Below are 72,089 nucleotides of genomic sequence, written 5' to 3'. Positions count from 1 at the left end.
GGAGAACTGCCCTGTACACCAGCCTGCCAGGGCAAATCAGTTCCTGTCCTCTATTTACATGCATAGTTGGTCTTCATGAACAGCATCAGTACTGCGCTTGGGGTTGGGGAGTACAGGCTGTCTCTCTCCACCTCCTTCCCCCGCCTCTTGGTGCCACACATCAGCATTTATCTCCACTCATACACCCACTGCAACAAGGGTCTGAAGTTTGTCTAGATTGCAAAGTGAGGACAGGGGCTGGGCAGACAAAGACAAGGGAGACAATGTAAAAGGAGGGCTGTACAAGGAGGGGGTAGGGGAAGTGCAGGGATTCACGATGGCAGGCAGAGGGGCAAGGAGATGGCCAAAGAGGCTGAACAATGGAAGGTAAAAGGAAGATTGAGGGGAGAGAAGCTGGTCTCTGACATGGCTGCATGACAACCAGACAAACCACGAGACCATAAGAAATAGGAAAAGGAGTAAGCCCCTCAGACTCTCGAGCCTGCTCTGCCATTCAATAAGATCATGGCTGATCCAACATTCCTCACATCCACTTTCTTGCCCTTTCCTCTTGATTCTTTTACTGATCAAAAATCGATCTCAACCTTAAACATACACAAGGACTTTCCCTACAGTTCTTTGTAGCAAGGAATTCCAAAGATTCACAAACCTCTGAAAAAATAAATACCTCTTCATCTCAAAATAAAGGGGCATCCTTTTATTCTAAGACAATGCCCATCAGTCCTAGATTCTCCCATGAGGGGAAACATCCTCTCAGCATTTACCCCGTAAAGCCCCTCAAGAATCCTATATGTTTCATTGAGATCACTTCTCATTCTTCTAAATTCCATTGAGTAGATCCCGCCATACCAGGGTTCATGCTCATGAACCTTCTCTGAATGACCTCCAATGAAATAATATCATTCAAGGGGACCAAAACTGCCCACATTACTCCAGATGTGGTCTCACCAGTATCTTGTACAGTTGTAGTAAGACCTTCCACTCAGATGCTCCAACCCCCTGAAATAACAGCCAACATTCCATTAGCATTCTTGATTACCAGCTGCATCTGTGTGCTGGCTTTGTGTTTCATGCACAAATACTCCCAAGTCCCTTTGTGTTACAGCTTTCTGTAGTTTTTCTCCATTTAAATAATCTGTTCTTTTGTTCTCCCTAGGAAACACGCCATCCAGGGGAAGGGTGATGTGAATCTTTTATGGTGGTTTGGGAACCCCTGTGACAGTGCCCTCAGCCTACGAATGGGATGAGTACAGGTCTGTGTGAGGCATTGGCACATCGTAGGTGATGGGCTCAGGTAGGTAGTGAGTCAAGATCCACCACCACAATGATAGGATCCAGTATTAATGCGGAAGCTTGGAGAATAATAGATGGCATCTCAACCTGTGCATCATGGGACTCCAGGAAGATTGAAGGCATGCGGGCAGTGAGGGAGGGATGTCCAAATACTGTCCTGTAATAAAGGTGCAGAACTACCATTTTGACACTTAGGTAAAATGGCATCTTCCAAAATCAAAAGTAAGATTGGTTCTGTCTTAGAGGAGTATGATGAAATATGGGAGGACCGTTAAGCTGCGATCTGAGATTACTTCTTGGAACGCATATCCACTTGTTGGGCTTTGACAAAGGACCATTTGAATTCGAAACGTCAGCTCTTTTCTCTCCTTACAAATGCAGCCAGACCTGCTGAGATTTTCCAGCATTTTCTCTTTTGGTTCCACTTGTTGGTGCTAATCCAGGTCAATTACACAGGACTCAGAGTCCGTTGCCCAGGAAGCAAAAGCAAGTCAGATTTCTAATTTGAAAAGGATTGGCACAACTCAATAGTCAAATGTTGAAGAAGTACGTAGTGGACGACAGGAATGCAGTCTTGGGGAGTGAAAGCTATAGTACGTTAAATTTGCCATCTTATCAGTGAAGGGAGTCACGGGTTGACAATTAATGCCATTCATCAGTGGCCAATCGGATTCCATTCATTTACCATGAATCAATGAATGCTTATGGTTATGCCATATCATTGGGTGGAAATTCAGAGCTACGTTGGTTCAATGAAGTAATTCAAAAGTTCTCAGGGCTCCAGATGTAACACCTGTGGAATAGAATGCTGCTCACCTTGTGCGTGTGTGTGTGTGTTAAAGACCCAGTGCTCTTTCATTCACACCATTGTGCTGAGCACCCTGTACCTATTCTGATCCTCAATATCTCTTTTCAGAGAGGAGCCAAAATTCAGAATGGATCCAATGGCCCAGAGATCTTTTCTACGAATACTCATTTGAAACAGGAGGCAAAGGAGGGAAAGATGTCTGCACATGCAGGAAAAATGTGAAGTTATTTAGTTGGTAGGAAGAATAAAAAAGCAACATATTATTTAAATAGAGAACTGCAGAATTCTGAAGTTCAGAGAGTCTTCTAGTACACGAATCACAAAAAGTTAGTATGTAGATACAAATAATTAAAGAAGGCTACTGGAATGCTACCTTTTGTTAAGAGAGGAGTAGAATATAAAGTAAGGGTTTTTTGCTTCAATTATACAGGGCATTGGCGAGACAACATCTTGAACTCTGTGTGTGCAGTTTTGGTCTCCCTATTTAAGGAAGGATGTAAATGTGTTGGACACAGTTCAGAGGAAGTTTACTAGACTGATACCTGGAAGAGTGGGTTGTCTTACAGCGATAGGTTAGCAGGCTGGGCTTGTTTCCACTGGAGTTTATAATAGTGAGGGATTACTTGGTTTAAGTATATAAGATCCTGAACAGTTTGACAAGGTGTACGCGGAAAGCATATTTCCTCGTGAGTCTAGAACTAGGAGGCACAGTTTTAAAATTAAGGATCACCCTTTTATGGCAGAGATGAGCAGGATTTTTTTTCTCTGAGAGCTGTGCGGTTTTGATGTTCTCTGCTCTGAAGGTGGTGGAGGCTGGGGGGTCACTGAATATCTTTAAGGCAGTGGCAGATAAATTCTTGTTCGGAAGGGAATCAAAGGTTATTGGGGTAGAAGGGAATGTAGAATTTGGAACACAAACAGATCAGTTAAGATCTTACCAAATGGCAGAGCAGGTTTGAGGAGACAATTGGCCTATTCCTGTTCCTATTCTGTATGTTCGGATGTAGATCCCTTGATATTGATACCCAAATTACTGCTACCATTCACATGAAAAGGTGTATCCTGATTTCACTCATAAGTTGCTTTTTCTGCTTTACTCTAAATTTAACTTTACGCCTTGTTCTGGATTCCTTCATTGGAGGAATTAGAATCTCTATATCTACCTTTAAAATATCATATTGACATGCATCATTTTTACTATTAGTACCATTTAAAGTGATGCACAATTCTGCAGGCTTTTATCTTCATCTAGTACAAGAAAAGTTCATTTGTATTTTATTCAGTCAAAATGTCTTTAAAAATGTGAAAAAAAGTTCTCAAAGGGCAGCACAATCGTTAGAGCGGTAAAGCTGCAATCTCAAGGACTGGCACTAAGATCTCTGTTTCTAAATATTGATGTGCGTTTTAAAGAAACTTTATATTACAGTCTAATAAATCTGCAACAGAAATACACTATTGTGGTTCATTGTGACTTGATTACAAAGAGCTTTCAATTCTGTGGAGAAATTTGATGGGAATTTGCTGCATTGGGATATAGGAAGCTAATGTAAGTCAGCGGGAACAAAAATATGGGACCACATGTAGGATAGGATATGGACAGTGGGGTTTTGGACAGGTTAGAATTTATGGAAGAGGGAATAAATTAAGTAAATCATTACAATAATTTAAAGTTGACATGAATGCTTGAGGGCTTTGGTGGTGGAAAGGCTGAGCTAGGAGCAGAGTAATGTTGCAATGGTGGACAAAGGTAAAGATAGGATGTAGGAAAATCAAGAAAGAAAAATCTCTTGATTTAAACAGTGTCTTTTGCAACCACTATAGTCTTTACAAAATGTTATCCCTGTTGTAATACAGCAAAATGCAATTGGTGCATTACAATGATTTAGAAACAGCAATGGGATAAAGATCAAGTAAATTGTTTGAACTCTAGAGTTATGAACATTTTATTTTCTAATAAACATGGACCTAGTTTGGTGCAAAGCTACTGTGAATATGCTATTTTCTGCTAGTATTCACTTGTTCATTTACTTTTTAATACATTTGCTTGGCATTCAAAGTGTAACGTAAGTTTCAGTATCAAATAGTAATGAGATAAATGACTCATGAAATTGTTTTCGTAGGATTGTTGGTTACAGGAGAAATGTTTACCAGGGCACCAGCAGAACTCTCCTTTTCTTATTTGAATAGTTAAATGGTTTCATTTGCCCTGATACCTAGATCAAATATTGAAGCAAAGCTGACAAACAAAAGGCCATTTTTGCAGATTACTTCAGCTACTGATTCAATTGAATGCATTCAGAGAATTCTGCTTACCTTTGAAAGACAACATAGAAACTTTCACCCCAAAATTTATTTTACACACAAAATCATATGCCAAGCAAGTTTATTAAAAAAGTAATGAATAAATGATTGACGGAAATAAAATTTGCAGTAATTTTACAGTAGACCAGCTCCTTGTATAGTAGAAAATAAACGGTTCATAATTGAGTCATATCTGTGGCTATAATTAGGTACTGTTTTTGATGCAGTGGCTTTTAAAATCCTTTCTCCATCAATAATGGAAGTTGCTTGCATTACTTTTTTCACATTTAATGTATTAATCACAGCCTTTCCTCAAAGACACCAGAGGTGCAGACTTGTTAGGAGCAGACACTGGAGAGCATGTGGACAATTAGTAACAGCATGGTTGAACCTGGAGCACAGAAGTGAGCACCTGTCAATCCTCCACTTTTTGGAGAAATCTCAAATAAGTTGCATGCAGATTTCGCTCTCTCCCTTGCACTTAACACTGTGTCCTGTGTTACACGAAGGAACCCCCATCTGGCCTCACAGTGCCCACTGTTGCTCCCATCCATTCTACCCCTGACAGCTCGGGAGATTCCTCTGAAGAAGCGGATGAAGGGCCGTCTCAGGCCGGCACCAGTTTTGCATCAGCTTCCACCTCACAACTCACCATCCCAGAGACTCTCACACTGGTGGGTCAAGTTAGTGAAGAGGAATCTGGGTCACTATCTGGTGCGCACGACACATCTGCTGATGTACATCAGGTGGAGGAAGAAATGTCCGAGGCCTCTGGCATGCGGTGGCCTGCTGGAGAAGAGGACTCAACTAGTTCCAGGCTACATGGTGGGCCTCTGTGATCAATTCTCCCTCAGCTGCTGGAGATGTAGCAACACAGCCACAAAATGCAGGAGGGGCTGACAGCAACAATGATAGTGCTTATTTCAAAAGCACTATTACTGGCAACAATAAATATTATTTTACCCAATACCTGTGACTAACTTGTCTGTAATTCGCCTCTAACAGGCATATACTTACCCTGACGGTTGCTGGACGGACAGTGCGCATTGATGTCAGTGGGAGAGGTCCCTTAACGCACTGCTATTGAGAACATCAAGGCGCTCAAATAATTCACTGGCTAAAGCGGGTGGCATGCATTGGCAGCGACTTACAGCATCTGCCATAGCATCCCCAGAACCTACTAGAGATTCTTTCCTACCTCATCCACCCCGGGGCTTTGCATTAGTGCTCTCTCCCTGGCTATCCAGATGTGGGCCCAGGTGCCAGCAGGTATGCGGAGCTCAGGTAGGGGTCAGACTAGTTTGCACCAGGGAATCATCACAATGGCTCACAGCAAGTCATCAGCACATTCCTGCCTGCCACAGAAACTCACCATAACAGTACCCAGGCCTACCATTCTGGTATTACAATGTTGCAGGAGATTGTAGGACTCCAAGGGAGAGTGAGGGGTGGGAGCAAGGGCGGGGGGGAGAATGGAACCCACATACAGCAACACAGGCCCTTAGTTACCAAAACGCATGGTGATCAGGGCCTCCCTCATCGCACTGGTAAAGAAGGAATGTAGGAGAAGGGATAATTAGCTGTGGTTATCGAAGGAAATAAAGGAGAGTATTAAATTAAAAGCTGATGCATCTACAGTGGCTAAAAGTAGTGGGCGAGTAGAAGATTGGGTGAGGTTTAAAAATCAACAAAGAATGACTAAGAAGTTGATAAAGAAAGGAAGGATAGACTTTGAAGCTAAACTAGCACTAAATATAAAAAAGGAAAGTAAGAGTTTTTACAAATATATTAAGAGGAGGAGGCTGGCTAGAGTGAATGTTGGACCCTTCGAGGATGAGAGGGGGGATTTAGTGGTGGGAGATGAGGAAATGGCTGAGGCCTTAAATAAGTTTTTTGCCTCGGTCTTCATGGAGGAGGACGCGAATAGTTTGCAGGATATTAAAGATAGAAGGATGGTAGGAGTTGAGGGCCTAAATGCGATTACTGTCATTAGAGAGGTAGTGCTTGATCGACTAGTGGGACTGATGGTGGACAAGTCCCCAGGACCAGATGGAATGCATCCCAGAGGTGATAGTAGATGCCTTAGTGATTATTTACCAAACTTCGCTAGATTCTGGGGAAGTGCCGGAAGATTGGAAAACAGCTAATGTTTAAATGGCTGTTTAAAAAAGGTAGCAGGCAAAAGGCAGGGCATTATAGGCCGGTTAGCTTAACGTCTGTTGTTGGAAAAATGCTTGAATCCGTCATCAAAGAAGAAATAGCGAGGCACCGGAAAGGAATGGTTTGATAGAGCAGACGCAGCACGGATTTGTTAAGGGGAAGTTGTGTTTGATGAATTTATTGGATTTCTATGAGGATGTGACTAGTGCGTTAGACAGAGGGGAACCGGTGGATGTGGTGTTTCTCGATTTTCAAAAGGCGTTTGATAAGGTGCCGCATAAAAGGTTGCTTCAGAAGGTTAGGGGGCATGGAGCTGGGGGTAAGGTGTTAGCGTGGATAGAGGATTGGCTGTCTAATAGGAGGCAGAGAGTTGGTATCAATGGGTGCTATTCTGATTGGTGGTTGGTGACTAGTGGAGTGCCGCAGGGATCGGTGCTGGGGCCTCAGCTATTTACCATTTATATAGATGATCTGGAGGAGGGGACTGAGAGTAGGGTGACAAAATTTGCTGATGACACAACGATGAGTGGAAAAGCAAATTGTGCGGAGAGTGTGGAAAGTCTGCAGAGGGATCTGGATAGGCTGAGCGAGTGGGCGAGGACCTGGCAGATGGAGTACAATATTAGCAAGTGTGAGAACAAAGAACAAAGAACAACACAGCACGGGAAACAGGCCCTTCGGCCCAACGAGCCCGCGCCGCCGTCCTACTATCTCAGTGACCTATTCATGATTTTAGTCTACGCCTAACGTGCGAGGATCAGGGAGGTCCAATTTAGGGACAATTTAGTACCCAATCAATCAGCCTAAAAGCACATCTTTGGGGGATGTGGGAGGAAACCGGAGCACCCGGAGGAAACCCACGCAACCACGGGGAGAACGTGCAAACTCCCACAGACACAGGCCCAAATCCATGTGTCCGCACAGCAACAGAGATAGTCTCTGAGCTGTCATGTTGCCCTCGAGATGGTCCAGTTTAAGCACACTAACGACATGAAGCAATAGGCAACTCCCGAAGCAACATCCAAGAGCAGCCCACTACAACCTGCCGCCTGCATGCCCCTTGCTGGACTTAAATGCCTGTGGAGACAAAAAAATTCATTATTAAACAGGCAAAGACTAACATTCCTGAGGCAAAACGTATTCCCAAGCCTACAATGTTCAGTAAGGCCTACTATATCCCCCTATATGTAGCCCGCTCATATGGCTGTCTAAGTGACTCTTAAACAACCCTAGCGTGCCTGCTTCCACCACCTTACTCGGCAGTGCATTCCACATCCCCACTACCCTTTGCGTGAAAAACTGCCCTCTAATATTTGTCTTATACCTAGCCCCCCTCACCCTAAGCCCGTGACCCCTCGTTCTATCCATTTCTTGTAGCGGAAAAAGCTTACCACCATTTATTCTATCTATCCCCTTCATAATCTTATAAACCTCTATTAGATCCCCCCTCAGCCGACGTCTCTCAAGGGAAAACAGCCCAAGTTCATTCAATCTTTCCTCGTAAGACAGCCCTTCCATACCAGGCAACATCCTGGTAAATCTCCTCTGCACTCTCTCCAGGATCTCTACATCCTTCCGGTAGTACGGCGACCAGAACTGGACGCAGTACTCCAAGTGAGGCCTAACCAACGTTCTATACAACTGCAACATCAGACTCCTACTCTTATATTCTATACCTCTTCCTATGAAGGCTAACATACCATACGCTTTCCTCATCACATTCTGCACCTGTACCGACACCTTCAGGGACTTGTGCACTTGCACCCCCAGGTCTCTCTGCGTATCTATACTCCGGATAGTTCTACCTTTTATCGTATAACTCCCCTCCACATTATTCTGGCCAAAGTGCATCACCTCGCATTTCTCCGGATTAAATTCCATTTGCCATCTATCTGCCCAATCTACCAGCCTGTCTATGTCCTGTTGCATTGCCAGGCACTGCTCCTCAGTACCCGCCAATCCAACCATCTTGGTGTCATCAGCAAATTTGCTGATCACACCACCTACCCCCTCTTCCAAGTCATTAATATATACCACAAATAGAAGAGGTCCAAGTACCGAGCCCTGCGGCACACCACTGGTGACAGGCCTCCAATTGGAAAAGGAGCCTTCCACCCATCTACATACCTGGCCTTGTATCCCATGAGCCTTCACCTTTTCTATCAGCCTACCATGAGGGACCTTGTCAAACGCCTTACTGAAATCCATATAGACAACATCAACGGCTTGTCCTTCGTCAACCGTTTTTGTCACCTCTTCAAAAAATTCCACTAGATTTGTAAGGCACGACCTCCCTGTAACGAAGCCATGCTGCGTATCCCTGATCAGATTGCAGCGCTCCAGATGTTCATACATCCTATCCTTGAGGATCCTCTCCATTAGCTTGCCTATAACTGAAGTCAAGCTCACCGGCCTATAATTCCCTGGGTCATCCCTCTGACCCTTCTTAAACAACGGTACTACATTTGCAATGCGCCAATCCTCTGGGACCTCACCTGTGTCCAAAGAAGAGACAAAGATTTGCGTCAGAGGCCCAGCAATTTCATCCCTCACCTCCCTTAACAGCCTGGGATAGATGCCATCAGGCCCCGGAGATTTATCCGTCTTTATACTGTCTAAAAGTCCCAACACCTCTTCCCTCGTGATGACTATATCCCTCAACGGATCCTCAAACTCCTCAAGCACAGCACCAGACATCAGGCCCCTCTCCTGCGTGAATACCGACGCAAAGTATTCATTCAGGATCTCCCCCATTCCCCCAGGCTCCAAGCATAGTTCCCCTCCTCTGTCCCTGAGAGGACCAATCTTCCCTCTAACCATCCTTTTATTTCTGACATAGGAGTAAAATGCCTTAGGATTTTCTTTAATCCTACCTGCCAAAGCCATTTCGTGGCCCCTTTTTGCCTTTCTGATGCCCCTTTTAAGTTCTCTCCTACATTCTCTGTATTCTTCTAACGCTATCTCTGTCCTCAAATGCCTAGATCTAATGTACGCCTCTCTCTTCCTCCTGACCAGGTCCTCAATATCCCTAGTTACCCACGGCTCTCTAATCCTACCCTTCCCATCCTTCCTCTTGACCGGCACATGCCTTTCCTGCAAAGATTTTAGTTTTCCCTTGAGAGACTCCCACATACCCAGCGTCGACCTGCCATCAAGCAGCTTACCCCAGTCCGTATCTTTAAGATCCTGCCTAATCCGGTTGTATCTAGCCCTCCCCCAGTTTAACACCCTCCCCTTAGGACAGGCTTCATCTTTATCCATTAATATCTTAAACCAGACAGAGTTGTGGTCACTGTTAGCCACCTGCTCTCCTACTTCAACGTCAACCACCTGCCCAGGCTCATTCCCCAGAACCAAGTCCAGTATAGCCCCCTCCCTGGTCGGGCTATCCACATACTGCTCCAGGGATCCTTCCATTACACACTGTACAAATTCCTCCCCGTCAGCACCCTCTGATCTCGGCACCTTCCAGTCTACCCCGGGGAGATTAAAATCTCCCACTACCACCACCCTATTCTTCCTGCACTTATCTCGAATGTCCCTGCTTATCCCTTCTTCCACAGCCCTCGGGCTGTTGGGCGGTCTGTAGTACACACCCAACATAGTAACATCTCCCTTCCTATTCCTCAACTCCACCCATAGCGACTCGATTCCTATATCCTCTATTCCTCCCTCCCTCTGCACTGCTATGATGCAATCCTTAACTAACAACGCCACTCCCCCACCTCTCTGCGACCCACCCCTATCACGCCTGAAGCACTTATACCCGGGAACATTCAACTGCCAGTCCTGCCCTTCCTTTAACCAAGTCTCTGTCACTGCCACCACTTCCAACTTCCTTTCGAACATTATTGCCTTCAGTTCATCTGTTTTGCCAGTCACACTCCTAGCATTGAAACACATGCACCGAAGACACTCAGAAACAATCCGATCCTTCTTCCTACCCTCCGGGCTTACCCTATCCCCAATCCCAGTTCCGTCCACATCCCCACCCCCCCTCCATATTAGTTTAAACACTGCCGAAACACTCCAGCTAACCTTCCAGCTAAGATATTCACACCCTTCCCAGTTAACTGTACCCCATCCCTCTTATATATTTGCCCCTCTTTCATAAAGACTTCCCAATGGTCTACGAATCTAAAACCCTCTGCCCTACACCAATCCTTCAACCACGCATTGAGTTGGAGTATCTCATTATTTCTAGCCCTGCTAGCCCCAGGCACCGGCAGCAGCCCAGAGAATGCCACCCTGGAGGCCCTACATTTCAGCCTAGCCCCCAACTCCCTGAACTGCCTACGTATGTCCCCCCTGCACTTTGTTCCTACATCCTTCTCTCCTATGTGCACTATCACATCAGACTTGGTCCCTCCACCCTTCAAAATTCCCTCTACCCTTTCTGAAACATCCTGTACCCCTGCCCCAGGGAGGCAGACTACCATCCTGGAGTCCCGCTTTTGCCCACAGAACCGCCTGTCAATCCCTTTGACTCTCCCATCCCCCACCACTATCTCACACCCTGCACTCTTCCCTTCCTCCGAGGTATTCTGATCTCCCTCCCTTGCCTTCTCTACCCCAGCTGTCACCCCACCCTTGATATTCCGGGGTAATTCCTCTGGGGCGGTCCTAGTGCCACGACTCCTTTTCTTTTTGCTCTTCCTAACTGTGACCCATCTGTCTCTCCTCCCAGGTCCTAGTATCTGCTCAGTGTTACTGTCCCTATCCATTATTTCCTCATTTTCCCTAACTAAAAACATATCCTCCAGCCTCAGTTCCAGCTGCCTCACCCGGGCCCTTAATCTCTGCACCTCTAGACATTTCCCGCATATGTGGGCTTTCGGGAGATGTGCTGTCTCCAGAAATGTCCACATATGACAACGAACACAGTGAACACGTGTAACCCTAGACCCTGCCATTATGTTTGCCCCCTATTAAGGTGTCCTATTAATTCCTGTTACCAAGCCTACGCTCGCCCAAGCCCAGTGAGCTTAAGCCCTTTTACCTCTCACTCTGCTTCCCGCCTCACTCCGCTGCCCGCTATCTACCTTGGCCTTCTTTTTATACTCCCGCGCTCCCTTCCCAGCAGCCCCCGCGCCTATCTCCCGCTACGGAGCGCCAAAATAATCAAAAAACCCTCTCGAACTAGAATTAAGTCAAAATATAGTAATTACAATGCAGCAATGAGGTTATCCACTTTGGCAGAAATAATAGTAGGAGGGATTACTATTTAAAGGGCGAAAAACTGCAGCATGCTACGGTGCAAAGGGACCTGGGGGTCCTTGTGCCTGAGTCGCAAAAACCCAGTCTGCAGGTGCAGCAGGTGATCAAGAAGGCAAATGGGATGCTGGCCTTTATAGCGAGGGGGATAGAATATAAAAGCAGGGAGGTCTCGCTGCAACTGTACAGGGTACTGGTGAGGCCGCAGCTGGAGTACTGTGTGCAGTTTTGGTCGCCGCACTTGCGCAAGGATATTTTGGCCTTGCAGGGAGTACAGAGGAGGTTCACTAGGCTGATACTGGAGATGAGGGGGTTAGACTATGAAGAGAGACTAAATAGACTGGGTCTGTACTCGTTGGAGTTTAGAAGGATGAGGGGGGATCTTATAGAGACGTATAAGATAATGAAAGGGATGGATAGGGTAGAGGTAGAGAGATTCTTCCCGCTCAGAAAGGACAGCAGGACTAGAGGGCACAGCCTCAAGATAAGGGGGGGTTGCAGTTTAGAACGGAGTTGAGGAGGAACTTCTTCACTCAAAGGGTGGTGAATCTGTGGAATTCTCTGCCTGTTGAAGTGGTGGAACCTACCTCGTTAAATATATTTAAGACACGGGTAGATAGGTTTTTGACACACAAGGGAATTAAGGGTTATGGGGAGAAAGTGGGAAAGTGGAACTGATCCACTTTCAGCCATGATCTTATTGAATGGCGGGGCAGGCTCGAAGGGCTAGATGGCCTACTCCTGCTCCTATTTCTTGTGTTCTTATGTTCACTCCATGCCTGATCCTTGCTGCTGCCAGCCTTCCAGCACTTGGGTGGTGTTGTTCATTGTCCTCCTCCTCCTTTTCCTCTTCCACCTCCTCCTCCTTCTGGATGGCCTCCTCCCCAGCAAAGTCTGGTTGGTCAGCCTCCATGTCTTCCTCTTCCCCAAAAGATCTCTTCACTGCTGCATCAGGTTGTGAGGGCACAGCACACCACCACAATGCAGAACAATATCAGGGAGCGCTATATTGGAGGGCCCCACATGAGTGGTCCAGGCCCATGAACTGCATTTTGTGGAGCTCAATGCACTGCTCCAGTATTGAATGGGTGGCAACGTGGGCCTTATTGTATCAAGTCTCTGCATCAGTCTCTGGCCTCTGCACAGGCATTATCAGCCAAGTCCGAAGTGGATACCCTATGTCCACCACAAGCCATCCCTGCCCCTTGGGCTCTGCCTCAAAGAGCTCTGTGACATCAGAAATCCTCAATATGAAGTTGTCATGCATGTTGCTGGGGTGTCTGGCGCAAACACGCATGATATTCAGCTGATGGTTATACTGCAATTATTTATTGAATGGAAGCCCTTTCTGTTCATGAATCTTCCTGGATTCTTCACCAGGGCCTTGATGGCAATGTGGGTGCAGTCTATAGCACCCTGCACATTTGGCATTCCCGCGATGGCCACGAATCCTGCAACCTGGGCTTCCTGCTGGGCCTGGTCCAGGTAAAATTTAATACATTGGCCAGCCTAGGTATACAGGGCATCCATACTTTTTGACATACTTGTGGATGGATGGTTGGGAAATGCCACGAAGGTCTCCACTGCCAGTCTGGAAGGACATGGTGGCATAAAAGCTTAAGGTGGCCATCACTTTCACAGGCGTGGGTGACCTACCCGTGCCCCAAGATGCAAGGTCCTGCAACAAATGGCGCAGGTGTCATGCTGTTTCCTTTCGGAACAGGAGTCAATGGCAGCATGCAATGTCCAACGTCCTGCCTCTAGTGGCCATTTCCCTCTACTCTTGCGAGTAATAAGGCCTGACACTCCTCTGCTTGCAATTCATCTTCCTGTACCCTTTCTTCAGCTCCAACAGCAACCAAAAGAACAGCAAGATCAATGGGTTGTATTGCAAAAGCCATCTTGTCAATCTGAAGGTGGGATGGGTACGGGATTTGGGAAAGGGGAAAGATAGATGGAGAGGTTAAAGAACTTTGCTCACACCCAGGCCAGCAACACACGCTCTCCGTACCCCCCACACAGTCCCAACAACATACATTCCCCATACTGTCCCCCCCTGCACACGGCATGCCACACTTCCCATACCACCCCTCACAGGCTCCCAGCAACATACATGCCCCATATTCCACCCCCTCAAAGCAACACACACTCCCCCATACCCCTCCCACAGACCCCAAGCACCACATACTCCACAGATCCCCAGCAACACACACTCCCCATAACACCTTCCCCACAGATCACAGAATGGCAACAAAGCCCTCCATTCCTCCCCCCAACTCAAACACATCCCCAGAACCCATGCAGTAATTGCTACAGACAGTGCTGTTTGACAAGTCTTGAGACAGCAGCACTATCGCTTCAGAGAGTTTCCAGCCCATCCTCCATCTGAAACAGAGCTTGTTGCTGCCTGCATTTTTTGGGGATAAAATAGTGCAAAAATGGGTGCCATTCCTGCGAGTTGCATTGCACCAAGTTTACGACGTTTTCTTGCAACAAAATGGGCACAATGAGATTGTAAAACTCCACCCATTGGCTCTATTCTCTCTCCACAACTGCTGTTAGACTTGCTGAGATTTGTCAGCATTTTCTGTTTTTGTTTCAGATTTCAGCATCCACAGTATTTTGCCTTTAATTTTCCATTTACACCATTCTGCAAGTTTAAAATTGTTTGTCACAGTTCTCTCTGCAATAACTACACCTTCCAATTTGGTTTAACTACATATTTTGAAATTGTATTTCTAATTTTATGTCTTTTTATATAAATGATGAACAATAGTGGTTCCGCCATTGATCCTTGAGGGACATCATTTTCCACTCTGTGTTACCTTTAAACCCTATGCTGTGTTTTCCTTTGTGTGCCTTATAACCATTTTGCCACATGTCCCCGATTCCACATGTTTTGCCTCTGTTATCTTCAGAATGAAATGTTCTGTACCCACTTCTTTTCCTTATCTGTGTATCCCAAACTAGGTTTTGCCTGTTTTTGCCATTGTAATTAGCTCATTGTCCCCTAACACCGCCAACTTAAAAAACTCTTGTTTATATTTCCTCATGGCCTTGCCCAGCCCTGTATCTCTGTAACTTCCAACAGCCTCACAAACCCCTTCCAAATTTTTCATTCCTCTCAAATAAAAACAGAAAATGCTGGCAATGCTCAGTGGGTCAGGCAGCATCTAAGGCTTTTTTTAAAAATTCATTTGTGGGAAATGGGCGTTGTTGGCTGGCCAGCACTTATACAGCCCCAGTTGCCTTTGAGAAAGAAGGTGGTGGTGAGCTGCCTTCTTGAAACGCTGCAGTCCATGTGCTGTGGGTTGACCCACAATGCCATTAGGGAGGGAATTCCAGGATTTTGACCCAGCGACTGCAAAGGAACGGTGATATATTTCCAAGTCAGGACGATGAGTGACTTGGAGTAGAACTTGCAGGTGGTGGTGTTCCCATGTTTCTGCTGCCTTTGGCTGAGATGGAAGTGATCATGGGTTTGGAAAGTGCTGTCCAAGGATCTTTGGTGAATTTCTGCAGTGCATCTTGTAGATAGTACACACAGCTACTATTGAGCATCAGTGGTGGAGGGAGTGGATGTGGTAGTAATCAAGCAGGCTGCTTTGTCCTGGATGGTGTCAAACTTTTTGAGTGTTGTTAGAGCTGCACCCATCCAGGCAAATGGGAAGTTTTCCATCACTTCCTGACTTGAGCCTTGTAGATGGTGGACAGGCTTTGGGGAGTCAGGTGAGTTATTTGCTGAAGTATTAACATAAGAACATAAGAAATAGGAGCAGGAGTAGGCCATCTAGCCCTTCAAGCCTGCCCCGCCATTCAATAAGATCATGGCTGATCTGTTGTGGCTCAGTTCCACTTTCCCGCCCTCTCCCCATAACCCTTAATCCCCTCTCTTATCAAGAACCCATCAACCCGCTTCTTAAAAATATTTAGCGAGGCAGCCTCCACCACTTCAACGGGCAGAGAATTCCAGAGATTCACCACCCTTTGAGTGAAGAAGTTCCTCCTCAACTCCGTTCTAAACCGTCTCCCCTTTATCTTGAGGCTGTGCCCCCTAGTCCTACTGTCTTTTTTGAGCGGGAAGAGTCTCTCCACCTCTATCCTATCCATCCCATTCATCATCTTATACGTCTCAATGAGATCTCCCCTCATTCTTCTAAACTCTAACGAGTACAAGCCTAGTTTATTCAGCCTCTCCTCATAGCTCAACCCCCTCAACTCCGGTATCAGCCTAGTAAACCTCCTCTGCACTCCCTCCAGGGCCAAAATATCCTTGCGCAGGTGCGGCGCCCAAAACTGCACACAGTACTCCAGCTGCGGCCTCACCAATGCCCTATACAGCTGCAGCAAGACCTCCCTACTTTTATATTCAATCCCCCTCGCTATGAAGGCCAGCATCCCATTCGCCTTCCTGACCACCTGCTGCACCTGCAAGCTGGGTTTTTGCGACTCATGCACAAGGACCCCGAGGTCCCTCTGCACCGTCGCCTGCTGCAGTTTTTCGCCCCGTAAGTAATAGTCCTTCCTACCATTCTTCCTACCAAAGTGGACCACCTCACACTTGCCAACATTAAATTCCATTTGCCATTTCCTGGCCCATTCGCCCAGCCTATCTAGATCCTTCTGCAGACTCTCCACACCCTCCGCACAATTTGCCTTTCCCCCAATCTTGGTGTCATCAGCAAATTTTGACACCCTGCACTCGGTTCCCTCCTCCAGATCATCTATATAAATGGTAAATAGCTGAGGCCCCAGCACCGACCCCTGCGGCACCCCACTAGTCACCAACCGCCAATCCGAATAGCACCCATTGACCCCCACTCTCTGCCTCCTATTTGACAACCAATCCTCTATCCACGCTAACACCCTACCCCCAACTCCATGTCCCCTGACCTTCTGCAATAACCTCTTGTGAGGTACCTTGTCAAACGCCTTCTGAAAATCCAGAAAGACCACATCCACCGGCTCTCCTCTATCCACTGCCCTAGACACATCCTCATAGAACTCCAGTAAATTTGTCAGACACGACTTCCCTTTAATGAAGCCGTGTTGCGCCTGCTCTATCAAGCAATTCCCTTCAAGATGCCTCGCAATTTCCTCCTTAATGACAGATTCTAACATTTTACCTACCACAGACGTTAAACTAACTGGCCTATAATTCCCCGCCTTTTGCCTGGCACCCTTCTTAAACAACGGCGTAACATTAGCCGTTTTCCAATCTTCCGGCACTTCCCCGGAATCCAGCGACGTATTCCTAGCCTCTGACCTGTTCTTGTAGCCACTGTGTTATGTGGCAAGTCCAATTGTGTTTCTACTCAATGTAACCCCAACGTTGTTGGTAATGGGGGATTCACTGATGGTAACACCATTAAGTATCAAAGGGCATTGGTTAGATTGTCTCTTATTGGTGATGATTGCCTGGCATTAGTATGGTGCAAATGCTACTAGTTTTCTTCATAATCATAGAATCCCTATAATGCAGAAGGAGGAAATTTGGCCCATTGAGTCTGCACTGACCACAATCCCACCCAGGCCCTATTCCTGTAACCTCATGTATTTACCATGCTAATCCTCCTGACATTAGAGTCAACTCACCTGATGAAGGGGCAGCGCTCTGAAAGCTCCTGCTACCAAATAAACCTGTTAGACTTTGACTTAGTGTTGTGAGACTTCTTATTAGGGTCAGTTTAGAGTGGCCAATCCATCTAATTTGCACATTTTTGCAGTGTGGAAGGAAACCGGAGCAGCCAGAGGAAACCCCTGTAGACATGGGGAGAATCTGCAGACTTCACACAGAAAATGAGCCAAGGCTGGAATTGAACCCGGGTCCCTGGCGCTGTGAGGTAGCAGTGCTAATCACTGTGTCGCCCTCCCCCTTTCAATATAGCATTTCTACCTGCAGAAAAGCATTTCTTGTGACCCAAATAGTCATCAGCCAATCTAATCATAACTTTTTAAATAATTATATTGTTTCAGGACAATATAAATTACTAACAGTGATGGAATACCAAATGAACTGCAAAGCCTTTCTAAAATGGGAAAGCAAGACACGTTAAAATAATGAAACAAGTTCACCGTTACTCCTTCACACACCTCCAAACCATTCGGGAGCTGCGGAAGAAGCCAGCAATCCGGCGCAGCCGCAGTGGCGGCCAGGCGTTCGGCGGTCCGGCGCAGCCGCAGTAGTGGCCAGGGCAGACGGGACGATGTCGATGTGATTCAGTCACTTCGGCGATGTCTCGGCCTTTTTTTGTTGCCATAGATTGGGACCCTGCTTCCTGGTGAATGTGTTCGCGGTGAAGGACATTCCATAGTCTGCCTGGAAGTTGGTGAGTGTTCGTGTCTGCGCCACACGCCGCGGTTTACGTAGAGCCGCGGGAAGCAGGAGAGGGCGCCATGTCAAATGTTAGGCCTCGACACTGAAATTCAGGGTCGAGGCTTTAATTTTTCCGGGTTTCTCCCTCGCTGTCTAATCCAAGACAGTCGAGATCTTTGCAGCTCCCGAGAACCACTCTTATTGCCTATGTTTAAAGCGTTGAAATTTTTTTCCCTATAGATTTTCCTGTGTATAATCCTTGGATATTATCGGATTAGGATTCATGCTTGTATGTTTTGTGTTATGTAACTGCGCTTTGACTGGAAATGATTTACCACATGAACCCTACGGAAGAACGCATATTATCGTTTTGTGGGGTCGTTTAACGAATAAATATTTAAATATTCAATGTGTAAACAAAATTCCAACTATTTGAAACCTACCCGATCGATTATAAATGCCATCAGATTATCAGTATTTCGCAGGATTTTAAGTACGTTTTTTTTAAAAAAAGCAGTGTAAAGATTAGTACAATAGCAGTCACTTCAGATGCTAACAGGAGAACGTGTTCATGCATTATTAATTTGTAGAAATTCATTTATGGAATGTGGGCGTCGTTGGCCTAGGCCAGCATTTATTGCCCATCCCTAATTATTCTTGAGAGAGAAGACCACAATGTTGTCGGCCCGGAGTCAAATGTAGGCCAGACCAGGTAAGTGTGGCACGTTTTCTTCCCTGAAGGACATTAGTAAACCAGATGGGTTTTTATATCGTTTGACAATGGTGTCATGGTCATCATTAAACTTTCAATTCCAGATTTCTTTGTTATTGAATTCAAATTTCATGATCTGTAATGTGGGATTCAAACTGGGATCCCCAGAGCTTTTGCCTCCATCTCTGGATTATTACACCAATGATAAAGCACCACATCACCACCACCCCCTTGATAGATTTTCAGTTGTTAATGTAGCTAAAATATAGTCCCATGGAAAAGTTATGGCTCAGAAAGAGGTCATTCAGCCTATTGTGCCTGCATCAACTGAAACAAAATACTGGCCACCCATCCCACCTTCCAGCACCTGGTCTATAGGAAATCCAGATACCTGTTAAATGAATTGTGGGTTTCTTCCTTGTGTCCCCACTAAACACCTTAAAACTGTGTCCCAGGTAGTTGACCTCTCTGGTAGAGGAAATGGGTATTTTCTGTCTGCTGTCTTATAGGTCCCTCATATTCTTGTACACTAGAATTAATTCACCCTTCCAGCTTCCTCTGTTCTAATGAAAACAATGTAGCACATCCGATCTTTCCTTATAGCTGCAGTTTTCAAGGCCTGGAAACATTTTTGTAAATCTCCTCTGTACTCTCTCCAAGAAATTATGTCTTTCCTGTAATGTGATTAGAACTGGAGAAAAAATTTCAACTCTGACTTAACCAGAGTTTAATACAGTTCCATTAATACATCCCTACTTTTGTATTCTATATATTGCCTAATAAAGGATGTGTTTTTTTTAACCACCTATCCTATCATCTTTAGAAACCCGTGGATGTGCCCTCCAAAGTCTCTTCCTCTACTCCTCTCAATATCCTCTCATTTAATGTGTTCTTTTGCTATGTTTGTCCTCCCCAAATGAATTACCTTGCACTTCTCTGGATTGAATATCGTTTGACACTTTCCTGCTCTCTCAACCAAACCATTCATATAATTCTGGAATTACAATCCCTTCATAATCATAGAGCCAAATTAGTAGTTCATGAAGGTCTACATATCATTAGTGCACAACGTTAGAAAGAGACCAGACTGGACAGAAATATGCTCATGGGACAAGAAAATAATATTTGTATCTCTTCAATTTTGAGCATCTTGATTGCTAACAAAACGGTAGCAGAACTTTTTATATTTGAAATGTGTTCAGATCACTGTCAACTCCTCTGTACTATGTTGGGCTTGAATGTACAATAAGTACTTATCCCAGAGATAAATACACTATGGTACAATTTCACTTTCCAGATGGGTATTTGTCTAATCCTTCCCACGTTTTACAAAAACTGTACAATTAATCCATCTATTCCCTTCTCTCATGATTTCATGTTATTAATTATTTAATACACTGTTCTAGCTTTGTGTTGGTGCTTAATTGAAATTGAATGTGGTGGATATGTGGAAATCTTTGTGCTCTCTTAAGGAAGATGCACCAAATTTAATTTCTGAGTGAAATCTTCCTATCAAAAATAGCTTTCTTGATAACCGTGTCCTTACTATATAGTGTAATGTATTTTAGATTTATATCTTATTGTATTTTAGATTTATAATGTAATGCATTTTAGATTTGTGCCATTTTTTAGTGTATTACTGGAAGCATTTAAAATGCATTAATTTTGCATTTGTTTACGTTTTACATATCACCAGTTGAATGAACTAGAATATAACTTAGTTGCACTGATTGGCGAAGATATCTTGCCTTGAATTAAGTGACAACCTAATGCATTATGATTGAAACACTTTCATGGAACAAATTAAATAATGCTGGAGTAATATTGGAAATGAACACATTTGAAGTGCAGCACAAAGCATGGTTCAACTCTGCTGCATTACAGACTCATCTGCATTTAAACAAGACTATGATTGGTGGATAGACTTTATTGCTGAAACGAATATTTGGTGGATTGGAATCGTAGAAGTACACTCCTAATCAAATTATTCAGAAATGATGAAAAAAAATGTCTTCATGTTAGAATAATGTGAGCCACAACATCCTATCTTTTTGTATAACTAAAATATGTCTTTGTCCAGGTATCTTGCCTCCATCTTTAGCCTTGTTAAGTGGCTTAATCTGATAAAAAGGATTAAAATCAATATTACCACATTAAATATAGAAATTAAACTCAGACTGTCATGACTTAAGCTACTTAAATATGTTAATATGATATGAAGTATGACACTTTTTATAGAGCAGCAGAGCCTATTTCTGTATATCTATGTATCAAATACTTATGTCTGAAACTTGTGTTACTTTTGACATTGGGTGTTTATATTCAGTTTTCTGAACTGCTTCATTAATTAGGTACAAATTACTAATCACATTTCATTGAATAGATGGCCTTGACTGAGTGGTGATATTCTTGCCACTGATTCATAAGGTGGTGAGTTCAAGTCCCATTCAACAACACAAACCTGGGCTGATCCTTCAGTGTAATACTGAGGAAATGCTGCACTGCCAGAGGTACTGACAGGTGATTTTAAAAAATCCAGAAGCACCACTTGAAGCCGAGGGAAACTTTCCTGGCGTCCTGGCCAATCGACAATTGTTTCACGGTCATCATTCAAACTTTATTAATTCCAAATTTTTATTGAATTTCAAATGTCACCATCTGCCATGGTAGGATTTGATCCCAACCCCCCTAGATTACTGGTCTAGTGGCGCTACTACATATTGATTCCTAAATCAACATCACTAAAAACAGGGTGGCTGGTAAATTATCTCTGCTGTTTGTGGGGCCTTGTTTTGTGAAAATTGTCGGCTGCTTCCGACACTAATATGGTGATGACACATCAAAAGTAGTTCATAGGCTGTAAGGTATTTTTGTACGTCCTGTGGTTGTGAACAAAGCTGTATATGCAAGCTGATGTTAAAAGTGCTAATAAAACATTTGTGCGCTTGCTCCTCAGATGTTCCTTCCTATACTTGCATACTAATTACCTCCTTGGAGCCCTAATTTTCTGATTGAGTCATTATTTTGCACTTGTGGGGAGCACTGATTTAATAATTTAGTTTTTATTATTAGTCATAAAACTAGCCAGTTAAAAATAATCAGTGATGCTTGGATTTAATACTCTTTTGGTTGATTATTAGCCAAGTGAAAATTTTCACAAGTCAGTATTAGCAGTTGGTGACTTTACAAGCCAATTCAACTCCTGCAGTAATACAGATGATGGTTTGCCAGTTTCATAGGTTATAGTGGCCTTCCTCTAAATTTTCCTATTTTGTGCCCTGACTAAGAATTGATACCATTAACCAGTTTTTGTGTTGCAGATTAGCGTACAAAATCGTCTGGTGCCAGTTCATTAGTTCAGGTTTGTGATGATACTTAAATGCTTTGAGGTATTGTTAATCGTAAAAGTTCTCTAACAGATTTTTGTTTAAATTCAGAAGTGTTTACAAAATATAGATTACTCTTGCTCAGCTCACCTTACTGTGTATTTAACTGTACCAAGGAAACAGAGTAAGGCAGCAGGTGTGTGGCTACATGCAGCTGCATTTTGCATTGCTTGCCTATATGCAAATTGGAGTATTGGCTGGGGAATGGTATCAGGATCAGGTAGCTGAAATTAATTTTTAAAATATTATCAAATTATCTTTCTATTCGGCAATTTGTTTATGATATTAAAAAGTCTAATGATCTACACCAGATGAGGACGGACAATTTTTGGGGACCTTAGACAGATTCCCATATGTTAACTGCATGGAGAGGAGAGTGCTCACATTTAAAAAAATTCCCATGGAAATGCACATCCAAAAATCGTGTCCTTGCTGCCCAGTGAAGAAATAATGCAGCAGTTACTGGTAGGAGAGAAGGTGAAAAATAGCAAAAAACAGCTTCCTGTTAAATATGCTTGAGAAAGGCTCTTGACCTTTAACAATCAAGATATTTTCTACCACATCCTGGATAGAATGCTTTTAACTCAAGTGATGCAAGTTTATGAATGATCTTTTTGAGGCTTTTAAGAATAAAAACAGCAGTTGTACAAATGTACATCACATTTACCAGAACATAGAATAGAATCATAGCATCCCTACAGTGCAGAAGGAGGCTGTTTGGCCCATCAAGTTTGTACTGATTCTGACAGAGTGGCTTACTCAGGCCCTGCTCTGTTGCTGTAACTCGACACAATGCCACCAATCCGCCTAACCTGTACGTTTTGGACTGTGGAAGGAAACTGGAGCACCTGGAGGAAACTCACGCAGACACGGACAGAATGTACAAACTCCACACAGCCACGAGGCTGGAATTGAACTCAAGTACCTGGCACTGTGAGGCAGCAGTGCAAGAGGGTGGCACAGTTGTTAGCACTGCAGCCTCACAGCCCCAGGGCCGAGGGATCAATTCCTGGCTTGGTTCACTGTCTGTGCAGTGCCTGCACATTATCCCCATGCTGGTTAGGTGCATTAGCCATGCTAAATTCTCCCTCATTGTGCTTGAGCCGTTCCACACTGGAGTGTGGTGACTAGGCCACTGTAACTTAATTGCAGTGTTAATGTAAGCCTGCTTGTGACACTACTAAATAAATTTTAAACTTTACAAAATTAACCACTGCTAACATGAAAGAAAGCTTAAGGTTTAAGGAGATGAGCCTCGAGAACAGTTCAAGGTGAAGCACTGGTATTTACATTCTGATGTTGTTTGAGAATGTAGATAAGAAGGAATATATCGCACAATATTAAAGCTTCTTGACTAAAGTGTGTTTTTATTTACAGTTTGGTACGATTATGCTAAATAAGCCTTGTGAAGCTGGTGATCCAATAATGGGCTTCGCCCTAGTGTGTTATCTTTCAAAATAATTTTTCAAATTTGGAAGGACAATATTGGCACTTGAGTTTCAGTAGGTACAGAATGAAAACTGTACATCAATCATTGCATTTCACTAAGATCCTAGCAACTAATTTAATTCTATGTTTATATCTTGTTTTTAATGGTGAGTCATGGAATGCAGATTGACATTGGAATTAATAACTGATCAGTTACCTGAATTATTCACTGGTCTGTACAGACTTTTAGAAAAGCTATAGTTTTTAAGATATACTTGCCTTTTGGTAATCCTACATTGTAAACTTTTAACGTCGTTTAGGAATCCATTTTTTGCTGATAACTGGACTTCTCACAATCAACTTTTCACTAGCTGCAGGTCAACAGTAATTGAGATTACACCCACGTTTCCGCTGTTGTAAGTACATTCACTAAGTGACTGGAAAATTGAAAAATCTTTGTTTCCTTTCTCTTCAGTGCTGAGTATATTGGTGGAAAAATGGGAGCGTTTCTGGATAAGCCAAAGATGGAAAAACATAATGCCCGTGGTGAGGGAAATGGTCTGCATTATGGACTGAGTAGCATGCAAGGTTGGCGAATCGAGATGGAAGATGCGCACACAGCTGTTATTGGACTACCACATGGACTTGAAGCATGGTCATTTTTTGCAGTCTATGATGGGCATGCTGGATCCCAGGTTGCCAGATATTGCTGTGAGCATTTGTTAGATCACATCACCAACACCCATGATTTCAAAGTTACTGATGGTATGAACGAGCCTACTGTAGATAAAGTAAAAAGTGGAATCCGAACAGGTTTCCTGCAGATAGATGAGCACATGCGAACAATCTCTGAAAAGCGGCATGGATCGGACAGAAGTGGGTCAACAGCAGTGGGTGTCATGGTTTCACCTAAGCACATTTACTTCATCAACTGTGGAGACTCACGTGGTTTGCTCTGTAGGAATGGACAGGTTCATTTCTTCACACAAGATCACAAACCAAGCAATCCATTGGAGAAAGAGCGCATCCAGAATGCTGGTGGCTCAGTCATGATTCAGCGTGTAAATGGTTCCCTTGCTGTTTCAAGAGCTCTTGGTGACTTTGATTACAAGTGTGTCCATGGGAAGGGTCCAACGGAGCAGCTTGTCTCACCAGAACCTGAGGTTTATGAAATTGAGAGAATGGAAGATGACCAGTTTATTATCCTAGCATGTGATGGTATTTGGGATGTCATGGGGAATGAAGAGATCTGTGAATTTGTTAAATCCAGGCTAGAAGTTAGCGATGACCTTGAGAAAGTTTGTAACCAGATTGTTGACACATGCTTATACAAGGTATATATAAGGTCCTTTCCATTTTTATTATACCTTTTCTCTTCATCTTTGTTAAAAATGTACTTCAAGCAAAACATACTTTAATTATTGTTAGTCTGCAGTCCTGAATTACCCTTCCCGTGAGTGTAACTCAGTTATTAACACATTGTATGAGCTGGCAGTAATTTCTGGAGGCAATTGGATCTACAGCTGCATTTTCTTTAGTCTGGCATGTGCTAAGTGGGAGCACTGGCTGGGCAATATCAGGACTAAGTAGGTAACATCATTTATTGGCCCGTAACTGATTTTTAAAGAAAGAGTCCGTAATTTCTGTTGAAATAAATGTCAAAATCATTCCAGACATCAGCATATATACATTTTGGGCTCAGTGGCACAAAGTGTAATATCATAAAGTTATGGGATGTCAAACCCTATCACATTTTATCAACTGGCAAGTTAGGAGCTTGGGCAGGACATTAATGGGAGGTATTGTTTGGAGGTTCCCCACTCATGAGAGGGAAGAGCAACTAAATGCTATTTGAAGCTGTCTACACAGCGAAGTAATATCTATTTACAGAGCAGCCAATTCATGAAATTAGATTTCATGTATAAAATTAATGAAAAAGAATGCTGTTGCTGCGCAATCACTGATCAGAAATCATGTTTTAAATTAAAGATTATCTGCTGACAACAGCAAGCTTTTATGAAGTAAAGATAAGGTAAGCGGTTGCATTTATTTTGGGATAATTGCAAAGTTTTCCTGAGGCTTAGAGCTTGAACTTTGCTAAGGTTGTTTTGTTACCTTGTGTGCTGATCACACTGTAAAGGGAATATCTGATCAATTGTTAAAAGATCTCCTTATTCTTCATTCTGGAATTATTTATGGTTGATGTAGGATTTGAGTAAATGTAAATAATTTTAAGAAATTGTGAGCAGATCATTGACTTAGAAAAAATATAGACGTTTAATAATTGTCAGAGTCATCAGAATTGTTCTGCCACAGAGACAGCCATTCTGCTGATGGAGTCCATACCAGCTCTCTGGAGCAGGCCAGTCAGTTTCACTCTCTTTCTCTACCCCTGTGATCCTGCTTGTTTATTTCTCTCTCGTACAACTGTAACAAATCTCTCTTTCCCAATCTCCTGTGCTGAAAAGAGAATAGCCTCACTTGCTTCAATTATTTGCTACTCAAAGTACAATAAAGCTTGAGATTCTTCTTTCTCGGGCTCCTTTGGTACTTAATTTGACCAAATATATTGAGTCATAGATGCACTAAGTTATTCAGCATTTATGCAGCTGAACAAGAACACAGATGGTGAGTGAGGATAGGATGAACAATATCAGACTTGGTGGCATGCTTTATTTGTTGTTGCTCAGGAATGAAACATGATTTCCAAATTTACCACTTTTACCCCCAACTCCGTGCACCCTAACCTGCCTCATAAAAGGTTGCTACAGAAGGGGGTAAGGTGTTAGTGTGGATAGAGGATTGGCTGTCTAATAGGAAGCAAAGAGTTGGTATCAATGGGTGCTTTTCTGATTGGCGGTCGGTGACTAGTGGAGTGCCACAGGGATTGGTGCTGGGGCCTCAGCTATTTACCATTTATATAGACAATCTGGAGGAGGGGGCTGAGTGTAGGGTGACGAAATTTGCTGATGACACAAAGATGAGTGGAAAAGCAAATTGTGCGGAGGGTGTGGAAAGTCTGCAGAAGGATCTGGATAGGCTAAGCAAGTGGGCGAGAACTGGCAGAAGGAGTATAATGTTGGCAAGTGTGAGGTTATCCACTTTGGCAGAAGTAATAGTAAGAGGGATTACTATTTAAAAGGTGAAAAGCTGCAGCATGCTACGGTACAGAGGGACCTGGGGGTCCTTGTGCATGAGTTGCAAAAACCCAGTCTGCAGGTGCGGCAGGTGATCAAGAAGGCAAACGGAATGTTGGCCTTTATAGCGAGGGGGTTAGAATATAAAAGTAGGGAAGTCTTGCTGCAACTGTACAGGGTACTGGTGAGGCCGCAGCTGGGGTACTGTGTGCGGTTTTGGTCGCCGCACTTGCGGAAGGATATATTGGCATTGGAGGGAGTGCAGAGGAGGTTCACTAGGCTGGTACCGGAGATGAGGGGATTGGACTATGGAGGGAGACTAAATAGACTGGGTCTGAACTCATTGGAGTTTAGAAGGATGAGGGGGGATCTTATAGAGATGTATAAGATAATGAAGGGGATGGATAGAGTAGAGGTAGAGAGATTCTTCCTGCTTAGAAAGGATAGCAGGACTAGAGGGCACAGCCTCAAGATAAGGGGTGGGCAGTTTAGATCGGAGTTGAGGAGGAACTTCTTCACTCAAAGGGTGGCGAGTCCCTGGAATTCTCTGCCCATTGAAGTGGTGGAGGCTACCCCGCTGAATATATTTAAGTCACGGATCGATAGGTTTCTGATAGACAAGGGAATTAAGGGTTATGGAGAGAAAGCGGGAAAGTGGAACTGATCCACTTCAGATCAGCCATGATCTTATTGAATGGCGGGGCAGGCTCGAAGGGCTAGATGGCCTACTCCTGCTCCTATTTCTTATGTCCTGGCCCAGTCATGAGGATGAAATCCCTAACAATTAAATAAATGCGGATTAAAAGTGATAAAATCCCGTTTTGATCATGTTTGCTTCCTTTAAAATTAGCAAAATCAGAGATTTCTCATCTGTCTCAACCCCATTAGCTGAATACAGACTCTCTTTCAGTTGGTATGTTTCCATTTTGCATGCATTTGTAAACATGATGGCTACTTTTGTTTCCTCTCTGCCCCACCCATCCACTCAATAGTAGTTGCATTGAAGCAGCACTAGCTTTATTTATGGGTGGCAAAAAGACCATCCTGTTACCATGTGTGCCCAAGCCCAGAAGCAAAAGAAAGATGTGCGTCATCTTTGTGCTGGCTAGCCTCTTAGGATGAATCAAGAGGTTATCCAAGAAACAGTTTTAATGGATCTTTGCAGCAAGCAAAATCTTTTACTCTTAAATTATCCTTGGTTCATGACATTTGGGAAATACTAAATTTCAGTTAACCTTATATATTTGTGAAGTGTGCAAAGACAGTGTTACACTACATGAGAAAGAATATGAATTTAGATAGTTGACATCCCAAAGTGCTCCAATAGCAAAGGGTTATTTTAAAAATACAGGCAATGTGATTTTATAGGTAAATGTGGCAGCCAATTTGCCCGCAATCGAACTACACTGAAATGTCAGACTAAGGTCTGAACTCACAAGTATTGACGTGGGTTAAAAGTGGTGCCGTTGAAACAAACTGATACTAATCATTTATGGTCTGAGGGTCTTCTTCTATCATCCGAACACGAGTGAACGCAACGTTCACTTGTCAGTTTGCTAATAGTGGCTTTACTGCAGTTGTTTAACTGATGAACTTTAGATAGGATTAGCATAGTTATAGGAATCATAATCCTATCAATTAATATGCATACATTGTGAACTCTGTCTCATTAATTTTTTTTAATCAAACATTGCTTTAATTTAAGGTACAACAATATAAGAAGCCCCATTTCTCCTTTGTTTACTTGCAAATTATTTTCATTACTGTTGAAAACAAAAACTTATCTGAAAATGCCTAGGATTTGGGGAGATACAAAGACTAATAGAAAATAGTTGATCAAGTTGTGCAATTATGATGATAGTAATAGGAGAACTAACACAAAATGAGTAAGAGGTGGATTGGAAAAAGTAGAATTGCATAGAGAAATTAGAATGGAAGGAAAGGAAATCCATTGTAATTTTTTTATTACTGCTTAAAATGCTGATCAAAGTTATTGGCTGCTAAATGTTTGGAGATAATAGTCATTGGAAAAAAAGCACATAGTTATATCCAGCTTCTTGCAATAGGTTTCAGCTTCCTGAACAATGGAACGGATATTAACTTTTGTGTAAAGATCATTTTAGGAGTTTTGTGTTAATAATATTAGAGTGCTACACATAATCTATTTATAAATTTGAAAGTTTTTCAACAATGTCTATTAATATAATTCTTGAATCTGTGCACACTTCCTGCTGACTTCTGTTATAAGTTTAGTAATGGAAATTGCCTGCTTAAATACAGCAGGAGGATGTAATCACAGAACGAGAACTTTACATAGATCCCATTATAAATGTGGATGAAGAAACTTGTATGGAAAAATAGAAATGAGGATAGAACAGAATGTATCAGTTTAAAGTGGGGAACTGTATTGTGCCCAGTTTCTGTTGGTCGATTATCCTGCATCCTCCTATTCAAATTCATCTATAGTTGGTGTAACATAGTGGTGAATTGACTAGCCTTTTTAGGTTTACTGCACCTCTTGCGTTAAAAGAATGTTCCAGAGTTGTTCAGTACTATTTTATTAAGATTTGTCTGTAAAGGACATATGCCTTTCATGTTAGCAAAAAGCAAAATGAGTGGCTAGACAACTCCTGTTGTATTTTCAGAACTGGAGTTCAGAAATCTAAGTTTTATTGCTTTTATGAATAATATTCCCCAGTTAATGTAGCAAAATAAGTCACTTCGAGCATCTAACAAGGAAACTTGCTTTATTATTGCCAAAAATATTCTGTTGAAGCTTTTTGTCTTAACACTCACTCATCAGGACAGATACAAAATTTCAAAGGGAGCAACTGCATGAGAAGAGGGGTTCTAATTCATTGGCACGTCTTGTTCAAGATGTTGCCATGACAAACGCACAAGGGTGTTATTATTCCTCATACAATTGTTCATTTTGAAAAGGTGCAATGTCCGTAAATATTCCTTTTACCTGCAAAAGAGAGGTACCTGTCTATGCATATATGTAGCTTCTAGAAACTGTAAGTCAGCTACATTGCTAAACTAACTAATAATCTTAAATTGGTTGTTTGTGTAGTTTTCAACACTTTTGGGATCGTTCAGCAAGTGCTGCTGAATTGCAGAATTACATATAATGTTAGATATGTTCTGAATTTTTGTAAGCTGGTGAGTTTTTATTTGGTTTGTTTACTAACTATGAAAAGAGGCAAAAACCCTCCATATTCTGATGTTGAATTGGTTCTCATTTTCTACTTTGAAGTTTTTTAAAAATATGTGTGACTGAGACTGTTTTCTCCCCATCAAACAGGGGAGTCGCGACAACATGAGTGTCATATTGATTTGCTTTCCAAATGCACCAAAGGTATCACCTGAAGCAGTGAAGAGAGAGGCTGAGCTGGACAAGTATCTGGAGAACAAAGTGGAAGGTGGAGCATCTAAAAAAACACTTGCTGCTAAGTAAAATAACTTAAATTAAAGTGTTAACCCTCTAAGTTCATTACTATGAACTAGACAGTTAAATTCCATAAATCTTTATCTTCTGTTGCTCCTTGATGAACTTAAGTGATTGTATTTCATTACAGTGCTGAATACAATGCCTCGTATCTGACGGATTTTGTTACAATGGTATAAATTTAAAATTGTACTTTTATAAAACTTACTCTGTGATATCATAAATATAAGTCTGAGCTTAGAGGGGTAACTTCTACATAAATACTGTAAGTTAGAGCTTTCAGTTGCATATTTTGTAGCATATATTGTAGTCAGTGCTGTTACTGCTTTATACTAGCACTTGATATTTTGGTTGTGGGGACCATTTACTTGCAGAACAACTAAACCCCAGTAATTCTAAATTTGCTGCAAAGTTATGTGCCATTATAGTTTTTGTGTCCAATTTAACAATGCACTATGCTGCTAGTGTGATGATTTACTGGTAGTTGGCTCAGGTTTTTGAAGGCTGCCACTGATAAAATGTAGCTGTGCCCTGGAAGTGTTCTGACAGCCAAAAATGTGGAATTGTCACTTGTTTGTGTGTGTAACTGTTAAATACGAATCAGAATTTTGCACGAGGTTGAAACAGAACATCCTGTCTGCAATTTGAAGATTATGCACTAACATATCTTTGGCAGAAGTGTGCCATTTTGAAAAAGGTTTATGTCTTTGTTTCAAGTTTTCAAGAGCTTGAGTTAATTCTACATAGTTTCTAATATTTGTTCAGTTAGACAGGAAAAAATAATAACCCTAAACAATGTTTATTTATCCATAGCTAACATGAAACAACTATTGGGATAAGATGCCACTTATGAAAATGTTGAAATTACATTAGTCACTTAATCTTTACTCTTTGACATGATCAGAAATTGAAAACTGCAGGTTGACTGTTGCTGCTGCAGTAAAATTTCAGATTTCAAGAATGAACTCTTAGGCTGGAATGTTTTCCACTAGATTTTGCACATTGTGCAAATGAAGAGGAGATAAGGTAGGTCTACACACATGGATCGTAGTAGTTCAGGAAGGCAGTTCACCGCCATCTCCTCAAGGGTTGGGTATTAAATGCTGGCCTTGCCAGTAACTCCCACATCTCATTAAATGATTTATTAAAAAATAATGGGCGGGACATTCAAAATGCATTTCCTAAAGGTTAATATGAAGTCTACACTGATACGTTTGTAAGATTATCCCACTTAATGTATACTCTCAGGGCAGCTAGAAACTGAATATTAAAACAGATTGAAGAATGGCAACTGACTGCAGTATAACATTCCTACAGCATCCTTTATTTTTGAGGTGAACATATGATAGGGGACTTTAGATCTGAACTTCTTTCTAAGTTGATGCCTGTATAAAGCTACTGCCTGAACAGGATTACACTGGCATCAATTGGGAATGCATGAATCAGACAAAATAGGGAATAGTTAAAAGCTCATCTTACAACCGATTTCAGGCCCAGATTTGATCTCTCAAACTTGTCCTCAGGATTGATTGGGAAAGCCTTGTCTGTCTTTGAACAAAGTGTTATGAATATTTGAGAGTGGTTAATGTTAAATATGTGTGATTGGTATAGTTTAGTGAGATTGCAATGAACCTATCTATGTGCAAGCCATATTCCATTTTAATCATCCTGTTTTTAAAATTTATGCACCAATTTTTTTGAGGATGTTATTTTCATAAAATTCTAGTACTTTAATTGGCAGTTTTACCTCTACCTTGTAGTCTTGACATTGCATCTCCTATTAGTACATTTTATAAGCCACATTCCAAGTGACTATTAATCTCTTTTTTTTCTTTTTGATAAAACAACTTTCTTAATTGTATTTACTTAACAGAATATAAATCTATTTAAATTGTGTTTGGATGGTGTGCTGAGTTGTGGGATCTGTCATTAACAATAATACATACATAATATACCTGTGAAGGCCTTAAGTGAAGCAATAATAAATAAAGGTGTGTATTTAAGAATAGTGCACATTGTGATATGTATTAGATAAAATGATATCAAATATGTGCCACTAATAGTAGATGCATTACATTCCAATAACTTGCATTGAGCACCTGTAATACACACCTTTCACTTGATTATTGCTGTTATATAATGCCTGATTTTTATCTAGAAATGCTAACTTTGCTGAATTTTATGAGCCCTGTCACACTTACTTGTTGGCAATTTAAAAAAAAGTTTCAATTCACAGATTTCTCCCTGTAATACCCTGATTTGACCGTTTTATTCCTTTTTTTTCTTGGCCGTACCCCGCTGATATACGGTTAAATTTGAAAAAATGCCATGTGGGAAATTGCAGGTGAACCTTATGTTTTTCCATTGGTTGGTGCAATCATTATACCATTTAACCCACTTTCAGTTTGGGAGAACATTTGGATTCATTTAAGTGAACGTGAAATTGATGCCTAGATTCATGTGGTCGGCGCTTCCTATTGGTCCACCCGTTAAAACAAGAATTCTTTCAATTTTATTTACTTTTCACCCTGCCTTCACTCCACAGGGTGAGGGCAGCAGGGACATTTTGTAGTTTAATAAACACGTAGGATTTTAAGCAACAGAAAAAGGCATTAAATAATGTGCTTCATAGCAGATGATTTAGTAGTAATTTTTCCATTGTGACACTTCAGGTAACATTGAAACATGCAATTGGTTGGCACCCTATAGATAGATAGGTGCAACATAGGAAGAAACCAAGTCATGATTATCATTTGCCAAAATTCATGTCTGTTATAATGGAACTTTATTCTATGGAACTATCTTTTGATTTCCCTTGTCTGTGTCTGGTAACAGCAGTTTATTTGATTTTGTTGCCGAAGAAAAGATGAGGTACTAAATTTATCAACTTTTTGTCATTTTGTCTCAACATCTTTAGTCAAATAAGACTGTAAGAAGGTATGTAAGGAAATATATTGTGACAAAAGAAGTGATTAATGTAATGTAGTCACTTGCTTAATGTTTGCACACAAACTCTAGTGTCACTATCATCTGAAATGCCTAATATCAAGTAGTTTAGTTATGGTTTAAAATATATGGGTAGTAAGTGGCTGTGAATCTTTTATTTTTGTATAGTAAATTATACAAATAGGAATATTAAAAAACAGCATACTGATGTAGATAATATGTTAGCCATATTTATAAAGTTATGTTAAAAAGCTATTCTAATAAAGACATTTACTGAATCAATTCTGAGATCTTTGAATTATTTTACTTGGCTAAGTCTTAGGAAGCATTTATAGAGTATTTCACGTCAGCTACCCCAATTAGTACTGAAGGCTTTTTTTCAAATTATTCTATTTAACAACTCTTTGTACTTCCAACAGTAAGTTTTCTCTGTGTTGTAACTACTTGTTGTTGATGATAAAGAGTCCCAATAAATGTGGGTTATTGATGCTTTCCAATCCAGAACCTACTAGTTAAAATGCAGTATTTAAAATGTTAATGAATTGCTTGTTCAGTATCCTTAGATCCTTATCTAATCAGAATTAAAATATATTTCCTTTTAATAGAATGTTCCATTGTTGCATTAGAGCAACAAAGTTCTTAAAAGTTTATATGATAATTGTATGACCAGAATATTGCGATCATAGCTATCTCACGAGAAACTACATCAAATTTTGTTCTGGTGCATTACATTGATGTTTCATTGTTGCCACTTAGTTATTTTAGTGTTCAAATTTTGAAGTTCTGATATATGCATTCAGTCTTGATGTGCACATCCCACTGACCCAGAAGTCCTTCTGATTCCCCAGAAATCTTTGAGAAGCAGGTTGCTGAGGGGGTACCTGGTCTAGTCCAAGTGATGCGTGCTTTGTCGTTGGAGAGCATTCCAAACCTCCCACCAGGAGGTGAACTGGCCAGCAAGTGAGTGTACAATGTGTGGAATCCTAACCTTCAAAAATCTATTTGCACTGTTGAAAGGAACTTAAAGGGGGCTGCTAATCATCTGCAAATATAGCTTCCCTTTCCAGCACAACATGGCTCCTTAACTGAAGTTTTTTTTTAATGGTAAGAATGAATGCTATTCCTGGAGCAAAGAGAAGAAACTTTGACCCCGACTCAGCATTTCAGTGCAGCATATTTAATTTTGCAAAATAGTGATGATGAATATATTGCAGATAATCTGAAAATGTAACATAGTATATATTAATGGGCAGTATATAATCATTTACATTTTATAAATAGTGATTAACAGTCCCATTTTAACCCCTTACAGTGCAAAATAAAATGTTTTTTTCCGCAGAGTTAATGCTGAAAGTTTGTAGGTGCTACAAATTAAATGATCAGTATATACGTGCATAGTGGCACAAAAACTAGTATTCACTTAAATAAACAAATTGATAACCAATAAATTTTGTCCTTTAGGGATGGCTTTGATCTGCTAATGTATTTAAAATTTTCAGAATTATTATAATTTTAAAGCTGCACTATCCTTTCTGCTTTGAACTTTAAGTTGTATTAAAAACTATCAAATTAAAGCTGTTGTTTGCCTTCACAAATAAAGGACCTCAATGCATTAAAGTTCTGTGTGCAACCTTGTCAGGGAGTTCATTCGATTCCTATTCAAATAGAAACAAAAATGATCTGAATAAAATATGAAAAGGACACTGCAGCTATTTATGTGAAATTTTGCATGGTTATGGTGGATTGGGAGAAGCAATTTGCATGCTCATTTAATTTCTGTTCATTAGGAAAATATGTTTGTAATCTTTGATTCATAGCATAGTGTAAGTATTTCTTACAACTAATATAGCTAAAGCAGTTTCTACTTACAAAGGTATCAGTATTGCATAATTGATTTCTCATCCAGATGGGAAATTCCTGATGCAGCCTTACTTTTTAAGGTAATGATTCAGAGTACACAGCATGGAAACAATCTGACTTTAATATGAAAAATAGTCTGTATACAAGAAATACAGTTATGATTGTGAATCATCTTTACCGCTGGTGCATTTGTTGTTCTTTTATTTTGGCAGCATGCAAACATGTACGGTAATAGCTCTAATGCTTGCACATCCTGAATAATAATGCATGCAGCTATATGTTTTAAATTATGTTTCTTCTGAGCAAATAGTGCCATGCAATTAGCTAGTCAGATGAATATGGTTAGGTATGTCACATATAAGTCATTTAAATTGATAGCGAAATGACCCGAATATAAGTTGCTAGAAAATAGGATTGAGATAACATATAACAAAGTCTGTTAGTTTTCTTTGGAAATTATTGTTTTATAAATTGATTACACAGAAACTATTTAGAGAAATTTTTATTTGTGTTGCTGATGCTTACTAAATTTATTAAAATAATTTAAAATTATCCACAAATCAGTGTTTTAAGTCCTTATTTTAGTCTAGTTCTAATCCAGCCAACTGCATTTTGAATTTATTTATTTAAAAATAAAACTATTTTACTCTCCTCAAGACCATTTAGATGATGTTCTTCCCAACCATAACCATAACTTGTAAATGGAAAGCTGTCATGTTCTCATCAATATTTCATTTAAATTGAAATGTGTACAGTACCCTCAAAATCTTGAGTTGTTCCTGGTTGTGATCATCTGCAGGAATTGAAACACTTCAAGCCTTATAACACTTATGTACTTTCTGCAAAACTGCAAGTGAACAATGTAACATTTGGTGGTAACTTTTGACAGTTTGACAGATTAAGATGCAATAACAATAGCAGTTGTATTCATAAAACATCTTTAATGTGGTAAAATGTCCCAAGGCACTTCACATGGAAGTTATCAAACAAAATTTGACACGGAATTATATAAGGTGATATTGGCACAAATGGTCAAATCTTGGTCAGAGATAGATTTTAAGGACATCTTCAAGGAGGGGAGGGAGATGAAGAGGGGCAAAGGTTTAAGGAGGGAATTCCAAAGTTTCGTGTCTTAGTATTTGAAAGTATAACCGCCAGTGTTAAAGCAATTAAAGTGGGAGAAGCATGGGACAGGAATTGGAAGATCGCAGCAAATTACAAGGGATTACAGGGCTGGAAGAGGTTGCAGAGATAGAAAGGGGTGAGGCCATGGGGCGGGGGGGAGGAATTAAAAAACATGGGTGAGAATTGTAAAGTTTGAGACGCTTTTTAACTGTGGGCCAACATAGGGAAGCACATGGATATGAGCTAATAGAACTTGAGTTAGGATATAATCACAACTTTTGGAGAGTGGAAGATGAAAGGCCATGATGGAGAGTGTTGGAATAGCTGAGTCTATAGGTATAAAAGTTCTGTATGAAAATTTCGGCAGCAGTTGAGCTGAGGCAAATGCAAAACCGGCAGTGTTAAGGGGTAGAAGTAGATGGTCTTAATGGACAGGATATGTGGCTGATAGCTTAATGCCATGTCAGACACAACAGCAAAGTTATGAGTTGTCTGGCTTAACCTGAGATGTTTGCCAGGGGAGGGGATAGAGTCAGTTGCTAGAAAATGGAGTTTATGGTAGGAACTGAAGACTGGTTTTCCCAATATTTAATTGGAGCAAATTTCTGAATTGTGGACTAGCAATGGATGATTTAGAGGCAGTGGTGGAGTTGCAAAGTAAAGGTAAGACAAGGAAGTTGGCTTTGCATTTCCAGACGATGCTGCTGAGCATCAGCAATAAGCAGAGACCAAGAAGAGATTCTTGAAAGATTCCAGAGGTATTGAAGTGGAAAATGAAGCCATTGCAGGTAACTTTCTGGCTACAGTTTGTATATGAATGGAACCACACAAGGGCATTCCCATTCAGTTGAACAAACCTGGTTTTGAGAAATATTCAGTAAAACAAACTTTAGATTAAATTCAGATACCTTCTTAAACTGGAGAATAATATTATGAAGTAAAAATGATTCTGGCCAAAATAACTTGTGCTGTAAACACCAGCAGTGATGGTTGCTTTTACGAACTTTGCTGAAAACCATTTTGACTTTGTATATCAATTTGTGTGGAGCACTTAAATGGAAGCTATTCCCCATGGAGTACTAACTTACTGTTGCAATTTATAAAGGTTAATAAAACTGAATAAAATTGTGAAGTGAATATGATTTGCCACACAAAGGCAACAAAAATGGAGCTGTACGTACAGGTCCTCCTATGGCAATTGAAAGTAAGTGGTGTTTTCATTTGCTATTGTAATTTAACCTTTTTTTTCAAACATTTGATAATTCAATCACCTGACTCTCTATAATTGTTACAAATGACTTTTCAATGTAAATTTTATAAACTTTTAAGTTGCTCTCACTAGTATAGAACCATCTAAGTGTTGTGTACTTCACTAAGTTGTAATAAAGCTGCTGTATGATTTGCTATTTTGAATCTTCTGAGATCAAGAAACTGACATGCCAGTGAATGGTTGAAAACAGTTTGGATGGTGAGAATACTTATTTTGAATTGATATATTGTCGTATGTGCAGCACTGTTATTTATTTTAGTAACATCAAATAGTGAGAAGACAAATTAAAAAGTTCTGAATGATTTGTTGAACCTTTGATTTTAAGAAGATTATTTACAAATCATTCTGCAACTTCAGAAACATTTTTATTTTACGTAAGTATTCTTTTTATGGTGATACATTGTATATGCAGCTGAAAATAAATTTTAACTTCAGTCTTTTAATTTACTTTAGGCGGAGTGTTATTGAAGCAGTTTACAACAGACTGAATCCCTATAGGGGTGACGCAGTGAGTAACCACACTTCTAGAGCAAATGCCTTAATATTTATTATTTCTGTCTAGGAAACTTGTCCACGAACCCCTTTATTTATTGTTAGAACAAATTGATGTCAATAGCATTATGATATGGATTTTGAGCTTTAAACAATATGACAGCTGAGGCATACCCTGTAACTGATAGAAGTTTGACTTGATTTCTTTGTTTTTGCATTGAGTGTCTTAGTCATAAAGCTGTGTGCTTTTTTTAACTGCCTTATCAATTTGCCCTGCCTGCAAAGATTTGTGAATATGAACCCCAAAGTCCCTCTGCTTTTGCGTCCTCTCAAAATAGCAATGTTTAGGCTATATTGCCTCTCATGTTCCTCCCAAAGTTAACCACTTGACACTTAATTGCATCTGCTATATGCCTACCCAGTTCACCAGTCTATGTCCTGCTGAAGTCTGCTACTATCCAGTTAGCTATTTACTATGTTGTCATGTTTTTCACTGCATATTTCTCAGAAAAAGCATCTGTTCACTACTGCACACTCCAAACTAGTTGTCATTTACATATTCAAGTTATCATCATCCCTTTAATACATCGTTTTCCAATTGTTCAATAAGAACATAAGAAATAGGAGCAGGAGTAGGCCATCTAGCCCTTCGAGCCTGCCCCGCCATTCAGTAAGATCATGGCTGATCTGTCGTGGCTCAGTTCCACTTTCCCGCCCTCTCCCCATAACCCTTAATCCCCTCTCTTATCAAGAACCCATCAACCCGCTTCTTAAAAATATTTAGCGAGGCAGCCTCCACCACTTCAACGGGCAGAGAATTCCAGAGATTCACCACCCTTTGAGTGAAGAAGTTCCTCCTCAACTCCGTTCTAAACCGCCTCCCCTTTATCTTGAGGCTGTGCCCCCTAGTCCTACTGTCTTTTTTGAGCGGGAAGAGTCTCTCCACCTCTATCCTATCCATCCCATTCATCAACTTATACGTCTCAATGAGATCTCCCCTCATTCTTCTAAACTCCAACGAGTACAAGCCTAGTTTATTCAGCCTCTCCTCATAGCTCAACCCCCTCAACTCCGGTATCAGCCTAGTAAACCTCCTCTGCACTCCCTCCAAGGCCAAAATATCCTCATGCAGGTGCGGCGCCCAAAACTGCACACAGTACTCCAGCTGCGGCCTCACCAATGCCCTATACAGCTGCAGCAAGACCTCCCTACTTTTATATTCAATCCCCCTCGCTATGAAGGCCAGCATCCCATTTGCCTTCCTGACCACCTGCTGCACCTGCAAGCTGGGTTTTTGCGACTCATGCACAAGGACCCCGAGGTCCCTCTGCACCGTCGCCTGCTGCAGTTTTTCGCCACGTAAGTAATAGTCCTTCCTACCATTCTTCCTACCAAAGTGGACCACCTCACACTTGCCAACATTAAATTCCATTTGCCAGTTCCTGGCCCATTCGCCCAGCCTATCTAGATCCTTCTGCAGACTCTCCACACCCTCCGCACAATTTGCCTTTCCCCCAATCTTGGTGTCATCAGCAAATTTCGACACCCTGCACTCGGTTCCCTCCTCCAGATCATCTATATAAATGGTAAAAAGCTGAGGCCCCAGCACCGACCCCTGGGGCACCCCACTAGTCACCAACCGCCAATCCGAATAGCACCCATTGACCCCCACTCTGTCTCCTATTTGACAACCAATCCTCTATCCACGCTAACACCCTACCCCCAACTCCATGTCCCCTGACCTTCTGCAATAACCTCTTGTGAGGTACCTTGTCAAACGCCTTCTGAAAATCCAGAAAGACCACATCCACCGGCTCTCCTCTATCCACTGCCCTAGACACATCCTCATAGAACTCCAGTAAATTTGTCAGACACGACTTCCCTTTAATGAAACCGTGTTGCGTCTGCCCTATCAAGCAATTCCCTTCAAGATGCCTCGCAATTTCCTCCTTAATGACGGATTCTAACATTTTACCTACCACAGACGTTAAACTAACCGGCCCATAATTCCCCGCCTTTTGCCTGGCACCCTTCTTAAACAACGGCGTAACATTAGCCGTTTTCCAATCTTCCGGCACTTCCCCGGAATCCAGCGACGTCTGGAAAATAACCACCAAGGCATCCACTATCACCTCCGCCATTTCTTTCAGAACCCTCGGATGCATTCCATCCGGTCCTGGGGACTTGTCCACAATCAGCCCCTCCAGTCTGTCGAGCACCACCTCTCTAGTAACAGTAATGTCATTGAGACCCTCCAGTCCTACCACCTTTCCATCGCTAACACCCGGCAAATTATTCACGTCCTCCTCCGTGAAGACAGAAACAAAGTTATTCAAGACCTTAGCCATATCCCCATCCCCTACCACTAGGTCCCCTTTCTCATCCTCTAAAGGACCAACGTTCACCCTAGCCAGCCTCTTCCTTTTTATATATTTACAAAAACTCTTGCTATCCTTTTTTATATTAAGTGCTAGCCCAGCTTCATAGCTTCTCCTACCCTCCTTTATCAACTTCTTTGTCAATCTTTGTTGACATTTAAACCTTTCCCAATCCTCTTCTCGCCCACTGCTCTTAGCTACTCTAAATTCCTCCGCTTTTAATTTAACACTTTAAATAAGGTGCTGGAGTGTGGCGACTGGGGGATTTTCACAGTAACTTCATTGCAGTGTTAATGTAAGCCTACTTGTGATAAAGTACCTAAATGGTACTTATCAGAGACAAAAAACTAATTCTCAGTTGGGGAAGCAGGGGTCCATAAAGGGACAGTCATAATGAACTTGTTGAAGATTGATCATGTCTGTCGAACTGATTGAATTATTTGATAAAGTAACAAGAGATGTTTGGTGAAGATAGTGTAGATGCTTTTAAAATATGAATTTTATCAAGATGTTTGATAAAGTACCTAAATGGTACTTTATCAAGATGTTTGATAAAGTACCTAAATGGTACTTTATCAAGATGTTTGATAAAGTACCTAAATGGTACTTTATCAAGATGTTTGATAAAGTACCTAAATGGTACTTTATCAAGATGTTTGATAAAGTACCTAAATGGTACTTTATCAAGATGTTTGATAAAGTACCTAAATGGTACTTTATCAAGATGTTTGATAAAGTACCTAAATGGTACTTTATCAAGATGTTTGATAAAGTACCTAAATGGTACTTTATCAAGATGTTTGATAAAGTACCTAAATGGTACTTTATCAAGATGTTTGATAAAGTACCTAAATGGTACTTTATCAAGATGTTTGATAAAGTACCTAAATGGTACTTTATCAAGATGTTTGATAAAGTACCTAAATGGTACTTTATCAAGATGTTTGATAAAGTACCTAAATGGTACTTTATCAAGATGTTTGATAAAGTACCTAAATGGTACTTTCTCAAACATCTTCTTAAAATTCATATTTTAAAAGCATCTACACTATCTTCACCGAACATCTCTTGTTACTTTATCAAATAATTCAATCAGTTCGACAGACATGATCAGTCTTCAACAAGTTCCTTATGGCTATCCCTTTATGGACCCCTTCTTCTCTAACTGAGAATTAGTTTTTTGTCTCTGATAAAGGTTTCACAGAATCACAAAATCGTTATGATACAGAAAAAGGCCATTCAGCCCACTGTGTCTGCACCGGTTCTCCAAAAGTGCATCATGACTTAGTGCCATTTCCTGTTTGTTTCTACAGTGCAGAAGGAGGCCATCCGGTCCATGAAGTCTGCGCCAATCACAATCCCACATTGTTTCTATTCAAGTAATCATTTAATGCCCTCTTGAATGCCTTGATTGAACCTGCCTCCACCGCACTTCCAAGCAGTGCATTTCAGGCTTGAACCACCCATTGTGTGAAAAAGTTTTTTCTCATTCACATTTGCTTCGTTTACAAATCACTTAAATCTGCGCTGTCATTTTTAATTCTTTTATGAGTGGAAACAGTTTCTACCTATTTACTCTGTCCAGCCCCATCATGATTTTGAACATCTCTATCAAATCTCCTCTTAGCCTTCTCATAGTTTCCCACCACTACAATAGGGGCAGCACGTTAGTACAGTGGTTAGCACTGCTGCCTCAAAGCGCCAGAGGCCAGGGTTCAATTCCGGCCTCGGGTCACTGTGTGGAATTTGCATGTTCTCCCTGTGTTTGCATGAATTTCCTCCAGGTGCTGTGGTTTCCTCCCACAGTCCAAAGATGTGTGGGTTAGGTTGATTGGCCATGCTAAATTGACCCTGGTGTTAGGGGGATTAGCAGGGTAAACGTGGGATTATGGGAATAGGGCATGGATGGGATTGTGATTGGTGCAGACTTGGTGGACCGGATGGCTGCCTTCTGCACTGTAGGGATTCTATGATTCTATTCTATGAACTTCTATTTATAAGAGGAAAATATTTAAGATACTGGAAATGTGAAATAAGAACAAAAAAATGCTAAAAAGCTCAACAGGTTTGGCAGCATTTGTAGAGAGAAAGTTAACAGTCCAAATTGATGACCTTTCAATGTTTGTTATTGTTATTTGTCCACACACATTCATCTGCCATCAGAGTAAATTTCAAATACAACATTGCTTCTGAAATATCAAGCTGACCAAATGAGATACAATGATAGTTAAACAGCAAGGTGCCAAGAGGTGCTTCTGAAAGAATAAAGCACCTGAAATTATCATTTTATTACATCCTGTAATTACATTCTGCAATTTGCAAAAACTGTGGTAATTGTGACCAGTTTTAAAAAAAAACAGTATACCTAATACAGGCAGAATTGCTTAATTTTTGACGCATTAGAGATTACACATCCATGGTGAATGGAGGCTTGACCCTGTCATCCATCACAATGACTATCTTCGAATTATCTTCTTCCACCATAAACAGCAGCACAACCAGTCCTGCTACCTTGCTTTGCTTGTCAACATCTGTTTCCTTCAAGTAAAAGACCTCTTTGTGACAAGCCATTTTAATTCTGTGTTCCATTCTAATCTTTTTGTAGGATTTAAAAAAACCGATCCAAAGTGCAATAATTGGCTAGCAACATAAGTTAATAAGTTCTCTGATAGCCCCTGCACTTCTTTGCATAGTAAGAAGTCCAACAGATTTAAGTGGCAGCACTAGCTTTCAGAGTCTCAGGCTCCTTCATCAGGTGAGTGAAGAGCTATGTTCACAAACAGGGCATATATAGACACAAACTTAATTTACAATTTAGTGATTGGAATGTGAGTCTTTACAGGCAATCAAGTCCTAAAGGTACAGATAATGTGAGTGGAGAGAGGGCTAAGCATAAATTAAAGTGATGTGTATTGTCTCCAGCCAGAACAGTTAGTAACATTTTGCAAGCCCAGGCAAGTCGTGGGGGTTACAGATAGTGTACAATGAACCCAAGATCCTGATTGAAGCTGTCCTCGTGTGGAACTTGGCTATCAGTTTCTTCTCAGTGATTCTGCGTTGTCGTGTGTCGTGAAAGCTGGCTTGGAGAACGCTTACCCGAAGATCAGAGGCTGAATGCCCATGACTGCTGAACTGTTCCCCGACTGGAAGGAATACTCCTGCCTGGTGATTGTCGAGCAGTGTTCGTTCATCATAGCGTCTGCATGGTCTCCCCAATTTATCATGCCTCAGGATATCCTCTCTTGCAGCGTATCAGTAGACAACGTTGGCCGAGTTGCAAGAGTATGTAGTATGTACTTATATACCTGGTGGATGCTTTTCTCATGTGAGATGATGGCATCTGTGTCGATGAGCCAGCATGTCTTACAGAGGTTGTTGTGGCAGGGTTGTGTGGTGTCGTGGTCACTGTTCTCCTAAAGGCTGGGTAGTTTGATGCAGACAGTGGTCTGTTTGAGATTGTGTGGTTGTTTGAAGGCAAGGTGGGCGTGTGGGGGTGGCCTTGGCAAGATGTTCGTCTTCATCAATGACATGTTGAAGGCTCTGGAGAAGATGTCGTAGCTTCTCCGCTCCGGGGAAGTACTGGACGACGGAGGGTACTCTGTCCGCCATGTCCCGTGTTTGTCTGGTGGTCAGTGAGGTTTTTCGTATGGCATGTCGGAACTGCTGATCGATGAGTCGAGCGCCATATCCTGTTCTTATGAGAGCGTCTTCCAGCATCTGTAGATGTCTGTTGCGATCCTCCTCTCTGAGCAGATCCTGTGTATATGGAGGGTTTGTCCATAGGAGAAGCTACGACATCTTCTCCGGAACTTTCAACATGTCATCGATAAAGATGAACATCTCGCCAAAGCTATCCCCACACCACTACTTTTTGCCTTCAACAACCATACAACCTCAAACAGACTGTTGTCCGCAGCAAACTACCAGCTTTCAGGAGAACCACGACACCACACTATCCTGCAACAGCAATCTCTGCAAGACATGCAGGATCATCAACATGGATGCGATCATCTCATCTGAGAACACCATCCACCAGGTACACAGTACATATCCTTGCTATTCGGCCAATATTGTCTACCTGATATGCTGCAGGAAAGGATGTCCCAAGGCATGGTACACTGGGGAGACCAGGCAGATGCTATGACAGTGGACGAATGAATACCATTCGACAATCACCAGGCAGGAGTGTCCCCTTCCAGTAGGGGAACACTTCAGCAGTCACGGGCATTCAGCCTCTGATCTTCGGGTAAGTGTTCTCCAAGGCGTCCTTCACGACACACGACAGCGCAGAATCAATGAGCAGAAATTGATAGCCAAGTTCCACGCACCTGAGGAGACGGCCTCAACAGGGATCTTCGGTTCATGTGACACTATCTGTAATCACCATGACTTGCCTGGACTTGCAAAATCTCACTAACTATCCTGGCTGGAGACAATAAGACTTGATTACCTGTAAAAACTCGCATTCCAACCATTATCTTGTGAATTGAGTTTGTGTCTCTAAATGCCCTATTTGTGAACGCAGCTCTTCACTCATCCGATGAAGGAGGCTGAGACTCCGAAAGCTAGTGTTGCCAAATAAACCTGTTGGACTTTAACATGGTGTTGTGAGACTTCTTACTGTGCTTACCCCTGTCCAACACCGGCATCTCCACGTCTTCGCATAAGCAGTTTTCAACCTACAGTGTCACCAAAGTGAGGCATTATGTTGAAAGCACTGTCTCCTGAAGGGAAATATCTTGTCCAATCCCACAGAGTACAACTGAACTTAAGGGCAGGATGTTTCAGCCTATCTGGGAATGAGCATGGAGGTGGGCAGGCCTGAAAGTACAAGTTGGCAATTGTGTGCTGTTTTGCCAGCTCCATCCTGCCTTGGACCATGTTACCAGGAGAAGGATGGGAATCACCAGAGATATAATTATAAACGGGGGTAGCCGGTTGAGCTTGTTAAAGGCCAATCAGAATTTTACAGTTGGCCTGCCAACTCCATTAAGGCACTAGAATCTAGGCTAGCGACAGGGGGCGTCTCTTCCTGCCAGCTTGCACAACTGCAACACTCATTCTCAACAGCTGTGTGCTGCCTCTTGTACATGTTTTTCATCACTTGCACAATGTTCTGTCCCTTGCACTGCCCCTCCCTGCCTGGTGTCACCTTGCCTTGTCTTCCATGCACGCCTTCTGTTCTAAATTGAAATAGTTTGGGATATTGTGATGTAATGTCAGGCATATCTTCTTCAAAGCAATTCATTTTTGAAACCAGAGATAAAAGCTACTTAAGTCATTGTTCCCACTTTACAAGAAGTGTAAAATGGAAGGATTACCAAACTTAATTTAGGGTTTTTAGGATTTGAGCCTAAAGTTTTGGCTATATGATCTTTTTTGTTGCAGTAGGATTGAGACTGTGAGCAGGGAATAAAAATTGCAGGTCTGAACCTTAGCTGAGGCTGAAGCCACGTAAGATTAAATAAAATTTGAAGCAACAAGTAGTAGTAGTGATTTTACTTTGCTCTTTGCATGCTCACCTTTGAGAAACAAAGAATATTACACACAGGAACAGGCCCTTCGACCCTCCAAGCCTGCACCGACCATGCTGCCCAGCTTAACTATGGTCCCCTTCTGGGGTAAACACAGTAAGAAGTCTTTCCCACCCACCTGACGAAGGAACAGCCAGTTCCAAAAGCTAGTGACGTTTGCTACAAATAAACCTGCTGGACTTTAACCTGGTGTTGTGAGACTTCTTACTGTGATTACCCCAGTCCAATGCCAGCATCTCAGCATCATTCCCTTCCAGGGACCATATCACTTTATTCCCATCCTATTCATGTATTTGTCAAGACACCTCTTATAAGTCACTACCGTACCCGCTTCCACTACCTCCCCTGGCAACGAGTTCCAGGCGCCCACTACTCTGTGTGAAAAAATCTGCCTCGTACACTCCTTTTAACCTTGCCTCTTGATCCTTAAACCTGTGCCCCCTAGTAATTGACTCTTCCGCCCTGGGAAAAAGCTTCAGACTATTCACTTTGTCCATGCCTCTCATAATCTTGTAGACTTCTGTCTCCCCTCAACCTCCGTCATTCCAGTGAGAACAAACCAAGTTTCTCCAATCTCTCCTGATAGCTAATGCCCTCCATACGAGGCAACATCCTGGTAAATCTTTTCTGTACCCTCTCCAAAGCTTCCACATCCTTCTGGTAGTGTGGCGACCAGAGTTGAACACTTTATTCCAAGTGCGGCCTAACTAAGGTTCTATAAAGCTGCAACATGACTTGCCAGTTTTAAAGCTCTGGCCGATGAAGGCAAGCATGCCATATGCCTTCTTCACTGCCTTCTTCACTACCTTCTCTACCTGCATTGCCATTTTCGGTGACTTGTGTACCGAAACACCCAGATCCCTCTGCCTATCAATACACTTAAGGTTTCTGCCGTTTACTATATATTTCCTATTTGTATTAGACCTGCCAAAATACATCACCTCACATTTGTGCAGATTAAACTCCATCTGCCATCTCTCCGCCCAAATCTCCAACTGATCTATATCCTGCTGTATCCTCTGATGATCCTCATCAATATCCACAAATCCACCAACCTTTGTGTCTCCTCAAACTTACTAATCAATCCAGTTACATTTTCCTCCAAATCATTGGTATATATTACAAACAGCAAAGGTCCCAGCACTGATCCTTGAGGAACGCCACTTGTCACAGCCCTCCATTTAGAAACACGCCCTTCCACTGCTACCCTTGGTCTTCCTTGACCGATCCAGTTTTGTATTCACCTTGCCAGTTCATCTCTGATCTTGTGCGACTTCACCTTCTGCACCGGTCTGCCATGAGGGACCTTGTCAGAGGCCTTACTGAAGTCCATGTAGACAACATCCACTGGTCTAACCTCATCAATCATCTTCGTCACTTCCTCGAAAAACTCGATCAAGTTCGTGAGACGTGACCTCCCTTTCACAAAACCATGTTGCCTCTTGCTAATATGCCCACTTATTTCCAAGTGGGAATAAATCCCGTCTCGTACGTTTTTTCTTTATTCGGTTATCCTTTTACCCTTCCAATTATTTTTGCACACGCTTTTGAATACGTCAGATAAAAGCGTCATGTGTCAAGCCTAGGCTTGCTTTAAAGTTTAAAGTTTATTTATTAATGTAGGCTTACATTAACACTGCAATGAAGTTACTGTAACAAATCCCCTAGAAGCCACACTCAGGTGCCTGTTCGGGTACACAGAGAATTCAGCACTTAACTAGCAAGTCTTTTGGGCTGTGGGAGGAAACAGGAATACCCAGAGGTGTTCAGAAACATGGGGAGAATGTGCAGACTCCACACAGAAAGTGACCCAAGGCCAGAATCGAACCAGGGTCCCTGGTGCTCTGGCAGCAGTGCTAACCACTGTAATACCATGCTGCCCTATCATTCCTCATTTTGCAGGTGAAATGTAGCATTACAGTTCATGGAGTTTTATAAAGAGGATGGGGAAGGAGCTAAACACACACATTAAAGGATTGCCAACTTGGAAAGCATCAAAGAAGGTGGGGGGCGGCCGGGGTGCGATAGAGTGTTGCTATTTACAGGTGGGCAATTTGCTTCTGATTTTTAGCTTCTGGAACAAAAAAAGTGCCTCAATAAATTAAGTGAATAAAAGTTTTCGGTACTCGTAATACCTGTGTGCCACCGCATGCTGCTTTTATACTGTGCATTTTGCACTGAGTGTTTTTAAAATAGTGGGAGAAAAGTCTACATGTGGGATAATAGTTCAAGCAGAAGTTCTTCCTACACATGCTCTCGTTGCATTTAACGCACCCTGTAGGTTGGAGATCAGACAATGATATGCTGACCGCATGTTTACTTAAGCATGCGCTGACCTCTGCTAGCTCTTATGCTCATTGATTTAAACGTAGAAACTAAGACTAGTTGTTCAGCCTTTTGAGCTTGTTGCACCAGATCTGATCAGGGTATGTAATCTAGTTGTAACTTCTACAGCTGCTGTCAGAATTGGTGGTTATAGTGTAAAAAAGGTATAAAATTACAGGCTCTCTTAAAAAGGGAAAGCAGAAGGTATAGCATTCTTGTGGTTAGCTTTTCAGATTATATAGCCTTAAACCAATAGAAGGAGAACAAAATTAATTGCATCAATTATTTGTTTGTAATCTTCTTTCTTGAAAGCTTAGGTCACATCACTTGTATTGAAGGTGATAAAGTCATAGTTACAAGGGTGACATAACTTCTTCAGATTGAATTGATGGAACAAGATATATTAAGTAGTCAACTGTATTATATACCTACCCCTCAGGCCCCTACCCAGACTTCTCTCTCCACTATACATTTGTCGCTGTAAGATTACAGCTGTCTCCCAAGCAAATTCTTACAGCTGTAACTGGAAGGATTGACTCAACAATGGCCTTTGTTGTTCTGTGACCAGCTCCTTTCCGAAGCACAATATTGGTTTCACCAGCAGTATATTTTTAATTTTTTCTTCTCTTTTCCCACTGATTTGCATTTCCTGTCTGCCCCTCCTAAGAAAGTTTCTACTACGTGTATGATGCCCTTTCAGAACTGGAAAATCCTGTTTAATTCTGTTTTTTGAATTGGCAATAAATTCCTTTTAACTACAGTTATGTTTAAAGGCTTAATTATAAAGTCAAAACAGAAAGTAACATTGTGAAATTTGGGATTTAAGTTTTAAGTTTGTTTATTAGTGTCACAAGTAGGCTTACATTAACACTTCAGTGAAGTTACTGTGAAAATCCCCTAGTTGCCACACTCCAGTGCCTGTTTGGGTACACTGAGGGAGAATTTAGTGTGGCCAATGCACCACGCTGCACCAAGTGGCCAGTGCACCGAACCAGCGCAATCTTTGGAGTGTGGGAAGAAACCGGAGCACCTGGAGGAAACCCATGCAGACACGGGGAGAATGTGCAAGCTCCATACAGTGACCCAAGCTGGGAATCAAACCTGGGTCCCTGATGCTGTGTGGCTGCAGTGCTAACCATTGTGCTACCATGCCACTTATAGAATAGCTACTCAGTTTTTTAAGTCAATATTTGATCACTGGTTTAAAATGAATCATGTGAATGGGCAGGTTGACTTTGACTGAGGTTGTTAAAATCCAAAGAGTATTGGATACTTGGAATTTATATTAAATACCTACCACCAAAATTTAAGCTTTTCATGTTATTTTAATGAAAACTATAAATCCAGTCAAAGTTATTATGGCTCTTAACTCTTTACAGTCTGGGTTGTCCAGATATTTCTGCAAATTTTGGCACTCCAGACTTTAAAGGGTTATGCTTCTGTTTTTTTCTATCAAGGATCCTCAATCCCCTGATGAGATGTGGTAACTACCAATCATGAAGCTTGCATACGTCCACAATCAAGGCCATCACATATCCACGAATCACACGTCAGCAAAACATTGTTTGATTTTTGCGAAGGAAATTTTAAAATGGTGTGAATACCAGAATTCAGTGACCAGCCACAATTCACCCAGGATCTGATTTAAATACAGTGGCTGAAAATACAGAAGATTGAATTATTTGTGCTGTAAATTGGGCATTGTTTGTTTTAATCTTATTGACTTAAAAGTGCAATTCTTTGAAAAAAAACGTGCTTCTGTTTAATGGAATATGACCTCCGTACAACATGTACTGTATAGAAAGTCAACTGATATTCCCATGGTACAGAAATAGCAGCCATGTATTTATTTGGTTTATGAAAAGAAGAACCCTCTTCATCCAAAGAAGTTTTGTTTCAATCTAAATTGAGTCTTGGGTAAGCTGTTCATTAAATTATGTCCCAATACCAGAGATTATGAATACTCTGTAAAATTTTAATTTTGGGTTTGGCAGACCAAGAGCTTGTAGAGTTGCTCAACTGTTGGTTATGTCACAGATTAAACTTGAATCATAATGTCCACGTTACTGTAGGTATTTTAAAGCTGACATTACACTGTTGGGGCAAGTGATTTATTGAGAATTATATAATGCCCTGTCTCTAATTTTGAAAAGTCTAGCTACGGTATGTATATTGTTAAATGGCAGAATACCCATGTTCTGGCTGTTAAATAAAATATCTACCACACTCTAGATTTTCACAGCATTTTACTCAAGTTAGTTATATTGTATACTTTATTGCCGCCTTTCAACTTTGACGCCTTCCATTTCCAAGAATTAAAATGTTACTTATTTATCTTCATGGATTTAAGCCTTCATTTATCTATAATCAGTTAAATGGATGCAAGACCAAACCACAAACATTGAGAATTAATATTGCTGTATCAGATGATAGATAGCAAAAGTTAGTTTTTTTTCCCCTGTCCAGCAGATGGTGACCTTTTACAGGGTCATATTACTTAGCCAAATCAGCTAGCTGGTAGCATGCATTGGCCAGTGGGTTGGATTATTCACTTATTCAGCCTGCACTGAGATGGTAATTTGTGACCACAAATCAAAAGTAAGCTGGACAATGGTTATGCTTTGGAATGTCAAAGTACTTTATACTGGAGGGATGTTGATGCAGAAGGGATTTACCAGGATGTTGTCTGGCTTAGAGGATATGGACTATGAAGAAAGGTTGAACAAACTTGGATTGTTTTCATTGGAGGATGAGGGGGACCTGATAGAGGTTTACAAGATTATGACAGGCTTGGATAGTCAAGTCTTTTTCCCAGGGCCGAAGGGTCAGTTACTTGGGGGCATAGGTTGAGAATGGTTTTAAATTTTTCTCCCTCAATGTTAGGAGCAAGTTTTTCACACGGAGGGTGGTGAATGCCTGGAACGTGCAGGAGAAGGTGGTGGAAGCAGATTCTATAACAACGTTCAAGAGGCATCTAGGTAGGTGCATGAATCGGCAGGGAATAGAATGCTATGGACCACATAGAGGCAGGAAAATATTAGATTAGAGAGGCATCTGTGTCGACGCAGACTTGGTAGGCCAAAGGACCTGTTCCTGTGCTATATTCTGTCTTTTGTACTTCCACCATCGTTCGGGAGCGTGTAAAAGCTTTGTATATGAAATCTAATCATTAATCAAAGCTTTTAGTTGTTTTCTGTTATGTATTAATGATACAATGATAAGAATGTCTTTCTAAAATTGTAGGAGTGAGGATTGGATGCATTATTGCACATCATTAAGCAATCATTACTGGCTGACAATCCAGGCATTATATAACAACCTCTAAATGTATCTTTGAAGGGTAAATAATACACTTCTGGATTAATTTAGGCTGGTCTTGAATCCCAAATAATTCAATTTTTAAAAAAAATGCTTTCAATGTTTATTTGTGTTTAATATTTTATCAAATATTTAGTAACAGGATTACTTTCCCATTGGGCTAAATCTTTCATTAATTGTTTTTCAACAATTAAAGATTAAACAAAACAAAAAGAGGTCTATTTCAAGGTGGGAAAAGTTCTTTGTACAAGTGTGTTGTCCTGAGGATGTATGTCTTGATGGTACAGATTGTCTCGAGGTTTATCTACATTTTCAGTGGGTTTAAGTACATGGAAAGGAATTGGTTATGACACTGGATCAGGTTTCCATATACCACTGTGAGCAGACAGTTTAATACAAGTGACTATTGAATGAGCTTCCAGCTGTTTTCATGTTCTGAACTAAAAATGTAGATTGTGACATTGGATTTTCTTTTAATCTTGTCAGAGCAAAAAAGATTTTCTTTTGTTATCATGGTTTTAAATTGCATTGTACAGAGCGTCAACAGAATGAAATTCTAGTGATAGTAACATAGATGCTTTTTTGATTTTGGTGTAGTGCTATTTGGTTACAAAATATTCAGCAATCAATCTTTGAGGACAGTTTTTAAGTTTCTTTTAATACAGTGGCTATAATTCCCAAGCCAACTGTAAGGAAAATTGAGCAAAATGTTTGAACTTCTCTACTTGCCCCCTCATTAATAAAACAATTTTATCTTTGCATAAATACTGCTAGTTCACTATATTTCACATCAAATTAAAAATCTGAAATTGCTTTAGAAGCAGCTTCATCTGTGTTTTCTCCCATTTTCCCATGATTGTAATATTGTGGTGCAGACCCGACGTGATCAGTTTTTCCTCTGACAAAGATGAATTTCAACAGCGTTTCGAACTCAAGCCTTGTGATTGAATGGTGTGCTATTCAAATAACATCTTCAGAGATCTATTAGCCGGTTTACAATAATGCATTGGTGCATTCTAATCCATCTCGCTATTGTGAAATTTGCAGTTGTACATGAGATGGCTCCTGAAATAATATCTTACAGAACTTGTGCAGAAAATGATGAAGCCATGTATTACATGCAAGATTAATAAATTTAATATGTATTTGAATTGCCCTGTTAATAGTTAGAACTTGTGATTTTAAATAAAGGCTGATTTCTGGCACCCACAATAAAATATACGTTACTAGCAATACTGCTAACTAAAATACATTTTATTCCCAGGTAGATCTTCTAATTTGAGTGGTTTGGAAAGTATGGGAAGATGAACTGCCTTTTTTTTATGAAAGTAAATTTAGGTTAAATGAAGGATATGTTGTGTGTAGTCTGAAATATAAATATCTTCAAGCGATAACTGATTATGGAAATTCTGGTCAGTTTCAAAATTAGATTTTCACTAGGTTGTCAAACTGTACATGGCCTATACTACTAAAAATATTTGGACTATTTTTTTCAATCAAAAATTAGTTTTAATATATTTTGGATAATTGATTAGAATTAAAATTTTCATTGGAATACCATAACTCTAAATTGCATTTTTATTTCTGTACACAAGTGTTGGGGAAATACTGTTAGAAGTATTTGAAACACTTCAAAACTTGGTTGCTGTGGCTTTTAAGAGAGCACACCAACTCAGAATTTCTCATCCTTTGCTTCAAGCTTTTGAACAACCACAGATTTGATCTAAAGCATAGTTTATCAGAAAAACAAAGTGGAAATTGACTTTACTCACAGTTGTTACAAATGTCAGAGAAATGAACTTTCCTACCCTCTGTTGCTTAGGTTGTCAGACAATGTAGCTGTAATCACACCAGTTTGCCTTACTAAGTTCTAGAATAACATTTGTTGGAGCACATTGCAAAAGAAGGGATTGTATGCCGCATCTGTCTAAAACTTGCTGTGCCTGTCTTAGAAGAAAACTTGCCATAAATAGTCATCCTCTACAGATGTATTGTTTGTTTATCATGTCCATTATCAGCTTGCATCTACATTTTGCTAGACTTCACTTGCACATTGATATATATTTTTTCAGATTAAGAGATAATGGCGTTGGAAAATATTTTAATAACTTTAGCATAGAAAATAATTACGCTATCAGTGAGAAGTAATTTAAATTTTCTATTCCGTTTATCTTACACTAGAAATGCATTGTTTGACGTGTAGAATTGTGTAACAATACTTGGTACATTATTGTTCACAACAATTAAACTGTTATTGAAATCGAGATTGTGTTTACAAAAAGCTTGTTAATTGTATATTTTGTATAATGTACTGATTCCAACTCCAAAGGAAATACTGTGTGAATTTAGTTCCTAACTGTGAGATTGTACTATTGTTTGGAGTCAATTGAACAAATTGCATATGCCTGTGTTATGTTTGCAGACTGTGGTGGTTTGAAATATATTTATGGCTGAAGGTGCCATTAATTAAAGTGTCAGGCAATTGCATTATATTTTTGTGTTTTTATTAGTTAAATCATGAAGATTGCATAAATGAGGGTGATGAACAATTTTTTGTGATTTAATCTTGAAAGACTGTTTAAACAAGGCAAAAACTCAATTAGTGCTGTAGATGATTTACCTATTCACCTGAATTTATAACAAAGTTACATGCAAAATGGCTTGCTATTTATATTAAAAAAATTCAATGGGAAAACATTGTTTGTGTAGTGCACCATCGGTTTATAAGTTTAAAAACATTGCACAGTATGAGATATGGTTTTGTGATCTAAATCCCTGAGCTTCCGATCCTCAATGCAAGAATTGGAGGATAGACACTGCACCAATGTAAACTGGGGGTGGTGGGGGTTAATCACCCTGTGGTGGTGTTCTATATCCCCTTCAATAATAATTGAATCAAGGGCAATATTGGTCCAAGATGTGCAGGTTAGCTGGATCAGCCATGTTAAATAGTCCATTAGTGTCCCAATATGTGTGGGTTAGGGGATTAGTAGGATAAATACGTGGGGCTATGGGGATAGGGCCTGGGTGTGATGCTGTGTTGTAGAGTCGGTGTAGACTTGATGGGTCAGATGGTCCCCCTGCACAGTGGAGAATCTATGCTTGCTGCATATGGCCTGTCTGTGCATTATTGTAGTGTTTGACCATGGGTGCATCTGTTTCTTCACGTAGTTGACGTTTAGTGTGCAACTAATGAAATTTGCTGTTGGCACCTTGCTTGTGCTGCATATCAGCAAATTTCTTATCACTTTGCACCTGTTTGGCTCAAATCTCACATTCCTAACTCTGAATCGCACTATACAAATACTGTATGTGACAATTAGGTAGCAGCTAATCTCCAATTGTGTAGCATGAAGAAAAACATGAAATAAAAATGGATAGTCAGCAACACCCTTTTAAAAAGGGGTCTAATAAATTGCTCAAAACATTTTATGAAACTTTGGAATATCATTTCTTTACTAAGTTGTCTGTTTGCCATCAGAACTAGTTTGTAACGTACAGGTACATAGATATTGGAGCCCTGAGGCCATGTTAGATGCCAGGTTCTGAGATGTATGATTTGGTTTGTTGACAAAGCACTGTCCAAGGATCTGTTCCTGAACCTCCTAGAAACTATTATTTACCCCCCCCAGTCTGGACAATCGCAGAGCATGGCAGAGTTTGTTGTTTGTAAACTGTCCCTCCAGAGAAAAGTTACTGAAACAGAAAACCCTAGGCTCACAGTGGAATTTGGAAAAAGATTTTGGGTCCAAATCAATTTCTCGTATTTTTTTCCACCAGTGTAGTCAACTTTTCATTGTATAGTTCAAATGAAAAATTATGTTTTGAATGTCTCACCAAAATAATTTTACACTGGTTTAGCACAAATCAGTTGTGGGTATAGAATTGGAAGATTCACTCACAGACAGTTGGATTTATTTGCCATAGTTTGAAACAATTATTACTAGTTTCTTCCTCTTTTATAGATGCTGAATTCATTCCTGTGGCAAGTGTAACATACTGCTTTAAACCAGTTTCACTTTTTCTAATATCTTGTATCTTGCATTTGTAACACTAAATTGTCTTTCAGTAAGCAAATTCTGTTCAGCCTCCCTGAGTAGTGAAACACAGTATTGCATGGATCTGCTTGTAGTGATCAACCTGATGTAAGAACAATAACATTAAAGCAAGAACTCAATTTTTTCCATGAAAACTTTGAAAAGCAAAGTATGCATGGAGCTCCAGCTATCAAATACAGTAGGGAGTTGGAACATGACTATCTGAACATTTAAAAAGAAAACCGATGATTGGGGAATGACTGTATATTGCGATGTAAGTAGTTACAGCAGTTGTTTTTACTTATGAGCAATGATGCTGGACGTACCGACCGTCTTAAAATGTGGATGGCAATTGGAATAGAAATACTAAATTTAAAACATTCTTTCAAAATGTTTTGCATAAGCTATTTTAGGAACTATTGGAAAGATATTGGGTAAAGTGAATGCAGAGAAAGCAAAAACTTCCATGACATCAATGAAAATCTGTCTAAGTGCGATCAATGTTTTAGGTAATATGACCACTAATTTGCATACAGGATTCTATCAGCAGCATTGAGATAAACAAATGAGTATTAATATATAAAGATTATTGTTAAAGGATAAATGTTGACAATGACAGCGGGGGAACAAAAAACAGGTTCTTTCACATTCACCTGAGGTGGCAGACAGCTGATTTAATGTCTCCTCAGAGGTAGCATCTCTGACAGTGCAGCACTCCACTGCACTCAGTGTCAGCCTCAATTATGTGCTGAAATATTAGAAATGACGCTTGAACTTATGACTTTCAAACTGGTGAGTGTGCTACAAGTGAGCCAAAGATAACACGAAAATGTAAATTGGTAAATGGTAAAATAATTTTTTTGGCCGTCGATGTAGAGAATTGCACCTTAATTGGGCAGAGAGTCAACATTATTACTGAATACTAATAATTTGATGTATTCTTCTGCTTGTCTTTCCCAAGAATGTTATGTTAAGAATAAACCTAATTACTTGCCATAGTTAAGGAGAATCCTTTAATATTTTCCAGGAATTAAAGATAAATTATTTCCCTTGCAGAAAAAAATTCTCAATTATTTCATTATTTCTCCCTCATTTCCACAATACATTAATTCTACTGCCATTCAAGCAATGCTGAGAGGTTCTGTACTCCACCTTTATAAAAATTGCAATTTAAGAAGCAATACAATTTTGCAAGACCTTGAAATTTGTCATCCTATTCTGGATAAACGTCAGTAGTGACAGAACACGTTTGCTGTATGTATACACTATTATGACCCAGCATTAACAAAAGCTAACTTATTTGTGACTGGATATCCATGCTAGTAATATTTTATAATATATTGCACAGAAAAGATTGAATTTGAGAAATGTAAATGTAGCATAATGATATTATAAGCAGATAGAGAAAAATCATGCTAATACAGTAATTCAATCTTGAAAAAAATCTTACCCTGTGTTACCAAACGTATTAGTTTTGGAGTAAAAATAGAGCACCTACTGTACTTTGTAAAGTCCAACATGTTTGGTGAAATCTATACATTCCAATGTGTAATATTTTACATGTGACGTATACATGGAGCTTGCTGACTGTATCTTCCTCTTGTAAGTCATACCTTTTAAAATACTCCAAAATCAATCTCATCACAATGAGACAATCATAGGGATAAATGTGTGATTCATACTTGATTATCTACAGTTAGAAAGACTAGCAATTATATTGCATCTTTCACAATCCAAGGATGTCCAAAGTCCTTTACAGCCAGTGATGTACTTTGCAACAGTAACTAGACTTCAAGAATGTGGGAACGAGGCAATCATTTTCGCACAGCAAGTTCCCACAAATAGCAACGCAATTATAATCAGCTAATCTGTTTTTGTAGTGACTAAGTGATAAATATTGGTCACAATGTAATGATTAAAACCCCTGCTCCCCTTTAAAATAATGACATATGATCTTTTACATCCATATGAATGAAGAGACTGAATTTTGGTGCAACATCACGTCTGAAAGGCTGCACCCTTAACAGTGCAATATTTTCTCACTACTTTATCTGCCTAGAATTTTTATGTTCAAGTTACATTCCCAATCTCAGTAACATTTGTGAGCAGATACCGACTAGGAACCTGGCAGCTTTCTGCAGAAAACAATGTGAGGGGATTGGGAGAAGTCTGGTAGAACATAGAAAACTACAGCACAAACAGGCCCTTCAGCCCACAAGTTGCACTGATCATATCCCTACCTACTAGGCCTATCTATAACCCTCAATCCCATTTAAATCCCATGTACTCATCCAGAAGTCTCTTAAAAGACCCCAATGAGTTCGCTGTGTGACAGGGCCACACAGTCCAAAAATGTGTGGGTTAGGTTGATTGGCCATGCTAAAATTGCCCTTAGTGTCCTGAGATGCATAGGTTAGAGGGATTAGTGGGTAAATATGCAGGGATATGGGGAATGGCCTGTGTGGGATTGTGGTCGGTGCAGACTCGATGGGCTGAATGGCCACTTTGCTGTAGGGTTTCTATGACTTGCATCTAGTGCCTGCTTTATTGAATTTGTGTGAATATGGGATGGAAAAGCAGGCAGAAAAGTGCAGCAATTTTAAAATTGACATAACAAATGAACTCCAGCTTGGATGCATTAGTTCCAATTAGTGGTTTCATGTTTATGCTAGAGGTTGTGCAGGTAGCATAAAGAGTGTTAATTTTTAGTCTCGTCAGTACTTTTCTGTGTCAATAATATAGAAATATAGTGAACAAATGAATTGCAAGCACAAATTTAATTTGGAGGATGTGACATTTTGCAATGATGAGTATCAGGCGTGAGAACAAAATATACAAGGTTATAAAGTCTAGGGAAAGGTAGAGGAGGATTGGCCTTGATGATTAAGAATGAAATCACTTCAATGGTAAGAGGATATAATGAGAGGTGAACAGGCACAGGAGACTAGGCTGAATTAAGAAATAGAAAAGAGAAAAAGAATGACATTTAAGAGTGCTTTTTAAAGACCATTGGGATCACAAAGTGTGTTACAGATAATGAAGTTCTTTTCAACTGTAGTCACTATCGTAGAAAATGGGGTAGCTAATTTGCACAAAGCAATTTCCTACAAACTGCAATGTGATAAGAGCCAGATAATCATTTGTGATGTTGACTGAGGGATAAATAATGGCCAGGATGACAGATAATTAACTTTTAATAACGCTATGGGATTCTTGCATCCAGCCGAGAGACCAGGCAGGACCTCAGTTTAATGTTTCATCTACAAAAATAGCACCTCTGACACTTCAACACTCCCTCAGTACTGGATTGGCATGCCACCCTAGATCTTTGTGTGTAAGTAATTCGTTTGAACCTGCAACCAACTGAGTGGTGCAAATTATGTTTTGGTCATGGCTGTGAAATGATAGAAAAAATATGAAGACTAGACAAATGGTGTTTTAATATGGGATTTTAACTTTCATGTGGATTGGGAAAAGCAAATCAGCACATGCCAGAAAGGTAACGAATTCATTGTGTGCTTGGGATAGTTTTCTGCAACAGTATGTCCTTGAACATCAGGAAGTGTCTATTAACTTGATTATGATTACTGTTTGTTAGATGTTAATGTAGTGCTTGAAAGGGAGAAATGCTAAACAGTTGCTAAGATTCAAAATTTAGGTAAGGCTGACTTTAACTAAATGACTTGGATCGTCCATAGCAAATTGGGTAAATCTGGTCATGGGCGAAGAGAGTTTCCTTGTAACAACAGACGGGTCAGTTTAACATCAGTGGTGGCTAAAGTTTTAGAAATGATAATGAGAAGAAGAATGAACAGACACTTGGAGGTATGTTAATTAAAGGGAACCGGCACAGATTTGTGAAAGACAAACTGTACTCGACTAATTGAAATTTTTGTTGCGGAAACACAAAAGTTGATCAAGGGGAGTAAAGGATGTTGTTTGTCTGGATTTTAAGAAAGCTTTTGACCAAAAAAATTAGGCTTGTTAACAAAATTGAGGTTCATAGAATAGGAGGGTCTGTCAATTTGGAGGAAAAACGAGCTTAATGACAAAACATTGTGGTAAGTAGTTTGTTTTTCAGACTAGAGAACAGGAGATAGTGGTGTTTCCCAAGGGTCAGTGCTAGGACCACTGCTTTTCATATATATCATATGAATGACTTGAATACTGGAAAAAATGTAAAATTTCAATTTCCTGGTAATTCTAAACTTTGTGGTGTAGTCAACAGTGACTGCAATGGGAGATAAGATGGCAGAATAGGCAGAAAAGTGGCAGATGGAATGCAATATAGAAAAGTGAGAGGACATACACTAGAAGGAAAAGGGAGAGACAATATAGACTTAACGATAGTTCTAAAAAGTAAAAGTGACAGAGGGACCTGTGTATTGAAGATGGTAGGATATATTGAGAGTGCGGTTAGCAAAGCATATGGGATTTTGAGCTTCCAAAAGGGGTTTTGAGTACAATAGCAGATTATTTACTGTTAGAGACTAGATTAGAAACTCCAAGGTGATAGTATCAATTTAACCTAGACCCCCCCCAACTATTTTTGATTTTGCCATTAATGAGAGCATAAGGTGTTTCATTCCAGGTGTATACTATTTACCCACTAGGAAGCTTTTATTAAAACAAACTTTATTTAATTATACACTTTAACTACTTTAACTTTTTTAAAAACAACAAGGTATAATTCTTAATTACTAGCTGTCTCTACTCATTCTAATCTAAGCAATATCCCTCAGGTGTAACTCCTCTTCAAAATCAGTTAGCAAAAACACAGGCTTGCCAGTCCTCAAGCCCTTTAACACATCTGGCCAGAGATAGAGACATGTCTTCTGACTCTCTCAGACAACAGCCTCCAGAGAAAGACTTATCTTCACATAGCAGAATTCAAGAGAAAAAGGAGAGGGAACAAACACCTGACAACTTCCTGCTTGTCTGTCTGTAAGCCCAGCTCCATCCATTCATGAACCTTCTCTTGTCAACCAACCTAATTAAACCCTACCCTGAAACCTCAGGAGATGACAGTAAAAATAACAAAACTACATTATCTCAGATTAAAACAAACACCCCAGTTATTCTGCACGCGCAACATGTGGGTTGTTGGTTGTAGACAATTGGTACTGTAATTACACATATTTCCTAAAGGCACAGTATTGCCACATCACTTTTGTCAACACACTTTAGAATGGATGTGAGGGTTTCTGCGAGGGTATAAAAGTATTTTACCAGATTGGTTCAAAGGTTGAGGGATTTTAGCTGCAAGGTTAAATTAGAGAAGTGGGGTTGTGCTCCTTGGTATAAAGAAGTTTGATAAGTGTATACAAGGTTATGACAGTTTGGGTAAGGTGAACAAAAACTGTTTCCAGCAGCTGATGGTACAAGCAGTAGGAGAACACAAATGTATGGTTTTACTCAAGAGTTGCAGAGAAAAAAGAAATTAAATAGTGAGTAGTAATGGACTTGGATGTTGTTGTCCGAGGCTAGTGGAAGCAGAAATGATGAATGATTTGTACAGGGAATTGAATGGGCATTTTACAAGGCTACAGGAATAAGGTAGGCAAATTAGACTGAGTCCATGCCACTTCTCTATAGATCAATACAATGATTCAAAATCTCCACCACTATTTCTGTAATCAAGGGTGCTAATGTAATCCAGATGCTCAGGCTAATGCTCCCAGTACCCGAGTTCAAATTTCACCATGGCAGCTGGTGGAAATGAATAAAATCTGGATTGCAAATTTAGACTTCAGTAATGGTGACCATAAAACTATCAGTTGTGGTAAACCCCCTTTTGCTCATTAATGCCCTTTAAGGAAGGAAACCTGCCAACATTTTGTGACCTGGCCTACTTGTATTTCGATCCATGACAACATTCTTGACATGTAACTTTCCTCTAAGCTACACAGTTCAAGGGCAATTGGGGATGGACAATAAATGCTGGCTTTGCCAGTGATGCCCTCAACCCATGAGAGAATAGAGAAAATATTCTGACTCTGAAATCAAAACAGATAAAAGCGATTCAATGTAAGTAAATGGGAGGCCACACATTTAGAAATGAAAAGGATAGGTCAATATATTTTCCTAATTATGAAATGCTAGGAACAGCAGAGATCTAAAGAGACTTGGAGGTCTAGGTGCAGAGATTGTTAAAATGTAATAAACAGGCTCAGAAAATAATCAGCAAGCTAATTAATGCTGACCTATGTCTGGAGGACTAGGCTACAAGGGAGTATATGTTGGGCTTTAGTTATACAAAAGCTTGGTTAGACATGGAGTATTGTGAGCAGTTCTGGGCATCACACTCTCTTGGGAGAAAATAATGGACTTAAAGGGAATGAAATGTGAAGTTGGCAGAATAATACCTAGATTCCAAGGACTCATTTATGAGGGGAAATGACATAAATGTGGGTTGTATTTGAAATTTCAAAGGGAATTGTTGTCAAAGTCTAAGATATTCAAGGGAAGAGGTTAAAAAAAAACACTTTTCACTGATAGGGGTTGGAGTGGGGCCGGGGGCAGTCTACAATTAGGGAACTGTTATGATCCAGTAAGGGATCAGTATTGTTTAGAGTAAACAAAGTTGGAAATTCCACTTACCCATTAGGAGAATAAAACCACAAGATTCCTTGATTTTAAACAAAGTAATTAAACTACCATACAAAGTCAGAAAAGTTAAACAGTATGCAATATCCAGCTTGTACTTTAACATCAGAATTAACATGAAGTAAATGTGAAACAGACCATTGTAGGGTGGTTGAACACCAACAGTGCACAAGCAATCACAGATGCAACCAAGATTCTATGGATTTCTCAACAGATGTCAGGGTCCAATGAAAGCTACTACATTATTAAAATTCTGCCTCTCATGAGGGATTCACCTCTTCACTTTAGAATTTTAAGCTCCAGAATTGCCTCAAAAGCTGTTCTGCTTTGGACTGCCTGTCATCACTTAATAGTTTGATCTGTCTTCCTAAGACTACATTCCTCATGGGATTGAGAAAACTACAATTCTGCCTCTAATTACTTGCACTCCTCCAACTCATTCACAGACTGCTGGCCTTGCTATGCAGCCACTACCTTATGTTTCTCTAAACTCCAGTCTACTGGCTGCCCAGAGCTATAACTGGCTTTCCAGGACTTCTCCTGAGCCCTAAGGACAGAGTTGAGGAGGAACTTCTTCACTCAGAGGGTGGTGAATCTCTGGAATTCTCTGCCCGTTGAAGTGGTGGAGGCTGCCTCGCTAAATATATTTAAGATGCGGGTAGATAGGTTTTTGATAGGCAAGGGGATTAAGAGTTATGGGGAGAAGGCGGGAAAGTGGAACTGAGCCACTTCAGATCAGCCATGATCTTATTGAATGGCGGGGCAGGCTCGAAGGGCTAGGTGGCTCACTCCTGCTCCTATTTCTTATGTTCTAACTACCCAGAGCATGCTAATAGCACTACCATTTCAATATCCAGCCTCTTTCCCTGCTGCAAAGCACTCTGATAAATTGAAGCCTGAGAATCTTCTTCAGCTTCACCCATCGCCATGATGACATAGCTGTTAAGATTCAGTGAAACTAATTTAGCTCCAACTCCCAGAACTAAATATCTTCCTGGATTGACCTTCCTTGAAAGCAGTGTAGACACCACGGCTGGAATTTCAGGGGTGGGCGAGGCAGGATTTTACGCACCCGAGCGAGGTTGTAGAATACCGCCCCACATCTCCAGCTAAGTTAACCCATCTGCTGTTTTATAGTTCGCTTACCTTTCCAAATGTTAACCCCTTAAGCCAACATGGTATTTAAGTGTAATAGACTCCAAGCTACTTCAGTTGCATTTATCCCATTTCCTACAGTTAAACTTTAATCTTCCCAAAGCTAAAACTTACCCCCTGTTAACATGAACAACGAAATAGATATTCATCACAGGACAGTCTAAAAATTAGAATCAGATCTTCAAGAACGAAATTAGGAAACTCTCCCATATACAACAGTGGTAGAAGTTTTGGAACTCTCCTGTCAACACCAATTGTTGCTAACTCAATTGTTTTTAAAATTGGAGTTTGACTTTTGTTAGCAAAAGTATTGGGGCAATAAGTGTTGAAGACCTGTAGGTGGAGTTAGATATTTGATTAGATCATCCATTTGATCTCATTGAATGGCATGATAGGGTCAAAACAGTAAGTACTCCTCTTCCCATATCACCAAGTAGTGAATGTTAATTACATAATCAGAAAAGGTTTAGCTTCAAGGAGTCCAGAATAACGTGGAAGTAAAAGAATTGCTGAAATAAAGTTATTTAAAAAGTTTATTAGTCACAAGTAAGGCTTATATTAACATTGCAATGAAGTTACTATGAAATTGAAATATCAATTACTAACCATGCAGCTAATGCTAAATTTCATGTATTACTGGGCATGGTTGAAATAGTTACAATGAAGTCAAGTTGTATTTCTTTATTAAAGAAAATTAATCAAACATCATTTTAACTGTTTGCAACATACTTGTAAATTCTTGCCTTTCAGCTGAGTTTTTTTAAAATCAAAACTAAAGTTATCTCCTGTTCCTGAAGGTGTGACTTTTACTGTGTCACAGGTGCTGACAGTTCTTTCCTACTTATTCAAAATGGATGTTCTTTAAGGTAAATCTGAAAGGGTATCAATATGCTATTAATTGGACTGGTTGGTGGGATGGGTGGGGAGGAAGACAAAATGCTGCAGATCAGCCCATTTCTATCCATGTGTACACTTTGAAGATGGGGGACACCTTACTAGAGTAGCTTCCCTCCTACCCTGGCATGTCTTGGCAGATTCATTTATATTTCAGAAAAATCAAAGGCCAAAGTTATAGCAGAAGTTAGCTTACTCAGCACAGATCAAGTTTATACCACTCAGTGTTTTTTCAATTGGTACAGTACTGTTGACACCAGAGGGTGCTGAAGTGCTTCAGGATATAACTTTCAATTATACTTTGTGGAATATTCCTGTTGTCATTCTAGATGGGAGTTGTAAAATTCAATCAAACTTAAGGTAAAGGCTTTGTCTATGTTCCCTTTAGTATTTAGTATTAGCTGCATTGTTAATTATTCTGATATTTCAGCAGTTCTGTCATGGCTAATTCAACTTCCTTGCTACTTTGGTAATTGCTGCTCCAGTCATTCTAATGAATTGAGTTAGCATTATTTATTGACCATTATTGAAATAATTTTTCTATTCTGCAGCTAAAAAGTCTTTCACATTTCAGTATGAGTCAGAACTCTAGTCACTTGAGAGTTTGAAATCAATGCTGTTCAGTCACCCGAGACTATGCTGTAGGGGTGCTAATACTATTTATTAACTGGGTAAATTATATTTCCTTCCATTGTATTCCAATGCCTGTTGATGTAACATTATACCTGAGGGCAAAAACCCATACAGAATCACAGACAAAGAAGCTAAAGTAATGGCTGGCAAATTACTCATCATGTTTCTGTCAGTGTTAAAAGTCAGAAGAACGTGTGAAATAGATGCACCTGGTGTAAATAATTATAGACCTGAAAGAAATGGTTTACGTGCAACATGGCAAGGAACGCTAAATGGTAGACTAATTGTTTGCAGAACGGAAAAGTCCTGCTGCTGATGAGCTTGAAATCGGTTCGATTAATGCAATCTTTCTGCCAGTTTTGTTTAGCCATGTCATGGTCTGTTTCCTTTAGTAAAGCCATTAAGTCTGACTAATGCAGCCGCCCAGCAGTTAGCCCTGTCTTCCCTGAGGCTGAGGATATAATGTCAGTGGGCTACGATCCAATTCACTCTGAGCTGGATACATTAAATCTTTTTACTGCAGGTCTCGTCAGGCAAGGCCAATCGTCTGCTATCAAATGCTTTGAAAGCATCCTAGCTCATAAAAGCAATTTCATGTGCTCATTGATACAGAATGAATTGTTGCTAACCCTCCAAGGCATATCTTCAAGGTCAAACTACTGATTTATTTTAAGGTAAAAAAAAGCTTGTATCAAAATACGACCTTTAGAAAAAATTTGGTGATGGTGAGTATCTGTGTATGTTTGTTTGTGTCTTACCCAATGTTATGTCACACTACAGCCTGGGGTTTGTTTTCCAAAGAGACTATCAAAATTTATCATTTATTCACAGCTACACAATATGATTTAAACCAACAAGATCAAGCTACAGATACTATTCAGCTGTTCTTGGTGTCCAGGGATTTGTATCCTGCACTGAAGTTATTCTAACAGCTATTAGAGAATTTAGCCACTTGCAGCATTTGACTCCCATTGTGTAAACCTATCTAGCGTGTTTTCCCTCATTGTTGGCTCTTGAATTAAGTATAATTAGTTTTTTTTTGGTATTTAACCCATTGAGAAACAATGCCATCAGAAATAGCTGCATTTGTACACAACAAAAATTGTTATGGCTGTGCATATTCTTTTTGATATCACATTATGGTAGACAGATTACAGGCTGTTTTGATTCACAGTTTGTCTTTTGAATGGTCCATTTACTCTTCATTTGTCAAAGATAGATCAATTAACAAATTAAATATTGACTTCACCATTCATACAGTTTTAAGATTCTATGAATCAAAATATTGTTTTCATTCTTGCAATTAACATTTTTATGACTACAAATTCTGCCCCTGCCACCCCATTCCTTACCTTGGTGTTCACGTGCCAGAATCTCTAATTACTTAATCTGTAAATTCTGGGTTTCTGGACTTCATAACTAGATGTAACCTGAAGATGTGCTGGGGAGTGACCTCCAACCCATCCTGGAAGTCCCCATGGAAGAATTGCCAGCAATTGTCCAGAAATTCAGACTTCCATTGGGCAATCAGAGCAATCTAAAAGTACAATATAATTCACAAATTTCAGGATTGTTCTGATTGTGTTGCAGCATAAGAGTTACCCAAGAAAATTTAGAAGAATTAAAACCACTCCTAACTTCCGGGCAACTATAAATGTGACGTACCACAGGACACACCTGAATATCCCACCTCCACTGATCATTGACCACTAGGTCAACCAACCCCTCTGACCATTAATTTCCTCTCCCCAGCCTTGCAATCTCCCCAGTGACCATCTGACTCCCACTGCCCACCCAATGCCCCTGCAACCAACCATCTGGTTCCCACCTCTCCAAATGATAATCTGACCCCCAACTTCCCCACCAAGCTGACTCCACCATCCCATGATCAACCAATTTCCCACTGACTATCTGATTCCCTGAATATCTGACACCTACCTCCCCCCCCACCCTCCAATTGATCCACCAGATGACACCATCTGGCACCACCACTACCTCCCGACAGACCCCCATACCGCTGACCACTCAACTCACAAACCCCCACTCACCACCCAAACCTAACCCCCCCCCCCCCCCCCACTAACCACCCAACCCCAACATTCCCCAAGTGACCAACCTCCCTGCTCCCCAAAGTAACAATTTGACCACCACACCCTGCTAACCACCTGATTACCAACCCCAGCACCCACTGACCACCCAACCTTCATCCACCCCCTCCCTACAATCTTCTTGACCAACCACCCATCCCCCACCTCATCAACCCCCACCTTTCAAACTTACCTTCTCTCTGGCTTCTGAAAGTAGCCAGACCTTTGGCTGCCATTAACCAGAGAGGTTTAGTGCTGCCAAAAAAATAAAGGGAGTGTGGCTTCCCTCCCTCTGATTCTCCAGCCCACGATTGAAGGCCCCAGGAGTCTGCTGCCCTACACAATTCTCAACCAGTCTGAGTTGTAAGATCAGGCCAGAAAAGAGCGGCTGAAATTCGAGGTAAGTAACTAGGAGTGGAGTGGCAATTCGACTCTGCGGAAGTTCAGGCGGAAGTTTAGTTTCCCCAAAAGTCAACCACGTCAGTTGAGGACAAGTTGCCTTTCCCCTCTCCTTCTCTCCTGACCTTACACTTGAGTGATGGAACACATTTAGGTATATAGAAAACACAGATTATTAACCACCACCCCCCACCCCCCCCCCCCCCCCCACCCCGCAACCTTCATCATGCCACCGTTGCACTCAAAATGCATAAACTTTGAACTAATCCTTTTCAGAGTCCTTGCTTGACTTCCACAGACCTGAGAATTGGGAAGACAGTTGACAATTTCACGGATGATGCAAATATTAGGAAGGACCCTATATGAGAAAAGTAGATGGCATTCAGATCTAGAGATGATAGGAGATAGCATTCAATACAGATAAATGTGTTGGCCATAGGCTAGGGCAAACCCCAATATTTGCACAACTTGTGGAGTTACAAACTTAAGACTTTGGAGTAGAAGAAAGAACGAGGTGTTACTGTACATGTCTCAAGTTTCACAATCAGTATTGTAAAGTTATAACAAAATCAAATTGAGCATTTTCTGAGCAATGTGTCCCAATTTGATAGGTAAAATCTAAAACTTTAACAATGTGATTAATCTATTTCAATGGGATAAGGGACAAGGACATACATGTTTTAAGTACAGTATAACTGGATGAGTTGCCAGGAGTCGTCTTTTCCACAGTGTGCCTATGGCTTATGTATTCAAAAAGGAGCTGGACAAGTTCTGAAATGGGGCTGATAACAGAGAGCATACACCTATGCAGAGTATTCCAATTCTCTTGCTGCACCTATATGCAGGGTGCAGTCCATGTGAATCCAAGTCAATGACTCAAACCAGTCAGCCAGCTGAATGGATGTTTAGTGCCTTTGTTTCTGTTTCCTGTTACAACAAAAAAAAGCGAGCAAGCTGCTGCTCTGCCACTGTCAGCGATGGTGTATGTTTATATCAGGACCTGCAATTAGAGCCAGAGGTTTACACAATATTCAGCTGCTTTATCAATGACTTTTTCTCCATCATAAGATCAGAAGTGGAGATGTTTGCTGATGATTGCATATTATTCAGCACCGTTAGTGATTCATCAGATACTGAAGCAGTCCATAATTCAAACGGAACAAGATCTGAACAATAGCCAGGCTTGGGCTGACAAGTGAAAAGTAACATTCGCACCACACAAATGCCAGACAATGACCATCACAATAAAAGACACTCTAACCACCACCCCTTGACATTCAATGGTGTAACCATCACTGAAATCCCCACTGTCAACATCCTTGGGTAATGCAAATATTAGGAAGGACCCTGTGAGGGAAAAGAAGATTGCATTCAGATCTAGAGGTGATGGGGGATGGCACTCAATACAGATAAATGTGTTAGGCATAGGCTAGGATGAACCCCAACATTTGCACATCTTTTGGAGTTCAGAAACTCAAATTGACTCACCACATAAACACAGTGGTGACAAGAGCAGGCCAGAGGCTAGGTAGGAATGCTGTGGCGAGTAACTCAACCTCCTGACTCCCCAGGGCCTATCCACAATCTACCAGGCACAAGTCAAGACTCCGATTGAATACTTCCCACTTACCTGGATGGGTGTAGCTCCAACAACACTTAAGCAGCATGATACCATCCAGGTCAAAGCAGCCCTCTTGATTGGCACCACATCTACAAACATTCAATCCCTCCACCACCAATGCTCAGTAACAGCAGTGTGTACTATCTGCAAGGTGCACTGCAGCAATTCACCAAAGATCCTTAGACAGCACCTTCCAAACCCACAACCACTTCCATCTAGAAGGACAAGGGCAGCAGATAAATGGGAACACCACCACCTACAAGTTCCCCTCCAAGCCATTCACCATCCTGACTTGGAAATATATTTCCTTTACAGTCGCTGGGTCAAAATCCTGGAATTCCCTCCCTAATGGTCTTGTAGAACATAGACTACAGCGACTCAAGAAAGCAACTCACCACCACCTTCAAGGGCTACTAGGGATGGGCAATAAATGCTGGCCAGCCAGAGATGCCCTTGTCCCATGAATGAATTTTTTAAAAAAAGCATGGAAATCAGCCCTTTGGCCCAACTTGTCCATGCCACCCTTTTTTAACACTAAGCCAGTCCCAATTGTCCACGTTTGGCCCATATCCCTCTATATCCATCTTACCCATGTAACTGACTAAATGCTTTTTAAAAGACAAAATTGTACCCACTATTCTACTATCACCACTGGCAGCTCTTTCCAGACACCCTTCTCTGAAAAAAATTGCCTCTCTGAACCCTTTTGTATCTCTCCCCTCTCACCTTAAACCTGTGCCCTCTAGTTTTAGACTCCCTTACCTTTGGAGAAACATGTAGACTATCTAGCTGACCTATGCCCCTCATTATTTTATAGACTGCTATGATTAATCCTAAGCCTCCTATGCACCAAGGGAATAAAATACACCAATATATCCCGCCTCTCCTTATAACTTGGCTCCAAAATTTCCCCAATTTCCTAAAAAAAGGTAATTGTCATCAAGGTGGGCCTTACAAATTGACAATTTCTCTTTCAGAAGAAAAAAATAGTGAAACAAGTCTTTGGTTTATCCCACCAACTTTGATATATTTTTGCAAAATGTCCCTAATGTAAAATACATATTTATGGCAGACCCACAGATCAAAGTCAGAAACCTAGCACACACTGGAGTGCTAATATATACGTCTAACATATATATGAAGCAGTGATAAGTCACAACTGACTGGATGGTCACCTATCGATTAACAATTTTTTCAAAAAAAAACGTGGTAACTTTCTGCTACTCCCTTTGAATTTGAAGCTGGAGATTTACAAGTAGCCACCAATCTACAAATTCTTCTTAAAACTGCATACAGTCTTTTACTTTAAGATGTGTACTGGGGTGTACTGTAACAAGAAATCCATTTCAGTGTGGTACTCCATATTGTGGATCTGGCACTATTGTGACAGGGCAGGCAGCTGTGTATCTCTCCAACCCAATCAGATTGATTAATTCTTCATGAGCAATGAGGTCTTAAGCAGGAAATCCAAGTTAGAATATTTAATTCAATGCTGAATCAAAACATTAAAATCCCATTAAACAAATTTGTCACTTTTTGTTTGAAATTGAGTATTTAATGGGTAAGTACAGCAACTTCACCTGTTTCATGTGTTGGGGAAAATTCAGAAACCAGCAAAAGGTGATTAAAACAAATGGGAAAAATCAGAGAATGACAGAAAACTTGCCCGAAAAAATATAAAGCAGAAACTAAAAGCTACATATATAGAAAAAGGAAGCAAGTAGCCAAAGTAAAGGTCAATCTCCTAGAGGGTGAAGCTTGAAATTAATAAAGGGAAACAAAAAATGGCAGAGACTTTTATTAAAGTATTTTTGTATCTATCAAAAGGGTACAAAAGGGATACCAGGAGTGGTAGGAGTCAAATGGAAGGAAGAACTGAAAACAATTACGAGAGAAAAAGAACCAGGAAAAATTGAACTAAAGGCTGAGAAGTTCCCCCGAACAAAATGGCCTTCATCCTAAGGAAGTGACTACAGGGATAATGAATGGACTGGCTGTAATTGTCCAAATTTTATTAGTCTTCTTCAAAAATGTCACAAGCAGAACTGATAAGGGGAACCAATAGATGCATGAAGTAAGACCTCATGGTGTTGGGGTTGATGTATTAACATGGATAAAGAAAAAAATGACAGATGGGGTCTAATGTGGGAAAACATCAGGTTGTCGACTTTGGCATAAAGAATAATAAATATAATTTAAATGGAGTGAGACTACAGAATGCTGCAGTACAAAGGGATTTGGGTGCCCTTGCACATGAATCACAAAAGATTTGAATGCAGCTACAGCAAGTCAAAAGGAAGGAAACTGTTGACTTATTATAAGAGGAATGGAAAATAACAGTTATATGAAGCATTCATGAATTTGCATCTGGAGTACTCTATACAGTTTTGGCCTCCTTGATGATGGATATCTCACATTGGAAACAATTCAGAGAAGATTCACTGTACTGATTTCTGAGTAAAAGGGTTGTCTTATGAGAAAAACTGAAATGAGGATGACTTATTTCACTCAACAGGTCATGAACCTGTGGAATCCATTATCCCACACTGCAGTGAAGGCTGGAACACTAAACCATTTTGAGGAGATAGATAGGTTTTTAATTAGTAATGAGATGAAGGGCTATTGGGAGTGGGCAAGAAGGTGGAGATGAGGCCATGATGAGATCAGCCATGATCATATTGAATGGCTGTGCAGGTTCAAGGGGTTGAATTGTCTACTCTTGGTTCTTATGTTCTTACATACTCAAGTCCTGAAGCAAAACCAGAAACCACAGTCTTCTGATCCAGATGAGGGAGCTATCACTCAGCCAGGCTGACCTTGAACCTGCCTACAGCAGTTGTTTAATTGGTAACCTTTATTTCTCAGTCAATAGGTTGTGAATTCAGGCAAAACCACAGGTTTGAGAAAATAATCTAAGTAGTGTATGAATGAGGGAGTGCTGCGTTGTTTGAGGTGACAGCTTTTGATTTAAGCAAAGTGAGATGACATACAAACATAATAGATAGGAGCGGCAGAAGACCATGGACCCTGTTGAGCTGCTCTTCCGTTTAATATGATCATGGCTGACGTTAGGCTTCAACTGTACATTTTTGGCCCACTCTCAAAATGCTCTGATTTACCAAGAAACTTAGATGAGGGGCAGCATGGTGGCACTGTGTTTAGTACTGCTGCCTCACAGCACCAGGGGCCCAGGTTCAATTCCCAGC

The 72,089-nt window shown here is 40.6% G+C and overlaps 1 protein-coding gene across 5 annotated transcripts; it reads left to right on the top strand.

Annotated features, from left to right (window-relative positions):
• The first annotated feature begins 17,937 nt into the window (after positions 1–17,937).
• ppm1aa (protein phosphatase, Mg2+/Mn2+ dependent, 1Aa) lies at positions 17,938–53,943 on the top strand. 5 transcript variants are annotated; one of them, XM_080202415.1, is made up of 7 exons: positions 17,938–18,105; positions 22,125–22,165; positions 24,094–24,952; positions 30,060–30,177; positions 33,998–34,109; positions 37,858–37,912; positions 49,513–49,618. In XM_080202415.1, exons 3-7 carry the CDS (start codon positions 24,116–24,118, stop codon positions 49,558–49,560), a joined length of 1,170 nt encoding a protein of 389 aa, XP_080058541.1. In that variant the 5' UTR covers positions 17,938–18,105; positions 22,125–22,165; positions 24,094–24,115; the 3' UTR covers positions 49,561–49,618. The 5 variants fall into 5 exon arrangements, with proteins under 5 accessions (XP_080058541.1, XP_080058543.1, XP_080058538.1 ...); XM_080202416.1 differs by lacking the exon at positions 17,938–18,105 and adding an exon at positions 18,718–18,804; XM_080202417.1 differs by lacking the exon at positions 22,125–22,165 and having other exon boundaries at positions 49,591–53,943.
• Positions 53,944–72,089: the final 18,146 nt, after the last annotated feature.

Source organism: Carcharhinus amblyrhynchos, chromosome 14 (assembly GCF_965287045.1).
Source record: "Carcharhinus amblyrhynchos chromosome 14, sCarAmb.v2.hapA, whole genome shotgun sequence".
In the NCBI taxonomy this organism is placed as follows: Eukaryota; Metazoa; Chordata; class Chondrichthyes; order Carcharhiniformes; family Carcharhinidae; genus Carcharhinus; species Carcharhinus amblyrhynchos.
Note: the sequence above shows the minus strand (reverse complement) of the source record. Positions and strands in the feature narration are given on the sequence as shown.

What these genes read in the sequence shown, in the direction of transcription:
- ppm1aa (XM_080202412.1), top strand. Translation starts at nt 24,116, where the DNA reads ATGGGAGCGTTTCTGGATAAGCCAAAGATGGAAAAACATAATGCCCGT. An exon ending in TCTGGAGAACAAAGTGGAAG is followed by an intron (nt 30,178 to 33,997) that starts GTGGAGCATCTA and finishes CTGATTCCCCAG; the next exon opens with AAATCTTTGAGAAGCAGGTT. An exon ending in GGAGGTGAACTGGCCAGCAA is followed by an intron (nt 34,110 to 37,857) that starts GTGAGTGTACAA and finishes AATTTACTTTAG; the next exon opens with GCGGAGTGTTATTGAAGCAG.